Source organism: Panthera leo, chromosome A2 (assembly GCF_018350215.1).
Source record: "Panthera leo isolate Ple1 chromosome A2, P.leo_Ple1_pat1.1, whole genome shotgun sequence".
NCBI lineage: Eukaryota > Metazoa > Chordata > Mammalia > Carnivora > Felidae > Panthera > Panthera leo.
The window spans coordinates 155,768,389-155,832,463 of record NC_056680.1 but is presented as its reverse complement, the minus strand read 5'-3'; the positions used below and the strand labels follow the sequence as shown (position 1 = coordinate 155,832,463).

Genomic DNA, 64,075 nt, shown 5'->3' with positions numbered 1-64,075 from the left:
TTCAGTTTTTTCCTCTCTACTAGATGATTATCATCAGTATACAGCTAGGCCCCAACTTAAAAATTAACCCCATTTCCCCGTCCAGCTACCACTCCATTTCTCTGCTCATTTTTGCAGCAAAATGTCTTCTCTATACTTGATAGCCCTAATTCCTCTTCTCCCATTTTCTCTTGCTCCAACCATCTTTGACCCCCACCACTTAACTGACAGTACGTTTGTCAAGATCAGCAATGACCTCCCTATTGCCAAAGTCAATTACTTTTGACACATCAGCTATATTTGATTCAGCTGTTTACTCTCTTCTGCATGAAACATCTGCTTCTCTGCACACCACAATCTCTTTTCCCCCAACCCCACTGGTCCATTCTTCTCATTCTCCTCTGGCTCCACCTTATCTGCTCAGCCTCTAAGTGCTGGGAAGGAGTCCTTGCATCTCTTAGCCTCCACCTACCACTCTTCTGGCTGACCATACCCAGTCTGAAGCCTTTAAATGCCATCCCTATGCTAATGATCCTCAAATTTGTACCTGTATCTCAGATCTTTTCTATGGCCCAACAACACACACATCCAGCCTTACTCTTAATTCCCACTTGATGATCTAGTGGACATTTCAAACTAAATACGTCCAAAGCTTAGTTCCTACTCTTTCCCCCCCAAACTTGTGCTACCCATAATCTTCCTCATTCAGCTGATAAAAACTCCATTCTTTGGTTCAGGCCAAAAATTTTGGAGATATCTCTGACATCTCTCTTTCTTTGGCACTCAAAATCCATCGAATCCTGCGCACTCTGGCTTCAAAACATTTCCAGAATCTGCCCACTTCTTGCCATCTCTACCACTACCCTCTTGTTCACAGCCCCCATCATCTCCCCGATTTACTGCAATATCTTGCCTCCCTACACCCTACTCTAAATGTAACTGCCACTGTTATCCCTTCATCTGATTTCACATCATGTTACTCTAATCAAAACTCTCCTTTCTCCTTTCACTCGGAATGAAAGCCAGAGTACAAGGCTCTGCCCAAATGAGTCCCACGTACTCTCTGAGCTCATGTCCTATGACTCATTCTGCTCCAACCACACTGGCCTCCTTGCTATCCCTCCAAAATGCAAGTCACATTCCCACCTCAGAGCCTTGCACCTGCTGTCCCCCTGCTTGGAAGGCTCTTCCCCAGACATCTGCATAGATCACTCTATTTTCTCCATACTCTTCCTCAAATACCACCTTCTCAGTGAGGCCATCCCTGATCACCCGATTTAAAACCGCATCACCAGGGTACCTGGGGGGCTCAGTCAGTTAAGCGTCCCACCCTTGGTTTCGGCTCAGGTCATGATCTCACAGTTCATGAGTTCAAGCCCCATGTCAGGCTCCTCTCTGTCCTTGGGAGCTTGCTTGGGATTCTCTCTCTGCCCCTCACCTCTCTCTCTCTCTCTCTCTCTCTCTCTCTCTCTCTCTGTCGCTCAAAATAAATAAACAGACTTAAAAAAAAAAAAACTACATACACCAATGCCCTTTATTCATTATCCTCCTTTCTTCCATTTTTCTTTAAAGCACTTAATGACCTTAAATATATTATATAGGTAGGTCCTGGGCTTCAACACCAAAAAAAATGTCTATTACTCATTTCACTTCTCTATCGCTAACTCCTCCTCACTACTTCTCACTAGACAGCGAGCCCCATGAAGGTATGAGTTTTGGCCCCTAGCACCTAGAATAGTACTGACATATAGATGCTCAATAAATACTTGTAATATGGAATGAATGAATGAATGAATGAATGAATGAAATGAATTGGCAAAGAAAGAAGGCAGAGAAGGAGCAGCCAGAAAGGCAGGAGGAAAACCAGGAAAGGATGTTCAGGGACAAGGGAGTGGTCAACTGTGGAATGCTCCCGATATGTCAGGTTAGTATTAGAAATGCACACGATCTGCCGGAGGATATAGGAGCCCACCGAGTGAGCTGTTTCCGTGAAGACGCCACCCTGGAGTGGGGTGAGGAGTGGGTGGAAGCAGGGAAATGAGGGTGAGTATTAGCAGCTCTTCCGAGCCCTCTGGCTGTGAAGGAAACTGGAGACATGGGGAGTGAAAGACCAAGAGGCAAATTCCAGCTCCCACTTTAGAATGCAGAACTTGCTCCCGTCTCCTCCCTCACCTCGATTCTCCACTGTCAGTAATAAAGTCCAACCTCCGTTACCACCTGCTGCCACAGCGCATGTATATATATGTATATGTGTATGTATATTTATGTGTGTGTGTGTGTGTATATATATATATACACACACACACACACACACACACTGGTGCATATATATATATATATATATATACATACACACATATATATGTACATATATATGTATGTATGCACAAGTCAGTTTGAAAGGAAATGTTGCAAAACGTGCATAGTGTAAATAACAGGTGATGGCTTTGGATTCTTCTTTCTGCTTGTGTGTATTTAACAATTTTTTTTCTAGGTGCTCCTGGCTGGCTCAGTCTGTAGAGCGTGCAACCCTTAATCTCAGGGCTCTGAGTTCAAACCCCACGTTGGGTGTGGAGCCTACTTACAATAATAACTTTTTTCCAAAACGAGCACATATTGCTTGAGAAAAACATGTCTGCACCACCCAGAATTCAAAACCTCCCATCTCTTTTGGACTTTCCCGTCCAGGTGGGTCCACTGCCCATTGGCAGGACAATCATGATTGATTCGGTCAGTAAACAGCCCTCACCTTCCCCACCACGCAGGAGAGTGAAGCCTTGTCCCCATCAGCTTATCACCGCAAAAAACCCCTAACCAAACGATGACCTGCACATAGACACAAAGATTACACAGCCATTACACACCCAGAGGAAAGCTCTGGAACTCCTAAGCTAGAACAATGTTCTTTTTTTTAAATCATTATTATTGTGTTAAGGACACTTAGCATGAAATCTACACTTTCAGAACAATGTTCATTTTACCCAGAAGGAGCTGATCAGTCTACGTGAGCCAAAGGAGTATGGGATCTGAGCATATTTCAGCAGTGTTCGGTGTTACACACATTTTACACAATAAAATCAGAAAAATAATCCAATGTCGGTTTAGGGTAGCATCATGGGATAGGGCAAAGAATGCTAGAAGAGAGATGGAGAACGTGAGTTTTGGTTTCACTTGTTACTTTTTAGCCATAGGACTGTGAAGATCTGAGCAATGAATCCTCCTTGTCTGTGAAACTATAGCAACAGACTTGATGTCTACGGTCTTGTCCAGTTCCAACACTCACAGCCCTGTATTTAATGCCCTGTATATCCACTGCTCTCCCACTGTCAGGAAGACACCTCTGCTGTCTTCTCTGGACCTGGCTGGCTTGCTTATAGAAGAAGACAGCAGACTGGGAAGGGTGGAGTCCTGGAGCTACGCTGACCCGTTATGTATTAAACACACACCACTTAAGATCCAGGACCAGTTGCAGGAAAGAAGACAAGATTCCAGGCAGTTAGACATTGCAGCAAAACCAAGAAAGCATCTGCAAGGGGAATTCATGCTGAGCTTGCAGGACATCCCAAGAGCGAGGGAAGGCAAGGGGGTTGGGAACCCAGAATGGGGGTATATTCAGGAATCCGAAAGGGGGGCTGTCAACTGTCAGCTGGCAGGTAGTAATGGAGCGTCAGCCACAAGGCTCGTAATTCAGAGGCAAGACCAGGGGAGTAAGCACAGGAAAGCATCTCGCCTGGGGGAGCTGGGCATTAAGGGGGTGCCAGCAGGGGGCAGGTGAGAGGGCTCCGCAGACATGATGTGACAGGGCTGCTCCTCTCCCCTGAGTTAGTGCATACTGGCCAGACAGCTATCGACGATGCGATGCTCGGAGCAGAACCTTCCAGTTCCCAATTCTCACTGATTCTCCCGGAGGGAGGGGGGCACCACATTGGCACTAGGCTGGAGGAAGTGACTGTCTGGAGTTACCTACCTGATTCTTCCCTTTCTGTCAGTGGCTCTGGGATGTGTGAGTGCTGAGCACTTGCTTGATGTCTGAAGGTCCCGTCTGGTCTGGCTCTCTTACGATTGATAAACTCCATTTTTTTATTGCTTACCCGGCCCCTGACACGTGCTTGCCCAAACTCCAGGCCTGCTTCCTTGATTCTGGCATCCTTCCTGATCCGCTACTGGCTGTGACCTGGACATGATGAGAATGATACCCCCGAGGCCCTTAAACATACTTGGGGCCTGACCTGGAAGCTGTAGTAAAGCCCTGACATCGTTCTGGGCCCTCTGGACGAAACCTTCCCTTCTATGAGGGAGGTAGGATCCCACTGGCCTAGAACCTCTGGCCTGGCCTTTCTCATCGGAATGTTTGGCGGGAACCCCCAACTCTGAATGGATTCTCTTTCAGCCTTTCCCACAGAGCTGCTTCTCAAAGAGAAGACAGGGCAAATGCATGGCCTTGATATCTTAATGTGGTTTGGGTACTCTCTTCTGCCGAATGGATCCACAGGATCCTTAAAATGTGGATTCAGTGATGCTGACCTGCCCATGCAGGAGACTTTGCCCCATACTGGGAGGCTGCACCATGGGTGGGGGGTGGGGGGTGGGGAGGGCGCTAACACTCCCCAGCTACCAAGCTTCCTTGTCTCACTACATTGGAGTGAGCTCACCTTACGTAGAGTCGTAAAGTTCTTCGAAGTTTCAAACATCATCTGAAAGTCAAACCAGCAATGACCCATGCTGGTCTAAAAGGGTTTATCTTCCTCAATGTCCAGGAGATCAGAGATTGGTCAAATGGGGCCTTTTGGCCTCCACCACCAACAAGGAAGCCAGAGAAGTTCTGCTGTGGAACGCGTCAGCCTGTATAAGTTGCGGCCCTGACAGGAGCCGCCTCTCTTCTGAGGGCAAATGCGCGGAGGAGGCGGCCGCCTCCTACTCCATGGAAATACAATCTGCACACTGCCAACACCCCTGCCCATCCGTGACTTAGCTCTGGGTCTGCACCTGTGTGTCAGGAACCTAACCCCCAAGTTCCATTCTTTGTCTTTGTTCCCTGAGGATTAAGTCAATTACTCCCATAAAAAAGAATACCCACCTCCATCACTGCCCTGCCTCAGCCTCTTCTGATTCCCACCCAGATGCCCGTGCTGTTCCCAAGTACACCGTCACCAAATGACCTACCGCAGCACGTTCCCCAAGTTCTCCAGGATCTGCAGGCCTACTTCTGGCGCCTTCAGCCAACACGGCCTCCTGTGAGCCACTAAGGGCTGCCACGAAGCTGACTACACGTGGGGGTGGCCTGAATCACCTGCTGTCACCCTGAGATAGAGACTTTGATACAAAACGCCGGCATTGATACATAGGAACTGAGACTCACCAGTCATCAGTGCCTCAGGACAGCATCAAAGACCCATAGTAGTGGCTGCAAGTGTCCCCGAAGAAAGATCCTTGCCTTTTCATTTCAAAACGTAGGAATGTAGACAGATTTGGCCCTCTCTTCAGCTTACGGCCCCACCTTCAAAAAAGAAAGACAAGACTGAAGGAATGTGTATCAGATAAAACCCTGAACCAAGTAACTCTAGTCATTTTAAAAAACAGAGGAGCGAACACATAAATAAAGCTCTCTCCCACCGCATCCAGGATGAATTTTCTATTTGAGGGGCTGAGTTTATGCTCTAGCTTCTTCTCTTTCCAGCTGGGTAATTTTGGGGAAAAGAAAGCTAGTAGGCCTCTAAGCCCAGATTTCTCTCTCTCTCTCTTTAATGTTTATTTACTTCTAACAGAGAGAGAGTGAACAGGGAAGGGGAAGAGAGAGAGGTTCTGAAGCACAGAGCCTGACACGGGGCTCGAACTCACAAGCGGTGAGATCATGACCTGAGCCGAAGTCGGACGCTTAACCAACCGAGCCACGCAGGCGCCCCATCTAAGCCCAGATTTCTCAACTGCAACACAAATATAATGATTTCCCTCCTGGACTGTTGTAAGAAGACGCTGAAAACGCTTTGTCAACTGCTAAGTGATAGTTGCCTATTACTTATTGTTATTTTATTGTATCTCCCCCTCTTAGTAGATGATCTCACTTCCCACTTCTCGGAGAAAACAGACACCATCAGACTGGAATCCCTCATCTTGCCGACACCAAACGTGCAACCTACTGGCATCTGCTCCATCGTTCCATCTGCTAGAATCGCTGGGCTCCTCCATCTGAGCCCAGTCCCCCTCCCTCAGCCTTGTGGGCATCCCTCGTGGCTGCCTTAGGAAATCACGTTCAGCATGGCTGAGTCTTCCTCTCCTGTACTTTGAACCTCCCCCTCTCAGTTGGATCTTTTCATCTGCCCTTAACGGTGATCTAGTGTCTCCCATTACAACAAAATAAATTCTTTATTAAGCTGTTGTGATTTTAAATTAAAAAAAATTTTTTTAAAGTTTATTTATTTTAGAGAGAGACAGAGCGTGAACAGGGGAGGGGCAGAGAGAGAGAGGGAGACACAGGATCCGAAACGGGCTCCAGGCTCTGAGCTGTCAGCACAGTGGGGCTCAAACCCATGAACCGGGAGATCATGACCTGAGCTACAGTCGGACACTTAACCAACTGAGCCACCCAGGCGCCCGAAGCCGTTGTGTTTTTAGAGTTGCCTCTCCATTTGTTCGGGGACAGGCATGAAGCTTAGGATGTGGCTCTTCTCGTCCTGCGGATAAAAGGGACATATCTTTGTTTTGGGGGACCCAGGCTTCAAAATGGGATGTCATCTGCTTTGCTTGATCATTTAAGTTGGTACTATTAACAGGATTATTAAGCTCCTGCAGAATTAGAGAGTTCTCCACTCCACCACCACTACCAAAAATATATTTAGAGGTCAAGGGTTCTTTTTTATTTAACATTTTTAAAATTATTTTTAAGTAATCTCTAGACCCAACATGGGACTCGAATTTATAATCCGGAGATCAAGAGTCACATGCTCTACCAAATGAGCCAGCCAGGTGCCCCGGAGGCCAGGGATTCTTAAACATTTTTCTGCCCGGGATCCCTTGGCAATCTGGGAAATCCACGGCTTCCCTGTCAGAATAATACTAAATGCATCAAATAAAACACAAAGGGAACCACTAATGTAAAAAAAAAGTTATTATAAAATTGTGATATGGTAATATGTCTGGTTCTTTATAAAAGCATTAAATGCGAAAACGTGCACACAGGTAAATACCACCATAGTTTCAAAGTAGTGATGAACATGAAGGCTGGTGTAAGAAATCTGCAGCAGCTGTTGTATAATGGAAACATCTGCGATTTTTATGGGCAGTGAAGACACAGTACAACAGCTGTAACACCACTGTGCTTTGCTGCCTATATGCATAACTGAAGGACATGGGGAATTTTAGGTACAAGTCAGTGAACATAAAGATTTAGGTCTTGGGGTGCCTGGGTGGCTCAGTTGGTTAAGCATCCAACTTCACTCAGGTCACGATCCCACGGTTTATGCGTTCGAGCTCCACATCGGGCTCTGTGCTGTCAGCTCAGAACATGGAGCCTGCTTCGGATTCTGTATCTCCCTCTCTCTTCCCATCCCCCGCTCACAGTCTGTCTCTCTCAAAAATAAATAAACATTAAAAAACATTTTTTTTTTTTAATTTAAGACTTAAGTCTTCCCAACCAAGGTTATGGACTCTGGATTATGCCCACAGATTCTGGGACAAGAGCTCCTGTCTTATCTTGTTTTGTTTTAAAGGGGTGTGTGTGTGTGTGTGTGTGTGTGTGTGTGTGTGTGTGTGTGTGTTTTATCTCTGAGAGAAAGAGAGAGAGCAAGGGAGGGGCAGCAAGAGAGGGAGACAGAATCCCAAGCAGGCTCTGCCCTGTTAGTGCAGAGCCCAAAGTGGGGCTCGAACTAACAAACCCATGAGATCATGACCTGAGCAGAAGTTGGGTGCTTAATCAGCTGAGCCACCCAGGTGCCCCAGGAGTCCCTGTTTTAGGTTGTACTGTTTCTGAACGTGGTTTTGTTCCTTTTGTCCAAGAGCTATCCATAGGAGATTAGGAGCATGAAGTAGCAACCACGGAGAGGGTGGAAACATCACTTCACCATGTCGTACCAATGCCATTCTGGGACATTTGGCCAAACTGCTTTAGTTTTAGACTTTGGTAATGGACTGGTTAATATTGTGATATCATTGAGGGCCAAACTTAACTGATGAGTGGGCTTGGACTCCTGTAAGACACAGGCTTCCCACAGGGAATCCCATAAATTACTTGGGATGGAAAGTCTGACAAAAGGCAGGAGAATGTGTGTATGCGATTTGTAAACAAAACTTGAAATACTCTAATTCTTATATTACAGCCTGCTTCTCTATATAATGTCACAATATATCGTCACAGTAGGTCAACAAATACAATTATAAAATATGATCAATGGCTACATAGTGTTCTAAGCATATACCGTAATTTATTTAATTAACCCCCAGGTTTGAGCATGTGAGTTCTTTCATTATTATGTAAATAGCGCCCTGATGGGTGCTGTAGATTAAATCTTTGTCCACGGTCTATTTTTATTTCCTTGGAATATTTCTATAAATGGAATAGCTGTGTCACAATTTAGTAATGTCGCAACAACAGCAATGCATATTTTAAAGATTTTTTGATCAGTGCTGTCAAATCGTCCTCCAGAAAGGTTGTTCCTGTTCGTATCAGAACTGGAATCTTTGACCTTGGCTCAGAAGATGGCAAAGAGACCGGGAGAATGCCTCTAAATAGTGAGCAGAGGATCCTGTAGCAGAAGCCGGAAGAAAGCAGGCCAGTGTCGTGCCTATGATGTTCTGCTTTTCTCTGGTGCTAGAAATGCCCTTTAGGCAGAATGTGGACCAGGACTGAGTCTTCAAGGCCTGGGGTCCCTTGTGTTGACTTGATGCAGATCGTTTGGATAAACCCAGCCTCGTGGAACAAGGGGAGTGGTCTGTATCCATGTTTGGACCAGACTAATAGTGAGAATACTGGAATCAGAGAGCACCCCAGACAGAGGCAGAGCAGGTTCGAGGGGGAAGGCATGAGCAGAGCTGGCCACTTTGTCTGTTACTTCCTGACCTGGACATTCCCATCAGCACTGCTTCTCCACCGGAAAATAGGGGTTGACTGGCACCTGCTGTAGTAAAGAAGGCTGTTTCTCTTCCTCCTTCTCTTCCTCCTTCTTCCTCTCCTTCTTCTCCCCCTACCCCCCGCATTCTTTCCATTTTCTTTCCTTCGCAGCTAGACAGTATATTCCAGGAGGGCAGAAGCCATGTGATGCTTCTTTTGTAAAACCAACAAGAGTAGATATGGGGGAAAATACTCGGGAATTCTTCTGTCAAAATAAGGTATCAGGTCTTGCCACAGTCACACCGGATGATTGAAATCTCAGCAGACTTACTGACCGCTCTCTCTTCTCTCTCATGGTTTTGTAGATGCAGATTTGGTTTATTTCTTCATGCACAGAGACCAAAGATCAGTTCTGTCTCCATAATCCCATCTCCCAGATCTGCAATTAGATTATTAGCCTCTCCTCTCCCATCTCTCATCTGGGATTCCACAGAATGTAGTGATTATCACCCCAGAGTTCAGTCTCCATTCAGACTCTAAAGGTTAAAAAGATGCATCTATTAGAGTTGGTCTCTTGCCCTGGGGACACCCACACAGCGGACCCCCGGCCAGGTGCCCTGCTCCTGCCCAACCTCAGGAGAGACATGAAAGCTGGTGAGGAGCAAACAGCCCCTGGATTAGCATTTGCTCTGTCATTGGTGCTGACCTTGTCTGCTGTCTCACACTTCAGGTTTGTGGGTGCTGCTTAGACCCACAAACAAAAAGAGTCTCCTTGCCCTTTCTTGTGTGACTTTCCTAGACTTCACTTCTTGCCTGCTTTAACTGTGGTGCCCACTTGACCCCTGCCACGTACATCACGCTTTCTCTCAGTCTTTTTTTTTTTTTTTTTTTTTAACGTTTACTTATTTTTGAGAGAGAGAGAGAGAGAGAGAGACAGGGCGTGAGCATGGGAGGGCACAGAGAGAGGGAGACACAGAATCCTAAGCAGGCTCCAGGCTCTGAGCTGTCAGCAAAGAGCCTGACGCGGGGCTCGAACTCACGACCCGTGAGATGACCTGGGCCACAACCCAGGCGCCCCATCTCTCTCCATCTCTTACCCACGAGGCCCTGGGTACCTACCTGACCCCTTCTGGCTAGCCAGGGGGCAATCCTCTCCTCTCTTGACTGCTTCCTTCCTGACATCCATGCTCTCGTTTGTCAGCGAAGACCAAGGCTCAGAAAGTTAAACGGGATTTAAAACTATGCCTTCTGGTCGGTCTCGAGTCCCGATTTTCACTTCCCTCTAGCTGGGACCGAATCGCCCCGTTCCACTCCCCCAGCCCCAGTCGGGCCCGGAGATGATCTGCACCCACCCCCACAGCCATCCGCGAGTTTCCCGCGAGCGCCCAGCACACCCGCAAACACTTCGCGATCTGTTTGGGTGCACTAAACAGCGCACAGGAAGCGCAGAGCAACCGTGGCCGTATCCTATCGCGCTCGCGCTCGCGTGCCAGCTGCCGCCCCGGGAAGAAAACAAGTGTTTGCGGAATTTGGCGGCCGCGGCCCTCCACCCGGGCTTTATTGCACCGCCCCGCCTTTCTCCCCGGGCATCCCCAACCGCGGCCCTCGAAATCCATCCTCCAGGAGCGGGGTTCTCTCCCCGGCTCCCGGAGACCCGAGGCGGGCGTCCCCCGGGTCTCCGGCACCCCCAGGGGCGCGAGCCCGGCCGGGAGTCGGCGAGAAGCCCCCGCGCGCGCGCCGCGGGCAGGGCCGGCGGAGGGGAGCGCCGCGAGGTGCGCAGGGCGCGCGGCGGCGGGGTCGGGGGCAGGGGCGGGGAGGCGCCACGCGCAGCCAATCCCCGGGCCGCCCCCTCCCCGCCGCCGCCAGCCGAGCCGGGGCGGGGGAGCCAGGCGGCGGCGGCGGCGGCGGCGACGGAGGCTGCCGCGGGGAGGGATGGAGAGGGGAGGGGGGAGCGGAGCCGAGCGGAGACAGCCGCGGCGCTGCAGAGCGGCTGGGGCGGCGGCGCGGCTCCCGGTGCTGCCCCCGGCGCCCGCCCCGCGGCGGTGAGCGCCCGGCCACGGAGGCGCCGGAGCCATGGGCTGCATCGGCTCCCGGACCGTGGGTGGGTACCGCGGCGGGGCGGGGGCGGGCGGAGGCGGGCTCGGCCCGCGCCGGTCCCCGGCCCCCCTCCCCCACCGCTCCCGGCGCCCCCCCCGCCCCGCCCGGCCTGGCTCCCGCACTTTCCCTGCGCTCGGCTCTCCTCCGCGCCCGCTCGCCCCTCGCGCCTCCGGGGCCGGCCGCCCTCTCCGCTCCTCCGCTCCCTCGTCGCCCTCCGGCCTCCCTGCGCCGCCCTCCCCCAGGCGCGGTCCCTCTCCATCATCTCTCCACCGGCCTCCTCTCCCTCCGCGGCCGCTCTCCCTACTCCCGCGTCCCCTCGCCCGCCACCTCCAGGCCCTCCGCCTCGACTCTGCCCTCCCCGGCGCCTCTCCCCCTCCATTTCTGGGGCAGTCCCTCCCGAGGACCCCCGGCCTCCGCCCCGGCAGGAGTCCTTCTCACGCCCCCCCCCCGCCTCCCCACCGCCTCCGTCTGGCTTGGGTGTTTTGCTCCCACCTCTTTGCTTCTCTGTTGCCTTTTTCTGTCGTTCCTGCCTCCCCCGATTCGCATTGTTCACGTGCATTTTCCCTCCGGGGCGGGGGCGGGATGCGCCCGGTGCCTCGGGGAGGGGAACGGGGTCCACGCCCGGAGAAAATGGGGCCGCGCCGGGCCGGGCTGGAGGGAAGGGCTGGGGGGCGCGGGGAGGAGGCGGGGGTTTAGGGGGACGGACCGGGGTCGGGAGCCGGCTCCCGGGAGGGTGGGGCCGGCCCGAGGAGCCCGGACCTGCACCTGTCGGCGGGGGCTGGCGGGGCGGGGCCGTCTCTTTATTTACCTTGGACTGGGGGCGGGCACGGGCGCTTCCTAAGTCTTCGCTCCCCTCAGCCTCTGCCTCGCTTCTACCCCCCTGTCCCCCGGCCCACGCACCCACTCCACGCTCACGGCTCAACGAATGAGTCCAGCCCTCTCCCCAAACCCCCAATTTTCCCCCACTTCTCCCGCCTACACGACCCAGTGACCTCAGGCTGAGAGAATAATTCGTATTATTATTACAAACAAACTCACTCTCCGGAAGCCTGATTTCTCTGAGACCCGGTTTATTTCCATGGATACCCCCCTCCTCTGCTTTCACCTCTTCCCAGGGTTCTCTCTCTCCCCCTCCCTGCCCCCCCAGGGCTCTGACTCAGCTCTCCCTCCTCTACAAAGGCCACCTCCCCCTCCCCTGTCTCTTGCTCTGCCCTCTTCATCCCTGCTCTCCTCTCTGTCCGCCCTGTTCCTGCTCTCTACGCCCAGAGGCTCATTTCCTCTTCCCTGCCGGCCACAGCCCCTGATCTGACCCATCTCCTCACTCCCCTGTAGCCCTGAGGGAGAGGGCTTCACCTAGGAGGGGTCCTGCCTCCTTCCCACCCATTAACCACAATCCCTCTGCACTAGCGGTGGGGATGCATGCTGAATGCCTCCTCCTGCTCCAGACTCCCTTCCCTTCACTCCTTCCCAAGACTGGGCCCCTAACCCCAAATTCAGAATCACAAAACTCGCGTGCAGGAAAGATCTATAAGGTCAGATTCCACAGCCATCTGATCCCTGAGCCCCTTTCCAACTGCTCAGGCGGTTCCTCCCCCGCCTGCCTCCCCGGAGAGGCACCACCCTGCCCTCTTGCCAGCGTCTGCCTTGGCCACATGCTCTCACCTGAACAATTACCATCAGTTTCCCAGTCAGCCCTCAGACCCTGTCCACCCCTCCCATTGTCTTTGCCTTCTCTTTGACTTGAATGCCTATCCTTTTAGGTCCAGTTTTAAAAAGTTCCCTTGTCTCCTCCTCCGACCCCCTTTGCTCCTCTCCCATCCATCACTTGCCTCCCAACCGCGAGGGAAAACGATCATACCTCACTCTTGGCCTCCTCTCCCGTCACCGTTTCCTGGTGAACACACACAGTTCCTGCCTCTATCCCCACCACATCCCCTCCCTGTCAGACAAATTCGCCAACTCCAAGATACAAGCCGTAAAGCCCACTTGGAGGGAAGCTCACCCCTAAAGAAGTTCTGCCCTTAATTGTAGGAACATCATAGCTCTCATGCTCTCCCATCTAGAAACACTCCAGGATTCCTCAGGACAGAATAAAGAACTGTTTTCCTGCTAAAACCCAACCACGGACCCCCTCCGTTTTGACAACAACAAATAAGGCCATATAACACTTTCCTGGGAGGGAATATTTTGGCTCAACCTTACAGTTTGTCCCTACCAAAAATTTGGGGGAGAGGAGGGATGTAAAAGGGCCCGTGCGGAGCAGTGGCTGGAGGGAAGGGAGGGGTCTGGAGGGGCTGCCCCTGTGTGGCCTCAGCATTGTGAGACCCAAGAGGGGCTTGTGGGCTGGGACCTAGGGAGGCTGAAGGTCAAGCAAGTAACCCTGTGGCCGCTGCAGGGAATGAGGTGATTGCGGTGGATTGGAAGGGCCTGAAGGATGTCGACCAAATCAACATGGACAGCACCAGCTCGCTGCACGGGAGCAGCCTCCACCGGCCGTCCACCGAGGTGAGGCCCCGTGCCCTGCTGCCCCCCTAACCAAAGGACTTTTAGAAGACCCCAGAGACCATCCTGAACAAAGCCGCCCGGTTGCCCGATCCTTGAATTATCTTCCTAAATTCCAAGAGAACATCCCAGACACTCCTTCAGACTGACACTTTTACAGAACATTTCCTTTCCTCAAAACACAGGCCAAATGTTCTACTCTGAGATCCTAATTCCCTATGTTAAGCTGGGGGGGGGGGGGGGAGGGTAGAAAAAAAACCTCTCTACTTCACACACTTCTGGAAGTCCCTGGGGGTGGGGGTGGGGGGGCTGCTTGCATTTCTGGAAGTGCCTGTGATCCCCGCTCCCTTTTCTCTCTCCTCACAGCAAACCCGAACTGATTTCTCCTGGGATGGCATCAATGTGAGTTCCCCCCCCCCGGTTTTCTCTAGCTCCTCTCCCTTATATTCTCCCTTAGATTGGCTACAGAACACAGCTGTTCTAGGTTCCCTACCGACCTGCCATGCTTTTCAAGGGCAGTTAGGGGATGAGCTTCCTTGGGACTCCTGGGTGTAATGAATGGTTCCCTTATCACCTGCCCTGGCTTAGGCCCTTCCTTCCTCCTGGAAACCGTGAACTCTCCTCTGCCCCTCCTCCCACATTCTCTATCCCAGCTCTCCATGGAGGACACCACTTCCATTCTGCCGAAGCTTAAGCGAAATTCTAATGCCTACGGCATTGGGGCCCTGGCCAAATCATCATTCTCAGGTGAGACTCCCGACCTGGGGATGTGTCCAGAGAGGAGAATCCCTACAGACTCCTGGTCTCGATCTCCTTGCTCCTTCGGATCTAAAGAAGACCCCCACCCCCACCCCTGACCTATTTGCCCTTTCCTTCATGCCCTCCTGTCCAGGCTGCCCCTCATATGGAGGCCTAAGGGATCCCTTCCCTCATCGGGCGGAGTCCCATGGGACTCGGGTGGGGATACCGGGTGGGTCTTGTATGGGCATCCTGTGATATTCTGGAGGATGTGGGGAATGTCTGGCCCCTCAGGGATTTCTCGCAGCATGAAGGACCATGTGACGAAGCCCACAGCCATGGGGCAAGGCCGGGTGGCCCACATGATTGAGTGGCAGGGCTGGGGGAAGGCACCAGCCATTCAGCCGCAACACAGCCACGAGGCGGTGCGCAGGGATACCGATGCCTACTCCGACCTCAGCGATGGCGAGAAGGAGGCACGCTTCCTAGCAGGTACTTGTTCTTGGGACCCTCAAGAGACACGTGTTCAGGATGGCCAGAGACTGACCTTCCAACCTGATCCCCTCTGGCAGGACTTGCTCTATCCATATCGTGACCATAAGACTTAATTTCCCAATCAGCTCTGATTTCAGGCTCTTGGACTTAATTGATTCGGATAAGGGTCTTCAAACTTATTTTCATTATCATCTCAGAAGTTAAGAAGAATTACCTGGGATTGTGGGTCCACCTGTTCCGGATGCCTTCTCTTCTACATGGGAGGACTGTCAGTACCTGAAGGAAAGGCAGGGGCCTCTGACTCTGAAAGGCTCTCCTTCTACCCATGTTCTTTGTTTTTGTTTCTTTTTGTTTCTTTTTGAGAGAGAAGGAGGGGGGTGGGGAGCAGATGAGAGCAGGGTAGAGGGGCAGAGGGAGAGAGAGAGAATCCCAAGCAGCCTCATGCTCACTGTGGAGTCTGATGCAGGACTCCATCCCACAGCCCTGGGATCATGACCTGAGCCGAAGTCAAGAGTCCGACGCTCAACTGACTGAACCATTTAGGCCCCCCTCTACCCATGATTCTTGAGGAAAAAGAACAGAAGGCTGTGGGGATCCCTTCTAGCCTTTGCTCCTCAGCACCTTGCAGTAGTGGATTCCCTTACTTGGCTCATTCCTTGTGACAGCTGCTAGGTCAAGGGGCCTGGGTGAGGAGAGGGTCGTATACAGAAGAGGTTTCTTTCCGGGAAAGTGGTATTGCTACAAGACAGGCATATAGCATACCTACAACAGTGACCAAGCCCCTCTAACACGTCTCCATAGATATGTAGGAAGAATGAGATCCAGAAGAGAAGAGAGGGCTCTCGGTGTTGGTGGTGTGGATGGTGGAAGAACTCTCCATGAGGAGGGGAGCCAAACATGTAGTGGGTAGGGAGTAGTTTAGGGCAGCTGGCAATGTAAACTTCAACTTAGGACTTTAACTGGGATGGGGACTCCCAAGTCTACCCATCCTCCCTAGTCTATTCTCCCTCCCTTCTCCTTCCAATTTCTTGAACTTTCCACTTTTTTTTTAAATGTTTATTTTATTTTTATTTTTGAGAGAGAGTGCACACATACGTGTGAGTGGGGGAGGGGGAAAGAATCCCAAGAGGAATCCATGCTGTCAGTGCAGCCCCCGATGTGGGGCTCGATCCCACAAACGACTTGAGACTAAATCAAGAGTCGGACATGCAACCGTCTGAGCCACCCAGGTACCCCTCTTGACCTTTCCACTTAATACTACTATGGACCTACAAGCCCATGGTACTCCTTCGGGGATTCTCTGTTGAACCTGAACCCTCTCATTTAGATTCCTCTGTCTTTGACTACTAGCTAACATTCTTAAAATCTTCCAAAGATAAACTTCTGGGAATTCCTCATTTCAATCCCTTTGGATATCTTACCAGAAGACCCATTAACTCTAGGAATTCTTTTTTTTTTTTTTTTTTAAGTTTATTTATTTATTTGGCGGGGGGGGGGGGGGGGGGGCGGGGAGGAGGAGGAATGGGGGTGGAGCAGAGAGGGCGAGAAACAGAATATCCTAAGCAGGTTCCATGCTCAGTGCAGAACCTGACGTGGGGCTTGATCTCACAACTGTGAAGTCATGACCTGAGCCAAAATCAAGAGTCAGTTGCTTAACGAACTGAGCCATCCAGGTGCCCCAACTCTAGGAATTCTTAATCTGACCTTCTGGGAAATCTCATGCGGTTTTGCCCTATTTTGGGTCATATGCAAAGTCTGTGTTGTCCAGTACAGTAGCCACTGGCCACATGGTGGCTACTGAGAACTTGAAATGTGGCCAGTCTGAATGGAGATGCACCGTCAGTATAAAATACCCACTGGATTTCAGAGACTCGTATAAATAAAATAATGTAAACGATCTCATTAATCATTTTTATGTGGATTAAGTGTTGAAAGATAATCTAATATATATTGGGTTAAGTAAGATATATTATAACAATTAATTTCATCTGTTTCTTTTAAAGTGTCTTTACTATGGCTACTAGGACATTTTAAATTACCAAAGTGGCTTGCATTATATTTCTGTTGAACGGCGCTGCCTCGCTGTCCCTCTACCCCCTGCATGTGTCTAAGGGTTCCCAGAGGTATCTCGTGCCAACCACTGTTTTTCTAGGTGTCATGGAGCAGTTTGCCATCTCCGAGGCCACACTCATGGCCTGGTCTTCCATGGATGGTGAGGACATGAGCGTCAACTCCGCCCAGGAGCCATTGGGCTGCAACTACAGTGACAACTACCAGGAGCTGATGGAGAGTCAAGGTGAGGGATGGTTCCTCTCAGGCCGAGGAGGCCTCCTCTGCTATCTAGGCTGCCTCTGTTCCTCTCTGTTCTTCTGAGACTTTCTGTTCATCTCAGCTTTCCTACTCTCCTCCCCGCGGTCTCCCTCTCATCCTCTGTGCTGTTGTTACTGCCTTTGACGTTCTGTAACCCTGCCGACCTCCGTGATTCTCTTCACAGATGCCCTTGCTCAAGCCCCCATGGATGGATGGCCTCACTCCTATGTGTCCCAGGGCATGTACTGTCTGGGGTCGTCAGATGCCTGGGAAGCCAGTGACCAGTCCCTCATCGCCTCCCCGGCCACAGGATCCTATCTTGGCCCTGCATTCGATGACTCACAGCCTAGCTTGCATGAAATGGGGCCTTCCCAACCTGCTTCCGGGTACTCTGCTCAGGAGCCTCCACCTTTGCTGGGGGCGGACGCTGACTGGGCTCCGGGGGGCGGTGGGGTGGACCTGGCTAGGGGCCCTGCTGAGGAGGAGAAGAGGCCGTTGGCCCCCGAGGAGGAAGAGGATGCAGGATGCCGGGACCTGGAGTCACTTTCCCCACGAGAAGACCCTGAGATGGCCACTGCCCTCAGCCGGAAGGTGTCTGATGTCACGTCCTCAGGTGTGCAGTCCTTTGATGAGGAGGAGGGCGAGGCTAACAACTAGCTTCCACCCACTCCACGCCCAGCCTTCCACTCCCAGCTGAGGGGCCTGGCTGCAACAACACCCTCCCTTCCCCCAGCAGTACAGCTGAGACCCGGGCAGAAGACCACGAGGAACCCAGGAGTTGCCTGTCCTCGCCAGGAGAATGGAGAGCCAGGGTGGGATTTAATCCAGGCATATGCTGTAGAACCACAGGTCCGGGAACTGAGGCCCAGGCAACCAGATGGCCGTGAACTTTGCTTGGCTGCGGGCTTCCGGGTCTGTGATGATGAAGCTCCAGGGCGTCTCCCGAGGTCGGGAGCACAGAGCGGCTTGTAGCCGTCGATGGGGATCTCACTTCTTCACTTTCTGATTCGTCTTCCAGGAGCCCTGACTGTGGCTGTGGGAATGCCTCCTTTCTCCATGTCACTCTTGCTTTTCCCGACTCTGTGTTTTCTCTGGCTGTGGCCCCAGCTCATCCCCACCGTGAGGAACAGACCTCAGGGGCTGTTGGTTTGGCTTGACAGGCACAGGGGAAGCCACCGAAAGGCACAGGTCCTTAGAGGGTGGAGAATCTGCCCTCGGCGAAAAATTGGCTTCTGAGATCGGGAGTCATGGGGGAGGTGCGTGTGGCAGCTGGGATGCACAGGGACTCGAACACGATTCTTTACATCAAGGCCTGCCCACAGCCCAGAAAGTCACTGATGAGACCAAGAACAAACATGGCCGCCTGTTCTGGGACCTTGACTATCCCGTGGCTGGAAGGAGGAGCCAAGGATCTGGGGCCGGGGCTGGCTGCTCCAGCTCTTGCTTCCTTTTCTGCCTTCTTCTGGCTCCTGCTCTGGGAACCCTGGCCCTGAGGGGGTGACACAGAATGCAGGTGTCCTGGCCAAACGGGGAAGCATGAGGGCTGTGTCTCCCTCCACCCACCCTCTAATTCTCTGGAGCTGTTTACACTTTTCTCTTTGCCTTTTCTACATTTTTATAACTTCTTGGGGACTCAGGGTTGAGTGGGGTGGAGGGAGGAGGCCGGTGCTGTCAGGCCCCAGCCAGGGTGGGCTGTCTGTGAAGGAGCAGTGTGGGCACATGGTTCCTTTGCCCCTTCTTCAGCTGCTCCCAGGACTCCAAAGAGGGCCTCACAGGTGTTCTCCCTCCCTCCCCAGGCCTCCTGTGGAGGAAGAGAGGAGAATCGGAGTATTCCTCCTTCCAGGACAGGTGACCGTGAGGCATACGCCCCTGGAACAGCGTGCCCTCCCCCACCCAGTTCCCACTGTGGTGGGGACCTCTCTGTGGCACTTCTGTGAGAGATCCTGACAGCAGGGCCCGGGGGTAGAGCGAAGGCCGCTGCAGCTGTGGAGCTGGACGGCACACTGCCCTCCCTGCTGCAGTGACACAGGGACACTGTGGGTAGGAGAGAGAAGCTGAGAGCTTCCTTGTTGCCTCTCCTCGTGCCCGACGAAGGCTGCGGGTCCAAGGCCTTGTGTCCCACCCAAAGTTTGTCAGGGGTCCTACCACTTTCTCCTCTGCCAGGAAGGGAGCACCGTCCCAGACCCTGGGCAGAACTGCACCCCCCCCCCCCCCATGCCCCAGACTTCTATTTCTTTCGAATGAGGAGGCTGCGAGTCGGGGTGTTTCTGTCCATCCATGACCCCACCCCCACGGAGTTCACCCTTTCATCTGTGCTCCTAAAATGCAGCCGAGAACAAGGGCCTGTGTCCTCCAGGGGAGGGGAGAATGGTTTTCCTGGGGTCGGTCTTTGGAGGACCCAGGAGTGGGCACGGTGAGCACACGTAAGCGAAGTCACCTTTTCTACAACTGTCTCAACAGAAGACCCCTCGCGTGTTTGAAAATGTGACCTGCCTCAGGTGGCGGCAGGACCAGTAGCTGGGAGCTCTGGAAGTGGCCTCGCGTGGCCCTCACGCCAGACTCCTGCCGCGGGTCCTCGGGGTTTTGCATGCTGGCGAGTCCCTGTGTCCTCGCCTGTGCCACCTGCCGTCTCAGCGCACCACCTTTCCCTCTTAGCCTCACCCCCTTCGTGCCTATGTTCTGCCCCCGTGCCCGGACCGCGGCGGCCATCCAGTCCAGCGGGTTCGTTCATTACAGTTCCTTTTTGCTCAGGGCCTGTGGAGTCGGGAAAGGTGGACTGAAGCGGCGTTCTCCCCGTCCTCCCTTCCTCCCTCCCTTCCCCCAGGAAGCCAGATGGTCCCTGAAACAGTGGCTGGAACTGGGAGGGAGTCTAGCAGACTTTGCACGAGGAGGGGGCTTGCAGACCAGAGGTCAGGTGGGGGCCTGCATTTCCCACTCTGAAGAGGGAGAAGAACCAAGGACCTGCCCTGGGACCCTCTTAGGACTCTGGTGGAGGGAGGAACTGCTCTCCGGTGCTGGGGGCAGGTGCATGGGGTTTGCTTATAGCCTATTCTAGGGGGAGGGGAGGGGCATGTGCAGGAAGAGGCTGTGGGGGGGCGGGGGGGGGTTGCTTTTCCTTTGGGGTTAAAGGCTGTGCAGCACGTTTTACGACAGTCCTGGAACAGGGCTGTTTTTATATTCTTGTGAATGAAACTGCTCTTGCTCAATGATTTTCCTTTGGGGGGGAGGGGGGTGCACTTTCATTTTCAAATCACTTTATTAAAGAAAAATCCAAATCTCCCATTCCTCCCCTTCCACTGCCCCACTGCCCCCCACGCCTTCCTTCTTGCCCCTCAGCTGAGGAGGGGCTCTTGGTGAATGAGTGTATGCCCTTCTCTTTGCCCCCACTTCTACATCCCATTCTGTGTCTTCCAGGTCTGGGAAATAATTCATTTTTATGGCCAGTCTTAGCATGTTTTCTTAATGTGACATTCCCACCCCAGGCCCAAGAGAGATTCTATGACATATATTACAGAGAGAATTATATATAAATATATATATATAAATATTATAGATTATTTACACATGGGCACGGGCTCACATGCCCACTGCCAACCCCCTCCCCAGGCTGTGCCCTCTCTCTCTCTCTCTCTCTCTCTCTCTCTCTCGGCCTGGGGAGGTGGAAGGGACGTGATGTTGGAGAGGGCTACAGGCTGTGTTCAATGGCACTAAACAGAATGTGGTGGCACATCTGACTATGAGTGTCTTATTTGGGGGGTGACGGAGACTGGGCACAGGGGAGGAGAAGGAGGAGAATGTCGGAAAGGGGTAAAACTGCAGAACCAGACAAGGCATAAAAGGAGGGAGGGAGGAAAGCCTTGGGTGTGGAGGCTCAGAGCACCTGAGACCACTTATAAGAAAGACAGGCTAACAGCAGACACCCTGTTGCCGATTGGGGGAGGGTACGGATCTGACTTCCCCAGTGTGGGAAGCATCAAAGACATCTGCCATCTTGACTTTGAACCCTCCTCTCTCCACCTCTAGGAGAGGAACACAAAGAACCAGTCTAAAGGCTGGTGTCTGAGTGACCCAGTGACCTTGCCCTGAGCCTTGGTGCCGGGTGAAGAACCACAGCCACAGCAGCGGGAGGGCACACCTGACCCTTGGGCAGGACAGATCAGTGACGACACTGGGGAGGGGGATGTATGTTTCCAGGGAGTGACCTGGAAACTGGAGGGTGAGGAAACTGGTATGGGATTGATTTCTGCCTGAAGGAGGTAGGAGTGACCCTGCTTCCTCCACAGAGAACTTTTCTCTGTCAGGCTGCCCCTCCTTTATCCACATTGCACTGCTTAAGTCTGAGGCAAAGGAGGAGGTGATGGGACCGGCCTTTCAGTGCCCTAGTGATGACCCTTGCCTCGTGACAGGTAGTAGGGGGCAACTTTCAGGGAGCCGGTGTGAGCCAGTGGGAGAACGGGGTGGGGGGCTCTGAGAGAGGGGTGCGGACTGTTCTGGGGTATATTCCGGGGCCATCTGTCCACGAGGTCATGAGGGCCTCCCATCTCCTCCACAGGCCACAGTCATGTGCGTCCCCGCCATGGAGACTGGCAGACACACAGGCAGAGCCAGGAAGGTGTTGGGACAAGAACATCAGGGGGCTCCTGGAGAATAAGGGGAGGCCTGAAAGTCGCAGGGTATGTCCCACCCCACACACCAGAGAGGCTCGGGAAACCCCACGGACTATCAGGCCCTCCGCTGGGGTTAGAAGCCCCTGCCTGTCTGGATGGGGGGACGTGGCCTAAATAACTGATCAAGGCTACTCTCTGCTGCAAGGAACCCTCCTCTAAGTCTGTCACTATCCCATTTCACAATTCCCAGGAGGGGGCAGGACATCGGTTTGATCCCTCCAATCTCAGGACGTACCCTCTCCCACACAAAGCCAGCCTGGGGCCGGGGCCTCTGGACAGTCTTGAGGAGGAGGTCCTGGAGGCGTCACAGGATCAGTTCGTCCTCGTCCTCCTCATCGGTGGACCGCAGACTGGGGCCCTGCAGGATATCAGCCAGCTCCTCTTCCGGCCCGGGACTCTCCACCAGCTCCAGCTCCTCCAGCTCGCCCTCCACCTTGGCTGGAGCCACCGAGAGAGGGGGCTCCGGGGAGGGGGAGGGCACGGGGGTCTCTGGGGAGGCGGGAGCCCCGTCCCCCGCCCCGGCCGCCCTGGTTCCGTCCTCAGGCAGGCTCCACGTGTCCGTGGGAGGGGGCGGGCCCCCAGGGTTCTTCCGAGCTGTCGTCGTGTTCCGGAAGCTGGCAAGGGGCGGGCGGAGCTGCACCCCGGACTTGGTGTGCCCTTCGATGGCCTTCTGCAGCTGCGGGGAGAGGGAAAGAGGGTACACGGTTGGGAAGAGGACGAAGATGGGGCAGGTGAGAGACGCGGGCGTGAGAGAACAGACCCGCACGAGGAGGAGGAACAGGACGCATGGAGAGGCAGGAGACGGGGCCTGGGGAAGAGGCGCACCCGCGGGGCCTCGAGTCTCCAGCTCCTCTGGCTGGGCCCCTTCCTGGTGACCCTCAGGCCTCCTTCAGCCACATCCCACCCCATCCCATTTTCCCACAGATCACACACATGGAACTGTGACTCACGCCCTGAACCCTCACCCCAAACCCAAGCAGTCCACGAAGACCCTGGGGGCGGTCCTCTCCACCTGCCCCTTGCGCCACCCACCCCCTCCAGTCTCCGCATGAGAAACAGAGTGGGAAGTCTGGGGGACCCCGCCAGATGTCAAGCCACCCCCTCCCCACCCTCTTATCCTGTGCCCCTTCTTCCTCCTGCTGCTCCAGTGGGACATGTCATTACCTCCTCCAACGCGAGCACGCCCCTGAGCTTCCCCATGCTGGTCACGTAAGCAAGGTGGAGGCCGAGGAGCGAGAAGAGCGTGTGCGTCTGCAGGAAGAGAGCTGCAGGTCAGTGCGCGGCCGCCCCACACCTCCCCTGCCCGCAGCAGCCCCGAGCGGTGGTGGGCGAGGACTCGCCTTGTGCAGAGACGTCTGCTCCACCAGCTGGAAGGGAGACTGGTCAATGCAGCAGTAGTCAAAACACACCGGCTGGCTCAGCTGCTCCTTCTCCCAGGCCTCAATCTGTTGGGCAGAGTAGGGCCGTCGCTCAGTATCACGGGGCCCCCTTCAGCCTCAGATCTACAGCCGGGCCCCAAACAGCCCTCCTAGCCAGCCCAGACCCTGAAATACGCAATGGAGTGTCACTGACCACACCCCCCCCAATACTAGCCCTTCTCCCTTCCCACCAGGGGCCAGCACCCTCTCCTTTCCTCCCTCATCAGGCCCCACATCACCTTGTCTCTCAGGCACGAAGAGCACCTCTCTGTCTTCTTGTCCTCTACCCCCTCCCCTCCCCACTCCCTGTGCCCCATACATTTGTAATTTCCAACCCAACTGCCCAGTCTTATTTTCCACCACTCCTGTGATACCCATTGCTCAGGGAAACCAGACGTGCCTTCCCAAACCTGCGTTTGCTGTTCTCGCCCCTTGGATTCCCCTTACTGCCCCCACCCTGCCTGCACAGGCTCTCCTGACCTCCCAGGAGCAGGTTTTTCGTTTCCTATAGCACATTACTGAGCCCTCCTTTACAGAGATGACATGGATCGTGCTCAGTCTTTTACTGGCGTTTGTCTTACCTCTGCCTACAGGACAGGGATGAAGAACTCTTTTTTTTTTTTTTTTTTTTTTTTTTTAATTATTTATTTTTGAGAGACAGAGTGCAAGCAGGGGAGAGGCAGAAAGAGAGGCGGAACAGAGAGTCTGAAGTGAAGCACGCTCTGCGCTGACAGCAGCGAGCCCCGTGTGGGGCTAGAACCCAGGAACCACGGTATCATGACCTGAGCTGAAGTTGGCTGCTCAGCTAACTGAGCCCCCCAGGCGCCCTGGACGTAAACTCCTAGGCGTGTTACGTGCGTTTGCCCACCGCGTGTTGGGCAGAAACCAGCACATTCGTGTCTTCCAGATTGCGGGGACTGTTTGTTGGGCGTGAAGAAGAGCTATACCAACTCACATGGCACCCGATGTGAGTGGCTGGAGTCAAACCATTTTTGTTTTGTTTTGTCTATCACAGAAGCATTAAGGCACGAAGGTCCTAATCTCCTCTTGATTTAGATACGCGCACCCAAATCCCCAAGATTCCAAATGATCCAGGAGAGCTCTGACTTTTATAATGGAATCTAATTTTCCTGAAATCTCTTCTCAGTCAGCACCTTCCGATCGCTGTGCTCCTTTATTTTTCTGTTTGTCCAAGTCCCCATGTCTCAAGCTCCGGAGAAGGTCTCTGAAGGCCACGTCCCGGTTCTCGTGGCGGGTGTATGGTCCAGGCTGGTGTGCTCTCCATCTGTCCCTTCCTGGTTGTTCTGGACCGCAACCACACCTCCTCCAGGCCCCCCCTTTCCTGACGGGAGGTTCACACAGGGTTTGGCTGGTCCTCACAGCACAGGATGGATGACCACTTAGCAGGTGTGCTGGAGACATGATTTATTTGTAGGGCCCTTGCCAACCCTGGTTTGGTTGATCCTGTCCTCCTGGATCTTTCTACGACCATTTCCTGCCTTCCCTGGTTCCATTCTTGTCTTCCCTTAAGGAACAACAACACTAACAGAACCATTTCCAGCATACATGCACCAAGCACTCCCTCTGTGCCAAGCATCATTCGGGTGGCTTTATGTGTCTTCACTCACTGAATCCTCTCCAACGACCTATCATTACCTCCATTTTACAGATGAGGAGATAGAGGAAAAGGGTGCATAAGTTGCCTGCCCAAGACGACACAGAGGTAGAGCAGTGCTTCCGACCTTGACTGCTGATCAAGTTCCAGGAACCCCCAGCTTGTGTCCAAGGGGCAGGGGATCTCTGCTTTAGGGTCCCACTACTTATAAAGGTAACAAACTGGGGCTCTAACTGTGTGTACTCCTAACAGAGGAGCAGATAAACATGACCTCTGGTGACCTGTTAGTGAATTCTTCCGCTCTTTCCGAAGGTGTCACCTTGATATTGCCAAGAGTGCCTTCTTGATCTTATCCGAAAACCATGTTCAGAATATCCTGAATTTTTACTCCTATGGATCTTACCCTCCTAGAATGGCCCAGTGGGTCATGTGGGAGTTTACATCCCTAAAGTCTTTTTTGGGAAAGACATAAGCTAAAAATACATGCTTCCTGGTGGCACTTTATTTCCAGTGGTCATTAAATAGCCCCACTGATCAACTAGCTAGCTTTCCCTCTGGGGTACTTTTTAGAAGAGTATTATTATTGGTTTTGAACTCCAGCGAAACCCTCCTCAACCACTGTCATGACCCATCTGACTCCTGCCTGGGGGCAAAAGCTGTAGCTGTTCTCTCCTCTGTGCTCATCTATTCCATTTGTCCATAAGGCATTGATCAGAAGGGTGTGTGTTTTGAGGGGTGACAAGGAGAGAAGGGACAGACTTCCCTCCTCTCTTGTGATGTCCCATGCCCTCCCCCATATAGTCTGGACAACCAAGAAGATGTTTCTTTTAGGGGTGCCCGAGTGGCTCGTCGATTAAAGCGTTCCAGCTCTTGATTTCGGCTCAGGTCATGATCTTATGGTTCGTGAGATTGAACTCTGTGTCAGGCTCTGCACTAACAGCTCAGAGCCCGCTTGGGATTCTCTCTTTGCCCCTCCCCCACCTCAAAATAAATAAACTTTATAAAAAAAAGACGCTTATTTTAAAATAATATCCATTATGGTTGTCATCTACCTACTTTTAAAAAACTCTACCTTTTCAGTTCCATGGTGGGCCTGCATTCTTTTGCTAAATGGAATGGCTGCTAATGGACCCTGTTGTGTCTCTGCAACCCCAGGGTCTGTTTGGACTGGTACTGCTCAGCTTTCTCCTCCAGATCATTGCTCCCCGTCTGTCCACTCCACACAGCCAGGCTTATTCAGGGCCGGATTTTCTCTCCCATGGACTCAATAACTACCTTTTTTAGGAAATAGGTGTTTGTCCCAGTGGGGCACTGCTGTCAATATCTGCCCTAGGTTTTTGGTTCTTTCCAATCTAGTTTACTGGCATTTTCTTGTAGTCCATTGTCTCGGGACCCTGACCAATCCAGCATCGTAACCTCCAGCAGGCACGGACCATTTTAGCTTCCATGCTGTTCTGCATTGGAATGTGTAACTGCTGGCTGCCTGCCATTTTACTTCAGGTGAAGCTCATGCTTCCTACACAGTCTCTGCCTGGTCTACAATATCCCGAATGTCTAAATGTTGTAAGATCTAAGACTCATCTGAGCACTACGGTCCCATCCATGCCTGGAGGCTCAAAATTTCCCTCTTCTGATCCCTCTGAGAACAGCTACCTCTGAGCGATGTGCCCAGCCCTCCCTCCATAGTTGTATCTCATTCCCAACCTCGCACAATGCTTTCTGGCCTAGACTCGCATCTTACTCTTACAACAACATAATGAAGAAAGGGAACAGTGTCTCCATTTGGCAGAACAGTCCACCCCAGGTTGTTCCTGTTTCTCTTACCTCTTCAGGTGACATGGTGTCCACCAAATCCGTTGACTCCTAGAGAAGAAAGACATAGGTCCAAGTTCTTTCCCTTTTCATGGCAGTTATGGTTCCTTTGGCCATTAGCCATCTCTCACAGGCCAGGGCCACAGATGCTTGCCTTCCTAGTCATGGTTCCTTCCATATGAACCTTCTCCATGGTGGGGCCTTCTCACTTCTGCCTTGCGGACCATGGATGTCTCAGTTCGCAGAGGCACGCCCCTTTCCCTGTCCACCCTCCGCGACACATCTGCTCTCACCTGGGTTGTTTTCTTCTTCGTGGGGCGAGGTCTGCCCAGTAAGCAGCGCAGCAGGGACCGGAAGACAGAGGGTCTTTGACCTGAGGGGAGTGGCAGGTGGATGGAAACGGAAACAGAGCGGTATCTGTCCTAGGAGGAAACGGCCGGCTGGGGAGGCTCTGAGGGACCCCTGACACTTTGCCAAACAAGGTGTGTACTTCCCGGATGCGTCACCTCCATGGACACCCTCTCTCCTACCCTCCTAAATCAGCTCTTGCCCTTCCCTGGGATGGTAATATGGAGACTCAATGAATAGGAATCCCTTCCCCCCACCCCCCTCCTTATAGTAGCAGCTGTTAGGTTGAAGAGCCCAGAGAGAAGCCACAGGCATGAATGCGGGTGCATGCTGGGAGAATCTTCACCTGCGGGCTCCGGGGCTTCTGGCTGCTGTTTGTGGCTGGGCAGGGGCCCATTGGGCTCTTCTGGGGACAATGGAGCAGCAGGAAAGGAGCGAGGAGCGGGGAGAGGAGGCAGCTGTAAGGAACAGTAAAAGTTCTCAGTCCTGGGGAAGAGGCTGCCTAGCACTTTCCTCCCCTTATCAGCTGGTGTCCTGGGAAATCTCTCGACCTCTATTCTTTCTCCCCTTTCAGAATTCCTGTGTCTCTTTGGGTTCTCATTGGTACCATCACCTGCAACCTTATCTCCTTCAGCCCCTGGCCCCCAGGGACACTGGTCTCTTTGACCTTCTCAGTGATCAGCATGTCCTCTCTGTCCTCTGCCCCCATCTATCCAGCTCCCCCAGCCCCACCCCTCCCTGGTCACCTCGGGCTTCCCAGAGAGGTCCTCCTCTTCATCCTCATCCACAAAGGCAAAGGACTCCCTCCGGCCCTCGGATGGGATGCCTTGGTGCCCCCTGCCAGCAGGCCGCGCCTTTCCATCATAAGGCAGCTCAGACAGCTTCCTGGCCATGTCCTGGGCTGCCCGCAGCCTCCGCTCAGGGCACAGGTGGCGCTGCAGGAGGGATTGCAGCTCTGACCGCTCCACGGAGCCCAGCAGGATCATTGAATCTGGGGGAGAGCGGAGCACAGCCTGAGGGCCCGCTCTTTCCACTCCCCGCTCCGCAGGATCCAGTCCGGGACAGAAGCCCAGCACCCCTGCTTCATTTCCCAGCTTTTACCCTCTCTTTCTGAAAACTCATTTCAAACATCTGCCAGGACTGACCTCACCCAATCCCTTTTATTTCACTCATTCAGCACTTAGAGACCCAATTGATACTATCCTACTTAGTGCTAATTTGTACTTATTTGAATGCAGCCCTTCCTTATACAGGCTGTTTGTAAATAGGTGAACTTGGCATCAAAATAGCTAATCAACCCTGTCTCAAAAAAAAAAAAAAAAAAAACACCAAAACTCTTTAAAATCCACTTATATAGGCTGAGATGTGAATATACTTTGAAAGAAGTGTACAAGGATATCTGATGCTTAATCACTTAAAGACTCTGGGTCCTTCTAGGATATAAACAAAACGCCTACTTTTCCTGGGAAGGTGTTTCATATACGGAAATTTCTGCTACCATAATGAACCTTTTCATTAAGTTGTAAGCCCATAAAATTGCAGCAGTGTTATTAAGATAAATCTTACCATTAAGTCTTTGTCATTATTATGAAAACCTTGTATCTCATTGGCTGTACCCAGACTCCAATGAAAAGCCACTGCTTTAGAGGCGACTTAAAAAGTATTTGGGATTTGGGGAAAATATTAAAATGAGTCTAACCTGAACAATTTGGATACTCTGATTATCTGAAATCAGGAACTAACAAATTTAACGGCTCCAAATGGCCGTACATGATTCTTCTTTTTTTTTTTTTTTTTTTTTTTAATTTTTTTTTTCAACATTTTTTTATTTATTTTTTTGGGACAGAGAGAGACAGAGCATGAACGGGGGAGGGGCAGAGAGAGAGGGAGACACAGAATCGGAAACAGGCTCCAGGCTCCGAGCTGTCAGCACAGAGCCTGACGCGGGGCTCGAACTCACGGACCGCAAGATCGTGACCTGGCTGAAGTCGGACGCTTAACCGACTGCGCCACCCAGGCGCCCCGATACATGATTCTTCTTAATTACACTAATTCAAGCACTAGGCAAGTATTGATTTAATATCTAGTAAATACCTACAGGGAGACAGCCTGAAGGGGATAGAAGTTACAGTGCCTGCCCTCAAAGAATTCCCAATCTAGTGAGACATAGATATATAAACTACACAAGAAATAATACACAGCAGGATTAAATGCCAAAGGATGATGAAATAAAGTAGTGTGTGAAATCACTGCTTTAAACCATTCACTCCTCAGAGCGCCTGGGTGGCTCAGTCGGTTAAGTGTCGACTTTTTTTTTTAATGTTCATTTATTTGAGAGAGGGAGAGAGAGAGGGAGAGAGAGGGAGAGCACAAGCAGAGGAGGGGCAGAGGGAGAGAGAGAGGGAGACACAGAATCCGAAGCAGCCTCCAGGGTCTGAGCTGTCAGCAAAGAGCCCGACATGGGGCTTGAACTCATTAACTGTGAGATCATGACCTGAGACAAAGTTGGACGTTTAACCGACTGAGCCACCCAGATGCCCCAAGTGTGGACTCTTGATTTTGGGTCAGGTCATGATCTCACGGTTCGTGAAATCAAACCCTGAGCGGGGCTCTGCACTGACTGTGCAGAGAGTACTTGGGATTCTCTCTCCCTGTCTCTCTTTGCCCCCACCCCCAAAATAAATAAACAAACATTAAAAAGGATAAACCATTCACTCCTTCATACAGAACGGTTTCCTCTGCCCCTCACGTCGGGCACTAAAGAACAGCTACCGTTTAGTGAAGTAGCAAAGAGAACCACGTAAGGGGCTAAGCCTCAGTGTTCATGGATTCCTTGTTTGCAAATTTGTCTCCTGTCTCAAATATGGGGGCGTATTTGTAACCCCCAGATCAGTGCTCAAGGTGCCCTCGCCGTCATTCACAGACCTGTACAGAGCGGCGAATGACCGGGGGCCTCCCTGTGCACGTGTTCCCAGCTAAGCTGCAAAAGCGATGCTCTGCTTCTTGTTTCAGCTCCCATATTGTAAACGAGCATTCTTTCCATGGTCTGTTTAATGCCACATTTTCACATTTTTGTTGGTTCTGTGTTGGTGGTTTTGCTGCTTAAACCCCACCCCACCCCTCCCCCTCCCCAAGCAAGAAGGCTGTGATGGGCCTTATGGAGAACATCCGTGTGCTAGGCAAGCTTCGTTCAGGCCTGAGTTATAGCCCTGTCGGCCATGAATTCTAGTTAGTGAATCAACACTATATACATGAAATAAGCTGTCTTTAAAGAGAAACACACATAAAACAAGTTTATGCATTGATTAGTCGAAGAAAATGTGACCAGAGGAACCTAACCCTGTATTTCCTCCAGGGCAATGGTTCAGTATCATATCCCTAATTCAGTGTTCATGGCAACTTTAGAGAACATAACTACAATGACTAATGAGAATCAGCTATAGTTCTCTGATTGGATTTTTAACTATCTTCTTGCGCTTGTGTTAGGACTGTATTTTTCCTTCTCAAAGATGATCGTGTTCCTTAAGGAACACAGGCTGGGTATGCTGTGGCACAAATGCATGGTCCCTAATGACAAGCCCACACTACAGTGTCTCTTCCACCTCTGTGGAGCCCTTGTTCAGGTCGCTAGCTCAGAAGTCTGTTTCCTTCCTTCCCACTGACCTTTCGAATCAACCAGTGGTAAAGTCTTGACTGTGGTGGTCTGGAGCAGGGTTTGCAATTCCCCATACGTGCAGGCAGCTGAAACAAACTTCACATCACGCACCATGATGTCCTCAACAAAGATTGTAAATTTGCTACGGAGGAAGAAAGCATGGGGGTTAGCCCCACCATACACTTGTTCCTTTGCCATCCCAGGCATTCCATCACTCATAATATTCATCAAGTACATGGGAACATAAAAGTAAGTAAAAAGCAGTGTTTCCAAATGTTGACCCTAACCTTGGTCTCAACCTCAGAACCTCCCACCCCCACCCCATCAAGTCTGAACTAATTCCAGCTGGTGCCCCTGACCTGAGCTGGTTCCAACCAAGGTCAGGCAAGTAGGGTAGCTTCTTGACCTGGATGATGCTGTCATAGAGGGAGGGCTGCAGGCTCTGAGCCACCATGTTGGCCAAGATGACAGCCACCATCATGGGGAGGATGTGGGCAATCTGACCCGTTAACTCGAAGCAAATCACAGCTGTGGAGACCGTATGGGACACTGCGCCAGTCAGCGCTGCTGCCCCTAGAATGACACACAGGAAGCGGTGGGTTAGGGTTGCCATTCCTGGCATGGAGGGCACGTGAGGATGCCATGGGAGTGATGTAGAATGGGGAGACATGACCCCAGTCTGTACCAACACTCCTGACATAATCATCTGTCAAGAGTAGTGGTGAGAATGCTCAAGTATTAGAAAACCATTTTAATCTTACTCGATGTCCTTTGGCAATTTGCAAAATCATTGTGTGTGCCCGGATTTTCACTTATAAAATGAAGACAGTGATGTCCTATCTATTCCTTGCTTTAGAAAGTTTGGATCATTCTGTTTTGTTTTGTTTTGTTTTGTTTTGTTTTGAAGTAGTCTCTACACCCAGTGTGGCGCTTGAACTCACAACCCTGAGATCAAGAGTCACATGCTCTACCGACTGAGCCACCCAGGCGCCCCAGAAGTTTGGACTGTTCTTAACTGAGCATTTTAAAACCCAGTGATAGCATTTTACTTTGGGCCTCAGGTTTTGATGTCAACAATTTATGAATGAAGAGGGTCAAACCCAGGACTCAGGCTGTGGACTTGGAACATGACACCTGTGTCAGATCCTGGTTCTACAGTTTCTCAACTGTGAGAACAGAACTTGATGCTGCTGGAATCCCATATTCTTATCTCTGAGGTAAATGAGGTATTGCATAAGTTGTAAGGCCCTTGCAGACCTACAATGTTATGATTCTGTGAACTCTTTGAAAACAGAATCTGTCTTATTTGTTTTTAGTTATGTTTTCCCATCAACAGAAATAGTTGCTAGAAGGTATACATGGAAAGAGAACAAGAAAAATTTACAAAAGAGAGGGGCACAGTCAGTAGAGCGTGCAATTCTTGATCTCGGGGTGGTGAGTTCAAGCCCCATGTTGGGTGTACAGCTTACTTGATGGGGAATAAGAGCAGATGACTCTTACTGATGAAAGAGGCTTTTGTAAAGGACTGTGATTGGGGAGTAAGGTCGCCATATGCAATGTAAAGCCGGTTAAGGCTTCTATATTTAAGGGAGGCATGGCCTTAGATGTTATGGGATTTTGGTGAAGAACATAGGAGGGAGGAGGCATACTAATTTTGAGGATTACACTGGCTTCTGTGTTAGACATGGTTTCAGTTGGATGGTTTCAGTTGGATTATCACAGATTATCAGAATGTTAGGACCGTGAGATATCTCAGAAGTCACGTGAGGGCAAAGAAAGTGGGGTGCAGAAAGGTAGCTAACTTGCTCTGTAGTCATGCAGGTGACAAGTGGCAGGGATGAGCACAGAGCCCATGTTTCTTAGGTCTTAGTCATGTACTCTTAAGTCCCGTCAATATTGGTACATCTGCAGGTTGGGAGTATCCAAGCAAGTCACCTGCACTGCTGTTTCTCTGATTCTTTGGAAGCAAAGAAAAACCCTCACCAAACATTCAGACACAATCCTAGGTGCTTTCCTTCTTATCTTGTTTAATCCCCATAATAATCCCTTTTCTACATAAAGAAACTAAGGCTCAAAGACGTTCAATAAGAGCTAATGAGAGTCAGAGCCAAGGGCTGATTATTTGAACAAAAGTTGAATCAAATAGCATAAAATTAAAACCTCATTGTGGAGCCTGGAATAAAGATGTCATGGGAGAGTTTGAGTGTGGCTATTAGGGGTTCCGGAGGGTAGAATGTGTCTCACCAATTACTGCATAGCCGCCGGGTAGGATCTTGTAGATGATGTCATCGAATAGGATACCGTCAGGGAATAGCATGGCCATGATCTCTCCCACCAGTCTTCCAAATGCAGCTCCTAGAGGAAAGACAAAAGGAACGAAGGTATTGAAAGATCCAAGTTCCAGATCCTCTATATTTTCAGAGCCAATCCCTGCTTGGGCACTAAGACCAAACATAAGCCCCAAGCATCCAGACCTTTCCTTGATTTCCCAGTACCCTAGATTGCAGCTCTCAGTAAGATCCCAGGCTTCCCACCAGAACTTACCTAGCACAAACACAGGCATGAAGCCTCCACAGGGTATGGGCATAGTGGTGGCCACGATGGACATCCAAAACTGGGGTAAAAAGAGGCATCAGGACACCCTCTCAACCCTGCCCAATACACATGCATACACTCCACCCTCTCCCCACTTCCAACCCTCCTTCTTGCTTCGAGAGTCACAGAAACCCTGGGATAGCAAATCTTTTTGGAAGCCATTTTGTCTGCACCCTTCCTCCAGAACCAAAAAAAATGTGGAGTGCTCAGTCTAAGAGACAACCAAAGACAACATTATAAGAAAGTTCCTCCTGATCGTTAACTCAAATCGTTCTGACTTGGAGTGACTGTGTTTGCCTTTAGGCAATCTAGAAGGAAGAGTGGAGCCCCTGAAGACTCCTGTCCCTGCTCCAGAAGGCTCCTGGCCTATACTGTACCCTCTTAGCCTGAAAAGGTCACCTCAGCTGAACAGCCTAAAAGTCTTGAAGCTGGAAGATATCTTTTCCCAGTCAGATTATGTTTCTGAAAAAGAGCCCATTTCTGAGTGGCAGACACCTTGAAGTCTTAGTGACTTACTACATGACTAATGTAGCTTTGAGGTGGTCATTTACAAAGCTGTTTATATGGTAAACCTCACAAGGGAGTCTGGAGTGAAGCCTGTCTTGCCGGAGCCATTTCCTAACATCAAATCACCTTAAGCAGAGATTCAAAACACATCAGATCTGTCCTGGCCATCCTGGAAGGGCACACTGAGAAACCTAGCCAATCTCCAAGGCCAACTCTGTCGGGAAGTATTCCAACAGAAATTGGAACAATTTTAGCAAAAGCAATAGGTACATTCTGTGGCAAGGAATGCAGAAGAATTGAGAAATAAGAGTGGAGAAAAGAGTATTGGTTGAGCTTTTGGAATATCTGTGAAAGAAATAAAAATGTGAGACATAGCATGTGAATTAGGTTTACGTATCACTTCCAAAATACGTCAGCTAATCTTACAAAAGGATCTCAAACTAATTTGGTGAAAGATGGTAGCAGCTAAGTCCAAACAAATTGACAGGATGAAACATTTACAATTAAAAACCTATGCAAATTTACTGTAAGCTGGTAAGAAATAAATTTCTTAATATTCTGAACCTTAGAAAGATTCCCTTGAGGAGTGCCTGGGTGACTCGGTCGGTTAAGTTTAGGTCGTGATCTCACGGCCTGTGAGTTCGAGCCCTGTGTCTGACAGCACAGAGCCTGCTTGGGATTCTCTATCTCCCTCTCTCTCTGCCCATCCCTCGTTCATTCTCTGTCTCTCTCTCTCTGAAAATAAATAAAAATTAAAAAAAAAAAAAGATTCCATTGAGACAGGGCTGGTGTCAAGAGCCATGACAAAAACTCTGGGAAGGTTTCTTTCCAGAAGCTCTGAGTTGATGCAAAATGCATACATACTTCTTCAGGTCAGAATATGAGTGGGTAAAACAGTTGAGAACTGCAAAGTCAAGTGAAGAGATATAAACTAAGAACTCCTTGAGTAGAAAGCAACCGCATGCCTCTTCTCTGCCTGCTCTCAGCACTGGCATGGTGCTCATAAATGCAAGTCAGATGTAGGTAGGTCACTAGGGAGGGAGGGAAGGAGGGAGGAAGGAAAGAAAGAAGAGAGTTTGCTTGGTCCATGCAAGTGTCTGTGCAAATAGTGTCCATACAAAACAGAAAAGGCTTCTCAGAGCTAATATTTGCTGCAACACCCAACAGAAATGTTCGCTGGTAAACTGGTTGAAACTGCAGATGACCAGACACCATGTCAGTCTGTCTGGACATGGAGTTCTAGACCCTTCTAGTTTAACCTTCATAAGTGATTCTGACATATGACAATTGGAGACCCTTTGAACTATTCTGTGCCATCTTTTTGGAATAAGCACATGAAAGCCATATAGAATTTTGTTGGCTTGGGTTTACCTGAACGCTCCAGTAATACAGATAATACGTGGATAATAGGGCTGAATTCAGAGGACAAAGTTTGGATTATCCCCCAAGATATGTGTAAGAACAGATGAGGATCAGAGGACATGGAAGTGATCAAGCCCTGTAGCACAAAGAATGACATATGAGGTTAGCAAACTTTCTGAGCTATTAGCACATGAAAGGAAGGATCCAGAAGCAATGTAAGTAATGTGGAACACAAATAACTCCCAAGAATTTAAACACCCAGTTCTAGAGAACTGGGAAACTAGACACCCGTTATGACAGATGTCACTTTATTTAGACCCTCCACAAGAAGGAGTGCTATGAAGAATTCTACTGAACCCTGGGCTATGCTGAACAGTGATACTAGGTAATGATGTTGGACTCTTAAAAAGGGAAACTGAGAAGTTGTAATATTCATACCCATTGTGGGAGCTGGTGACTTACAGCATGGTGATACTTTCTATGTCTTAAGACTGAGGAATACAGAAGTTCCTTTCATCATTAGCTGAGAACCTTATCTACCTGTATGGATACTGCCTGTGTATGTATGTATGTATGTATGTATGTATGTATGTGTATATATATATGTGTGTGTGTATAGGTAACCTACTACCTACACTTTAAATTTTTTTTTTTTAATTTTTAATGTTTATTTATTTTTGAGACAGAGAGAGACAGAGCATGAACGGGGGAGGGGCAGAGAGAGAGGGAGACACAGAATCCGAAGCAGGCTCCAGGCTCTGAGCCATCAGCCCAGAGCCCGACGCGGGGCTCGAACTTACGGACCGCAAGATCATGACCTGAGCCGAAGTCGGACGCCCAACCGACTGAGCCACCCAGGCGCCCCAAATTTTTTTTTTAAGACAGAGAGAGACAGAGCATGAGTGGGGATGGGGCAGAGAGAGAGAGTGAGACACAGAATCTGAAGCAGGCTCCAGGCTCTGAGCTGTCAGCACACCCTACGTGAGGCTCGACCTCACGAACTGTGAGATCATGACCTGAGCTGAAGTTGGACACTCAACCAACTGAGCCACTCAGGCACCCTTTTTAAAAACATTTTTTTAAATTTATTTTTAAGACAGAGAGACCATTACCTACACTTCAGAATAAAGGGATGTGTATGTGTCCAATAGCAGAACAGTGAAAATGCTGGAAGCAATGATAATCAATCAGACAATATCAGATTTATAGCAGTGAGTGGTTTTATGTGTATAAATATTATAGAATAGCACAGGCCTGCTACATACTGTGGGGCTTGAAACATAGCCCAGGAAGTATATGAGTTTCTCCCCCTGACATGCTTATGATATACACATTATCAAGGATGTAATTCAGTGAGAAATTAATAATAGTGACATACAGTTGAGTCCTGCTATATAATCCAATTAGGCTTCTTAGAATAAACTTTAATCTGTGAAGTTGAATCCAGATATATACTTGGGAATCTGAGATGAGGTGAAGTGAGGTGTAGGGGAAATGTTGAAAAATATACAGTATTTTGTTTCTTCAAAACTTTTCAAAAGCTTGACATTTTCTTTTAATTATTTTTTTATTTTTTTATTATTATTATTATTATTTTGCTCCTTCTACTATCTTGGAACCTGTGGAGGCCTGCTGGGAACAGGACTCCTGAAAATGACAAGTATGTCTGGAAGGCTGTAGTCCAAAGCCATTTTTGCTGGCTATAAGCGGGGTCTCCAGAACCAGGGAACACACAGCTCTTCTTAAAATTGAAGGTGTTTATGCTCGAGATGAAACTGAATTCTATCTAGGCAAGAGATGTGCTTCTGTGTACAAGGCAAAGAACAACACAGTGACTCCTGGTGGCAAACCGAACAAAACCAGAATACTCAGGAAAAGTAACTCATGCTCCAGGAAACAGTGGCATGGTTCGTGCCAAATTCCAAAGCAACCTTCCTACTAAAGCCATTGGCCACAGAATCTGTGTGACGTTGTACCCCTCAAGGATTTAAACTAACTGAAAAGTAAATAAATAAAGATGTAGATTTGTTCTCCTGTTAAAAAAAAAAGTTGGTTTTTTTTGTTTTTGTTTTTTTTTTAATTTTAGAGAGAGAGAGGGTGCATGCAAGCAAGGGAGAGGGGCAGAGGGAGAGAGAGAATCCTAGACAGGCTCCACAGCTAGCACAGAGCCTGACGTGGGGCTCAATCCCATGACCATGAGCTCATGACCTGAGCTGAAATCAAGAGTCAAATGCTCAACTGACTGAGTCACCCAGGCGCCCCAAAACCTTGACATTTTAAAAGTATATATGATCCTATCAACAACAGCCAAATTATAGAAACAGCCTAAATGTCCATCGACTGAAGAATGGATAAAAAAGATGTGGTATATATACACAATGGAATAGTACTTGGCTATCAAAAAGAATGAAATCTTGCAATTTGCAGCAACACTGATAGAATTAGAATGAATTATGCTAAGCGAAATAAGTCAGAGAAAGATAAATATCATATGATTTCACTCATATGTGCAATTTAAGAAACAGAACAGATGAACATAGAGGAAAGGGAAAGAAAAATAAGATGAAAACAGAGAGGGGTGCCTGGGTGGCTCAGTCGGTTAAGCGTCTAAATTCGGCTCAGGTCATGATCTCACAGTTCATGGGTTTGAGCCCCGCGTCGGGTTCTATGCTGATAGCTTGGGGCCTGGAGCCTGCTTCGGATTCTGGATCTCCCTCTCTCTCTCTCTGCCCCTCCCCCACTCACGTTCTGTCTCCCTCTCTCTGTCAAAAATGAATAAACATTAAAAAAAATTAAAAAAAAAAAAACAACAGAGAGGGAGGCAAACCATAAGAAACTTCTAAGTACAAAAAACGAATTGAGGGTTGATGGGAGGCGGGGCTTGGGTGGGGGGATGCACTAAATGGGTGATGGGTATTAAGGAGGGCCCTTGTTGGGATGAGTACTGGGTGTTATACTAAATTCTACTCCTGGAACCATTATTACACTACTTTAACTAACTTGCATTTGAATAAAATTTTAAAAAAAGTATATATGATCCCAAAGTTACCATACAGCTCAGTCTATATTATTTTCCTTGAACAATAAATTCTGAGATGCTATCAAAACTTGGCCTCGGTTACTTACAGGAAGCTGGGATTTATAAGTGAGAGAAGATGAATGCTGTACTGGAAGTCCAAAAGTCAAATCCCTAACAAGACAGCGAGACTACTTTTACAATAAAAATATCAAATCTTTTGAAGGAACAACAACAGACCTAATTAATAAAGTAGGTGTGCAAAATATGGAAGCTGTTGACCCACTGAACCCACATGGAGTGGAATGGGAAAGAACATGCACAGATACAGCTTCCAGAAACCCAGAGCAAATCCTGAGAATGTAAGTCACAGAATTGGAACCTGGTGCGTCAAGCACCTGGTATCTTTAATCATGGGATCCTTGGCAAGTACATTAAAGGAGCAGCAAAAAACAAAGACATTTTTTTCAACCATAAGCATATATAACTTAGTGACTCATATCCTGCGAAAATATAGATTCACAAAAATTATCACGAATAAGTTAATAGCAAGGTATTCAAAAGCATGAAGGTTCAGTGTGGACAGTCTTTTACTTGAGAACCCTAATATACAGAGGAAATCTTGGAACATACAGGCAACACGCACCGTCAGTAATAAGGCAATCATCAAAAGAGAAAAAAGAAAGGCAAGCAGCAGCCAGAAGAGATGTCACAACTAGGGGTGGAAATAAAAATATCTTTGTATAAGGCGGTGACTGAGAAGCTTAGGAATACATGGTCCTTGATGGGCAGACATGGAAGAGAACGGATGTAAGAGACCAGTTGTGGTTTCCTAACTGAAAGTAGGAGAAAAAGGCTTGAGAGTGGTAAAATCCTCATGGCCTTGCTACCTAACTAGGGAACAATACCATGTATAAAAATTACATACAGTCACTAATAAAATTGATTTAAATATTTTATCTCTTTTGCAATTCTAGAAAAGAGATTACCCACTAGACAGGGGGAAAATGGATATGCAAATCATCCAAAAATGGATAATCAGACACATGGAGAATGAAGTATACAATTATCTAATATGTGGTGGGATTTGGTTAGCTTATCTTAGGTGTTCCCACAGTCATCTATACTGCTCAACCCCGTCTTGTCCTTGTTTACCAGGCTGCTGTGACATCTTAAGCACTTAGCAAGTGGAACTTTTAGCAGGCTTATGGTAATGATGGCAACATCACTAAGTTGACATGAATAGACACTGGCTCACTCCTATAGATGGGCAGCTTACCTGTGCTATGGTTTCCAGCTACTTGTTTTTAGGTCCACATGAAGTTTACTCTTTTCTACCCTATGCAAACCATGGGTTCCAGGTTGAAAACAGACAGAAGCTTAGGGGGTCAGGAGTGCAGGAAGGGGTACCTTCATGATAAAGAAGAGGAGGATGATGATGACGACGTTGACTTGTGGATGGATCCACACAGCCGACTGGCCCAGGCTTGCAGGGTCACCCACATGCTTTACCCACGTGTTGTTGTCAAAGAGGGTACTGATGGCTTCACGAGGCATCAGCTGTGAGAGGAAGAAGCAAAAGGGGGCAGGTCTCCAAGGATGTTTGGTGCTAGCACTTTGTACAGAACTGATTCTCCTGGGGTTTCCCGGGTAGCTCAGTCGGTTAAGCATCCGACTTCAGCTCAGGTTATGATCTCATGGTTCATGAGTTCGAGCCCTGCATCGGGCTTTCTGCTGTCAGCGTGGAGCCTGCTTGGGATTCTATCTCTCCTTCTCTCTGCCCCTCCCTCTCTCTCTCCCAAAAAACAAACAAATATACAAGTGGATTCTCTCGTCTCATTTTTCAAGGGTCTCTCTTGTCTGTTCTTGGGGAGAGATTCTACACTTGGGTAAAAGTACTTGTGCTCAGAAGCTGGAGGGATGTCTGTGCTGTGGCCCTGCCCTGGCTTAGTCCCAGCTCAGTGACCTGATGCCCACCTCCCTCCCCAGACTCTTTGGAGCTGACCTCTCCAGCCATGAATTGACCCATTCCTGGTGGAAAAGTGAATGAAGCGATGACAAAGGTGACGATTCCGGGATACAGCAGGCGACTGAAAAAGACACAGATTTAAGCCCCTCCAAGTTAGCCACAGTGGATGTCACATTGAGCTGGCTAGCTGGGTCCTAGTAGCCCACTGCAGACTTAGCTCTTTGTTTTTATTTTATTTTTTTAGGAGAGAGAGAAAGTGAGTGAGGGAGAGGGGTGGGGTGGGGGGAGGGAGAGAGAGAGAGAGGAGAGAGAGCCCACGAACTGTGAGATCATGACCTGAGCTGAAACCAAGAGTCAGATGCTCAGTCCACTGAGCCACCCAGGCATCCCATCCTCAGCTCTTGAAACACAGAATGTTCTTGCCACCAAAAAGCAATCTTTAACGGGCAAACCACACCGTGTTCTCTCTCTATGTGGAATATCAGGGCTCCTATATTTTATCGCAAGTCATGTATTGGCATTTACAGCCTTTGAGAAAGATTAAAAGGGAGGGGCTCGTGGAGAAAGCAGAAAGTAAATGGGTAGGACACAGAAGGGCAGTGACTCACTGCTTCGCCAGAAACCGGCTGAGGGCCTTGTGCCTTCGGACACCAAGCATGACTTGGCGGTGCAGATACACAAATACAGCTCCCAGGAACCCACAGCAAATCCTGAGGGCGCAAGTCGTACAGCAATGGAACCCTCATCCCAGACCTGGCTGTGGCAGGGAAACAAATACCAGGCGCCCACCCTCCCCCAGCAACTCACACTCACCCACGCCTGCCCCCAGGCTTTCAGCTTGAGGCCCTCCCAGCCCAAAGCCGCACCCTGCCCTGCCCCCACCCCCAGCTAACCACTCCCAGGGCACTCCACTGACCCGATGATGGCAAAGGCTGGGAGTTCCTGCAGGTCAAAGGGGAAATCCATTCGGAAATTGGTTCTGAAGAGGGCGGTGATGGTGACTACGGGATGGAAAGGCATGGTGGGAGCGCCACAGAGACCCGAGGGGAAGCCAGGGTCATCAGCCGAGGGTCAATTCCTTCCTTCCTCCGAGGCCAATGTCACCTCTTCCACTGAATTTCCAGTTTTTATGGCCGAACACTGCCCTTCTACTCCGTGATCCAGGACCTATATCTTTGCTCTATATCCTCGGGCCCACTTCCGAAATAATGCCATCCATTCCTTTTCTAAACCGCCCTAAGGAGCTTCCCTACACGCCCCATTACCAGCCTCCCTCTTTCCCTGTTACCGGCATCCTTGTTCCACACGGCCAGCACGCGGAAAACAAAGGCACTGAACGTGGCCGCAAAGAATCCTCGCCAGTAGTTCCGCACGGCAAAGTAGGTAGAGGTGACCTCGATGCTGAACAGCACTCCTGCAGGGGCGTGGGGGTGGTCAGGGCCAGACAGAGTAAGAGGCTCTCCCCCAGCCCCCACCCTGTGGCCCCGAGGTGCTTTTGCTGAAACCTGAATCACGAGGGGAAGCAGCAGTGGGAAGTAATGGTCTCCTGGAACCTCACGCTCTAAAACATACACCTGCCCACGCTGGCGGTTGTTTGCAGGCCGGGGATGTGGTCCAGTAAGATACAGAGAGGAGCTCGGGGTGGGGGATGGGGAGTGTGGTCCTCAACCCACAGACCGAGGGGGTCAGGTGGTCCCACCCTCTCTCTCCCTTAGAAAGTAGGGTTGGGTGGGATTCACGATTGTCAGCCACAGGGACTTAAGGGTTGTTGCAAAGTTTCTGCAGGGAAGTTACGGGAGAAAACATTTCCAGAGCGGGTGCTCAGCAGAGCTGTGAGGCAGAGCTCAGGACCCATGGGAACTCTCCTTCACATTCCCTCCAATCTCTACCCCCTCCTCCCAGGTACCACATACCTTGAGGCAACTTTATAAGGAACAAATAAGAAAAATGAACATGAGAAGCCTTCATGAGAGCTGACAATAATCAATATTCCAAGAAAAGAAGAGGATTCATCAAAGTGTTTAAAAATTAATATTAGGGGCGCCTGGGCAGCTCAGTCGGCTGAGTGTCTGACTCTTGATTCTGGCTCAGGCCATGATCCCGGGTCATGAGATTGAGCCCTGTGCATGCACGTTGAGTGCAGAGCCAGCTTAATATTCTCTCTCTCTCTCTCTCTCTCTCTCCCTCTCCCCCTCTCCCCTGTGCGTGCTCTCTCTCAAATTAAAAAAAAAAAGTTAACATTAAAAACTTGACATAAAATAACAAAAACAAGGGGAAAAACCAAGAGGCTAGGAGTCAAAAACAATTTGTTTCAGAAAGGTGAGTGGGGCAGAAGGAAAGCTAATTAAAAGGCCTATATAGCACTGTTTCTAAGCAGATGCTGGAGTGGAAAATGAGGAGGTCGATACACAGACCGATAGCAAGCAGAGGGAGGGACAAAGTGAGGAACGCTAATGAGGGCCTAAAAGCGAGATTCAAGAGACAGCAAGGAAAATAACCTTTGAACGTATTAAGAATACGGGAGTGGACTTTGATTAGATGCAGGATAAAAATTGATGGCAAGAAGAAGTAGCTAGCTAAGCCTCATCTTTATGGAAAATGAGGAAGAGAAACCAGAAAAATGCAGCATGTAACTAGATGAGTGGAGGAGGGGCCTGGGCCCAAGAGCAACCAGGAACCAGATAAGGTGCGTCTCCTCCTTTCCCCCCACGGTGAACGGTTGCTGGCCTGAGACCCCTCAGGTAGCAGCTTCCGTCCGAGTCAATGTTTTTCTCCCTGTTCTACATGCAAAGTCACAACTCTGGACTCCTCCGGGACTGCCCCGCTCTGTTTCACAGGTGACAGTCAATAGTTGAGTAAGTTACTTGCGCCAAGAGGATAGTGGCCTGCCGGTTACTCCCTCACAGAGTAGCTGCAGCATTTTGGGTGAGGGTCCCTAGGGGTCAGCTCAAAAGTCACCTTCTCTGGGAAGGCATTCCAGGTGCCCCTCGTCAGGTGGAAACAGCTGACTGTCTCAGAATTTTGGACTGTTTGAGCACTTGTTATGTGTTTCCATCTCTGAGTTCCCCCTAGGATCAAAAGTTCCTTGGAAACCACCACCTAATACAATGCCTGACACATCGTCGGGGCTTTCTGTCTGTTCTATGGGTGAACGGGAGAGGAAGGGGAGGAGAGAGAACAAGAGAGAACAGAACGGGTGAAATTTCAGAGAGCGGAGCGAGGGAAGGGGGAATTTGGGGCAGCTGGAGCTGCCAGCCACCCTTTCTGCCCCTGCTCCTCAAATCACGGCCGGTAAGGCTGCTGTCTCCTCGGGCTGAAAGGAGGATTTGACACAGTGTGGGGAGCAGGTGGAGGAAGTCTCTCTCCTTTTCTTTACCAGTAATAAAACAAAGTCAGCTTTGATTTGTTGGGGTGTAAGCTATCCAACTTATGAATATTTTACGACCATATTTTGAAACCCTGGGCTAGATTTTCTTTCCTATGATGTGGTTCTGGGAATGCTTTCCCCAGCAGTCTGTCACTCTATACTCAGGAATGAGAACTGATTTTACTATTAGTCTGAGCCAAGCAGAAAATGGGCCGCTAAGAGCAAACAAAGCATTAAAAACACAAACAGCTTCTGGAAACTCTCTGGTTTTTGTTCCGTGGTACAGCTCTCTTCTGCCCCCCTGGATGTTCCCTGTTCTCCCCCTCTGGCTCCTTTGCCCCTGCCCAAGCCAGGGCCTTGACCTTGGTCTCCTGCTCTTGCTACTCACAGACACACTTTCTCGATTTCATGGCTTCAACTGCCACCGACAGGCTACTTGTTAGCAAAGCCATGTGTTCAGCTCAGTTCCTGGACTTCAGACTCAACAGTCCAGCTGTCTGGTCGGTATCACTCGGCTATGCCACTGGATCTTCAAACTCAATAGATGTAAAGTAAAATGGATCAACTCCTCCAGACCCGTTTCACGTCCCATATTCCTTGTCTTGCTGACCAGCACCGCTGTCCACCCAATTTTCCTTGGAATAAACTTTGGGAGTTGGCCCAGATTCCTCTTTCTGTCTCATCCTTTATAGCCTCACATAAAATCAACCTCCAGGACACATCAATTTTACTTTCTATCATCCATATGTATCATCCTCTTCTCTCTTCTTCCTCTGTCCAGTCTCTCATCATCTGGCATCAGGGCTTTGACAATAGCCTTCTTCTTAATCTTAGACTTAATCCTGTTAATCCACAGGCTGGTCCAACTCTGCACGCATCTGCTGGAGGGACTGGATGGATGTGCCGGGCTTGTCGTGCGTCACTCCCTTCCTTGTACAGAATTCTTCCATGGCTCCCCTTCCCCCGTGACAGCATTTCCAAAAGCCCGATCTGTGAGGTCCTTTGAGTCTTATGAGAAGTTCCTTGCAGAAGGGATTCTGTGGGAAATGCTATACTGGAGCCACATTTTGCATATTCACAAAGCATGCCAGCATATCCAACATTCCGATAACTCTTCCAGTTTAAAGAACTAGCTGTTTAACACAGTGTTTTTCCAACTTATTTGACCTTGGAACACTTTTCACATGTTACCTCTATTAATGCCATGGAGAACCATGTTCTGTAAAACACATTTGGACCTTCACGATTCATGATTTCCTTCCTTCATGGTTTCCCTGTGCAGACTCACTTCCTGTTCCTGTTTCTCTTAACAATGCTCTCATCTACTGTGATTACAGCCCCCAGATCTTGACTTTGCAATGCTGTCTCTTCTGTCCAAAGTACCCTGTCCTCATTGTCTTCCTTGCACTTTGCCCAAACTGTCATCAAGACACTTCTTTGGGTGGGCTATGATGATGGGTTTATCTGCCCATCCACCCCGTCAGCTGTGAGCCCCTGGGAGTATGGGATCCAGCACACCCAGAGGGCACACAGCACAGAGGGCACACGGTAGAAGCAAAAAGATGTTTGTCGTTTTAGCAGGTTGTTGAAGCAGATTTCTTTCATCAGTGTAAGGAATTAAGAGTTGGCTATATAATGAATAAATTATCGTTTTACTAATGTTTTCTTTCAGAATTACTCTATGTTCTTAAAAAAAGAAAAATAATCAAATAAGCCTACCTTCCAGGGTATTTATTTTTTTAATTTTTAAAAAATTTGAGAAAGAGTGTGTGCATTCGTGCGCAAGTGGGGGAGGGGCAGAGAAAGGGAGAGAGGATCTCAATCAGGTTCCATGCTCAGCACAGAACCCAATGCTGGGCTTGATTCCAAGACCCTGGGATCATGACCTGAGCTGAAATCAAGAGCCGGATGCTCAACTGACTGAGCCACCCAGGCGCCCCCTGAAAATTGCATCTTAATTTTTCAGTACTGAACCTTTTCTCGGGTCAAGAGCCATGTTTTACCTGTCGCTCCCTTACCACCTTCCCTATATTCTACACTGGACCAAGAGAAACCTTCCTCGTTCATCCTCGACATTCCAGTTTTATGCAAAAAATACACATTCTCTTCATTTTAAAATAATCTGGCTGATTAAAAAAAAAAAAAATTAAAAAGCCCACCTGTCTGAAAATGCTTTTCAGACCTTCTGGATTTGTAAGGCAAAAAGAGAAAGTAAAGGTGAAAGTGGGTACAAATGTTAAGTGTGAATGTCTAACGTGTACAGAAATTCAAACGCACTGAAGTGTGTACAGAAACTCAAATACACCCCTCACTCGTGGAGACTGGTGACTTTAATGACAAGAGCTGACACCAGAAGTACAGACAGGATGCTAGCTGATCTTACGCTGGGCACAGCATCAGGACAAACGGGTATGACACACTTTCTGCTCCCTCTGAACGCTTACTCGTAAGTCATTCCTGAGCTGAGACGTGGGAGTTACCTGCGCACTCCTCTATGAAGGGACTGATTACATTTTCATAATTGAAAAGCTACCTCTAACGTTTAAGGAGCATATGCTTTTCCGGCAATTTTGTTTCCCCAGTGTCAACTCGGTGCCCTTTTTATCACCAATGAATCCAATGAATGAATGATTCATGTAGTCCCTCCTGTGTTAATCTTGTTACAACGGACTCACCACTAAGTAAACATGGCTGCTTTCTCTGTCCGTGCCCACTTGTTAGTGACCCAGGACAAAGAAAACAGTCTGAAAAGCTGCCCTTTGCCTTTCATGTGCGGGGAGAACTAATCTCAGGTTTATGTTGCTGTCAGGGAGCAAAGGTGCTTTTAATTCCTGTCCGCAGCCCTCGTTAAAGCTGACCATTAGTCTGAATAACCACACCTAGACCCCCGTGTCCTTGATAACACGCACAATGGAAGCTCTCCCGTGGAGAACACACTACATAAGGTCCCCTGTTAGAGGACGTAATAAGTGGAGGGCAAAGGTGTCCAACAATTTTGACAGGCTTTATTGGTTACAAGTAGGGGGACTGGGGGGACTGCCTTGGTTTTCATTCCCCGCTCTACCTCTTGCTAATGGGCTGGCCTTGCTCAAGTCACTTACCCTCTCTGTGATCAGTTTTCTCCTCCCTCTCCTCTGTGCTGTCGGTCTCATACAGTTTTTAGCAGGAGTAAGGTGCTTAGAACATCACCTGCACATGGTAAATGCTCACTAAAGTTTGCTGTTCTTGTCATACTTTGGTTTTAACTGGCAGTATCGCACTTGGGGAGCAGGGCCAGGCAGTGGACTGATGTAGGAGGGGGTAAATCACTTGCCTCCAAGTGGTGTCCCAAAACAACAGCCAACTCCCACAGCACAGCCCACAGTCAGCATGTCAGTGTAATAGTATGGCTGCTACTAGGGGAGAGAGACAGACAGACAGAGAGATGGGGGGTGGGGCAGGGAAGGGGAGCAGAGAGGAACGGAGAACAGGCAAGGGTGGGGAATAAGGCAGAAAGAGAGGCTTAAGTCACAGAGACTCACAGTGGTCCCATCTCCCCAGTGATTCCCAGGTCAAGAGATACTCAGTTAGTTTGGCAAACAGGAAGTGACCTCATAGGGCAAGCCAAACTTAGAAATAAAAGGTAAATATATGCAAGGCAGGTAAGCCAATAAATGATCATCAGAGAGGGGCTGGAGATGGGGACAACCCGGGCAAGAAGTGTCAATAGGAAGAGAAACAGAGGACTTCAGACAGACCGTACCAATAAAAGCCTGCATAAAACAGCCGCCAGCCGCGAAAGAACACATAGCCCTTTGGTGGAAAAGCGTAGGTGCCTGGAACCCAGGGGCTGCGATCCGGGGTCACTCCTTGAATGCCCACCCACCAGTCCCTTCAGCGAGCACCCTCTCCACCCCAAAGCTTAGGCAGCCACTCAAACCCCCTTCCAGGTCGTGCTCCGGGGTAGGGAGGAAGTGGGACTTGCCTCCGATAGGGGCTGCAAAGCAGCATCCCACGCCCACCGCACAGGCCGGCACCAGGAGATCAAGCCGCCCAGACACGGTCTGCAACAGAGAAGCACGCAGGACGAGGAGGGTGGAGGGCTAGGGCCAGCAGCAGTGCTTGTGAGAGATGGGGTGGGGAGGACCAGGAAAACAGAGGGACAGGGTGGGTACAGGAGGCAAGGGCGGAGCTTGGATGGGGCAAGGGGGTGGGGGCGTGGGGGCGTGGGGGGGGGGGGCACTGACGAGGGGCAGCATGGGAGCTGGTGGGCCTGCAGGCCTGGAGGAGCCCGGGAGCAGATCGAGAAGGGCGGCCGGGAAAAGGCTGGGGTACGTGGCGGGGGGGGGCGGGGCCGGGGCGCGGTGTGTGTGTAGAATAAAGGAGCGTGGGTTAGCGCGACGCCCCATTTCAGCATCATGGCCAGCCCAGAGCAAAGGCAGCCCTCCCGACGCCCTAAGCACACACAGCCCATCCCTCATTTTCTTTCTCAACCTTACCTCATATACCCCGCAGAACATTGACATGAACTTGCTGAGGACAGCAGCACAGATGCTGGCTATGTGCACAAATGGGCCCTGGGAGAGAGAGGGAGGTGAGGGGTCAGCAGCAGGGGTCCAGACAGGAGGCTGTGCGTCCTTCACTGGACAAGCTTTATGGCTCCAGGCACTGAGCTGGGTGCCACAAATGCGGCAGTGACCACGACAGAGGATCTGCCCTCCTGAACTTCATTCCAGAGGGGAAGGGGGTGGGGGGTGAGGGGGGGGGGGGAGATGGACCAGCATTTCAATCAGGCTACAGGTGGGGAAAATGAGAAAGGGTGAGGGGATAGAGAGAGGCAGACACACTAGGGTGTGATGTGGGTTTAGAGAAGGCACTCGGGGACGGCCACAATTGAGTAGTGTCTCCACTGAAATGAGGCAGTGAGCCACGTGGGTGTCAGGAGGAAGAACGCTCCACGCTGGGTCCTGGGACGGGAACAGCTTGTGCGATTGAGGGACAGGAAGACCCTGTCACCCAAACGCAGTGAACAAGGGAAGCTTGGGAGAGCAGAAGACCAGACAGAAAGAAGCCAGATCAGCACAGGTCTCCTAGGCCCCAGAGAGACGTTTGTACTTGATTTTTAGAAGACTGGAAAGCCATTAGAAGTTCTTAAGCAGAGGTTCTGCCAGTACTGATTCCATTTTGAAAAGACTCTGGCTGCCGTGTGGATTCCCGATTGTGGCCGGGCAAGAATGCACGTGAGTATAACCTTGAAAAAACACAGCCTCTCTCTGGGGTTCAGCTTCCGTAATATTAAAACAAGGAAACTGGTCCGAAGTGCCTCCAAGGCAGTGGTCCTCCACCCGGCGAGATCCCTCTCCCCACCCCCCAGGGAAATTTGCCAGTATCTGGAGGCATTCTGATTCTTGAAACTAGGGGGCGCTACCAACATCTAGGAGGTAGAGGCCAGGGATCTGCTAAACCTTCCACAATGCACAGGGCAGCCCCCCAGAACCAAGAATTACCCGACCCAAAATGTCAACAGGGCCCAGTCTGGGAGACTGCTCTAAGGCCCTACCGGCTCAGACTTCTGTTATTCTACTCCAGGACTAGGACCTTCCCTAGTATTTCCCCTCCCTAACGTACCCTGGCGCGGGCTCTCCCAGCGCCCCTGGTCTCAGGCTCCCAGAGCTCCCTCCGGGCTCAGTGCTGCCCTCTGCCGGAGCACCAGTGGACTTACCTCCTTCCCCACAGGAATGCCACTGCCCAGCCCTGCAGTCAGGGCCACAACCTTGGCCACAAAGGCCTTGACGGTGAGATATTCCTTCAGGATGACCCCACGGAGTATTGTCTTCATCTCAGGGATCCCGGAGCCTAAAAGGTTCAAAGAGTGATTATGTGCCGCTTCCAGCTAGAGGTTAAAAGGGAGACAAACATCCAGACAGGTGGACGTGGTGATGGGCGTGGGTGGGGAGACGATGGCAAGACAGGGGAAAGGGCCGTCAGTCGGGTTGAGGGGCTGAGCGAGGGAGGAAGGGCACTGGAAGGGTCTACAGGCTAAAGAGATAACACTGATGACACGACAGGGGTAGGGTGGTGAGCGGATGGAGGGGGGAGGTTCTCACCAACGGCCTGGGGAGAGATGAGGTGGCAAAAGAGGGCGCTGAAGAGGATGAGAGTTAGCGGGAAGGTGACCCAGACCAGGTACTGCAGAGGCAGGCTGGGCTGCATCTGGTAATAGGTCCACTTGTAGGCTGCAGAGACACGTGCCTGAGCTCAGTCCCAGAGTGGCGGGATGTCACCGCACCCCCACGGTGCAGCACATCACAGTGTGCAAGGAGCGTCCTCACGGCCTGGCCATCCCGTCTGACCTCACCACACGGTATTGTTCTCACTGGACACAAGGGAGCCCGAGTTGTGGGAGGTGCCGTGACCTGTCCAAGTTCCCACCACTTGTAGGAGGTAGAATCTGCGAACCCCACTTCTGAGTGCTGGGACTGCAGGCTGCCCCAGTTTGCCCAGAACCTGGGGTGGGGGGAGGGTGCCTGGGACTCAGGGTGGTCAGTGCCCAAACCAGAAAAGCCCTGGGGAAATGGGGATGAGCTGGTCACCCTATTAGAGGGGCACCCACAGGTTGTATGGCAGCAGCTGAAGGGGCAGAAGTGGATCTGGGTCCGGGTCTGGTCTTCTCCTGGGCCAGACCTCCTCTGTGCAGCGCCCCCCTCTCCCCCAAACACGCCCAGCTTATCCTAGGCAGGAACTCTAGAAACTCTAGGAACCGCTGTGCGAAGAGAGGCTGAGGGTAAAGGACCAGGTTAAACCTACCCTGAAGGCTTTTGGCACTGACATAATCCATGCTCCAGCTAACCAGAGCCATAAGCAGTCCCAGGAGCACCAGAAAGATCCAGTCTTCTCCTAATTTCCTTCTTACCATGTGTCCCAGGCGGCGCATACAGTCTGGGAAGAGGGAAAGACAAAAAGAGCGGCTAACCGGTCACTGCTCCGGGCTGTGATTGAGGACAGGAGCGGAGGAGCTGGGCCCCTGGGGTCTTGTCTATCTCTGCACCTCATTCACTGGGTTTGCCCATGGGATACCTGAGTTCTTTCTAACTCTCCTTTCCTGGGGGTGGCTGGGAGGGAGAAGAGGGAGCCAGGCAGGGTGAGAGGAGGCAGAGAGAGATGCCTTTCCCTACTGCTTGGAGGGGGACTTGGGTGTGGGTGAGGGGAGGGCAGAGAGTGAGCTACAGGCGGTGGGGATGTCCCAGTTCTCCTAATCCCTGCGCCTCCTTCCATTCCAGATCCCTTTATTCCTTAGTCCCCGTCACCTTGACATTTAGAAGAGTGATCCTCATCCTTGCTGTCCAGGCTGTCACTGGAGCCCGTCTTCGGGGGCATCCCCATGCCCTGCTCCTTGTGCGGGGGCTGCTGTTTGTGATGGCCATAAATCTGGACACGGGGGGAATGGGAAACGTCTGTTTTGTTGGAGTCTGAAGGAATAGACGGAGGGAAGCACCCAGACCCACAGGGGAAACAAACAGCTTTTTAAATTCCTGGGCGTTGAGAGCCTCACGTAGGGTCACTTTGTGGTGGTCCCTGCCCTCGGTGCTCCATCTACACGCTCCCACTCTGGACGCCTTTACCCCTGTACCCATCCTCACCCCATCTCTGTCCTCATCTTGATGGATGGCAAGGAGGCCAGCTTCTACTCTAAAGTGGAGACACAGGAACTCTGCTAAGACGGGGCATCCGTGTCAATCAGGTGTTTTATGTGTGACCCAGCTTACTGTGTGTCAGCCTCTCCCTACTATCCCAGACCCCCCTTCTCTGCCTGGCGTCCCTCCTAGGAATCCTGACGTGGACCAGCAAGGACAGACTAGCAGGGGACTCTTGGTTTCTCTTTGCCTTGGTGTGTCTGGCCTCTCTTGAGGCCCCTCAGATGCTCTCTCAAGTTCGGAGGAAGCCCACCCGCCTCACCTCCCTGTGCTCATGTGCACAAACAGGAAGCAGACCTGGTAAGGGACTTCCCATGGCAGGATTACTAGACGCTCACACTACGGGGAGAGGACAGAGCGGCGCCCCTCAGATCTGGGAGCCCTCTGCTCTCATCCCCATGGAGAACACGTGTGTTTGGGGCAAGGGGAGCAAGGGCTCTCACTGCTTTTGGTCTGTCCTCCCCCCCTTCACTAGCTCCGTCCTCTGGGGCCAGGGTCAGGCCAGGTCGTGTTGCCAGTTCTGGGAGAGCCTGGGGGGGAGAGATCTGATTTCACAATATGAGCAGCAGAGTTTACGCCCCAGTTCTGGACGGGAGCACACTCTTTGCCCAGCTCATGGCTGTTCTGTCTTCTGGGATGAGATGGGTGACTGAGCGAGACAGTGTGTCCCTCCCTGCGCTACCTGGCCCCAGAGAGCAGACACTCCCCCTGTGGCTCAGTGCATGTCCCTCCACCTGCTGTTTCAGCTGTCTGGGGCCTCAGGCTGGTGGAGGCAAGGAAGGGGGTGTGGAGGTGAGGAAGGGGGTGCTCCAGACCAAACCCTGGCTGGGAAACACCTGAGAGAGCCAAATCTGTGCCGGGTGGTTCAGGGCGAGGCACCGCATCAGAGCAGAGCTCGGGGAAGGGAGGGACAGCTCAAGTGTGAGGGGGATGCTGGGATTCACGGGTGTGTAGGGGTGAGGCTGGGAATGGGAAGGAGAGGTGAAGCAGTGTAGACACAATATCGGTGATTGTTGAAAGCTGGGTAAGGGGCATTTGGGGGTTCATTACACGGGTCTATTTTTTAAGTTTGGAATTTTCCATAATAAAAATGAAACAAAGAAAAACTTAAGTCCAAACCTCTCTTCTTTACTTTCAGGCCAGCTCTACTTCTGAAATTAATTTACCATTCTTCTCCATCAGGAAGCTTCCTGCTACTTTGTCGCCGCACCTTGACGGCATTTCACTCGCCCACGGAGGCATGTGGTGGCATGTGGTGACCGGTGAGAGGAGCAGGGCCCTGAGGAGGGGCCTTTCTGTCCAATCCCGTCTGGTGTTGCAAGGCCAGGCCAGGCCCCACCTTCTCTGGGAAGCCCCTCTCCCCACACTCACCATTCCCATCTCTCCTGACTTTGTGTCCCCGCCCCCACTGATTCCCCAGGGGTGCCCTTAGTAACCATCTCCATCTCCGGGATGATGCCAACTGCTGCGTGGATCCTCTCGTCCCCCAGTGCTGACATCACCTGCACAGCCACCCCTTGGTTCCCTGCCCTGTCTGCATCCCCTCATCACCCACCCCTCCCCGCCATCTTTAGCTAAAACACGTGCACACACACTTCCTCACGGATCACCTGCCTGTTTATCTGCGGCAACCTCGCAAGCTTTCCTTCATAGTTGTGCCGTCAGTCCCCTTTTCCGTGCTAGATGTCCACAGCCCACCCATCCAGACGCCCGCAGTGAGCTCACTAGGCACGCACACCTCTACCTCCCCGGGGCGGGGCACCTGCAACCTGATGGGCTCCTACCTGATCCACCTTCCCACCCAAAAGTTAGGCTGCGGTTCTTCTGCTCATTTTGACCCTGGTGTACCTTTGATCACTGATCTGCAATCCAGTTCGTTTTCTCCACTTACCCCAGCACCTTTCTTCTGCCTTGTGCAGAAGCGTTTATTTGTGCGCGCACTGCAGAGGGTCAGCAGGGAGAGAGCTGGTGGTGTCTGCGTGGGGGTGAGGGAGTAAGAGGCAGCTTCACACAGAGGTGTGGGCTCCCACGCCAACCACTCTGGGCAGGTTATGTAAGCACGGGCTAGTCAAGCCTGTGTGGCTATGCCTTTCCCCCCTAGGATTCGGGTGTCCTGTTAGTCAGGGTTATATAAAAAAAGGGGATGGGATCTCTATAAATGCATGCTTAGCTGAGCTCAGCCCTTTGAAGGATTTTCGTATTTTGAACACATCACCATGTACTTTTTAAAGTTAACACAACACTTCTCCCGCTTTCACCTGATTCCTCATTCCCCCACCCCCAGCCGTCACACAACTGTCCCCCGGATTCCACCACCCCCTCCCCCTTGGACTTTACCTGTGTGGGGCGGGTGTTGGGACGGGGGCCCGCGTCCCTCCGGAGCCTGTGCTGAAGGGCCCCATTTTCGGAGGGTAGTCCGTAGCTGGTGCAGTGCTCAAAAGGCATATACTGGTACTGGGGGGCACTACCCCACCAGCTTTGCTCCCCCCCACGCCGCTGGGACTCCGACCGCTCCATGTTCCTTCCCCGGGCCAGGCCTTGGCCTGCTCGCCCCGGGGCCTCCCCCAGTACAGCTCCTTAAGCCCGTCCTCTTGCCTGTCCCCAAGGCGTCTGGGGCAGCATGCCCACCCCCAGCTATTTATAGCCATCTCTCCGTCACATGACCCCCCCCATTGCCACATCTGATCTGCTTGGGGTCGAAGCAGGTGTGAGAGGGGTGCGGGGGAGGGGTTGGGACAAGAACCTGAGGGACAGCCCGCAGGGAATTCCCTCGGCGGGGGCCAGCAGCCCTATCCCCTCCATAGTCACAAGGAGGCTTCCAGCCCCAAGCCACTGGGCCCCCTTATAAACATCGCCCAGACCAGCATGGAGAGGGGCTCTGCACACTCAGACCTGTGTGTTCCCGGGGGCACCGGACCTGCACCCTTAGGGTGTCCTGCCCTCGCTTCCCCGAGGAAAGGTGAGGGGTGGGTGCTGGATGGAGGGATCCGGAGGATAACTCACGTGAGAGAGTAACTGGTGCCTCTCTGCCATCTTTCCCTGTCCAGTTGCTCCCAGCTCAGTATCTTCCCAAGATTGAGTCTTCATCTGTGGGGCCAACTCTCCCATCCCGGCCAGTTTTCAGGTTGCCCCTCCAGCTTTGCTATTTCTATCTGCCAGAGGCCACTAATAATGCTTTGGTGTCATCCCCGTGACGCCACTCTTATTACCCACTGGGTGTGGGAAGCAGGGGTAACAGCCTTGGGTTCTGGCCTTTCTCCCACTTCCCAGACAGATATGTCAGTCACACCAGAAGCCTGGACTCTCGGGGAGGGACGGAGCCTCCATGTAGACTATGGAGCACCTGCCTAGGTCTGTCAGGGCAGGTTAGATAACACGGGAGAAGGAGAAGTGGGTCAGGGGCATGGGGTGGGTGGGGGGGGGAAGGGAGTGTCTCTCATCATGAGCCCAACAAACAAAAAGGATGACGGGGAAGTTCTCTGCTACTCCTCCTTTTTCGGGTCAATAAGTTTTGGCCAAGGCCCAACTACCCTATCTGGTGTCTTTTTTTTTTTTTTTTTTAAGCCAAGTTTCCTAGGACATTCCTTCCCCTGTGAACTCCTCACTATAGAAGAAAAGTTACAAACATGAGCCAACGCAAAGTTTAGAATTTGTCACCAAGTGGGGTCCGCCCCAGGGTATTCCAAGTTCAGGGACTGCAGGGTACTGACACCAATCACTTGCTCTGCAATTAAACCTTGACCTCGGCTAAATGGCACTGTCCAAAGCAGGGGAGGTGGATGCCATTAAAAGCACGTTTTCTAACACCAACCCTATGAGCTCGAAGGCTTATAATCCACCGCCAATGATTACAAATGTGTGCTGGTGTGAGGGCCTGAAGGCTGACAGATGCCTTCTCTGCAGGCAGAACGTAAGGAAAGAGATCTAATGATTTGGTGTAAGATGAAAGAATAGAGTGCCAAAGTCAAAGTAGGTTCTTTGGGGGAGGCGGGAACTTTAGAAACAGAAAACGTTGTCACGTTTGAGAAGGGCTCTCCTGAATGTAGCCAGTTTCTATAGACACTCAATAATCCTGAGAAACAAGTATCTAACACAATTACTGTTTCTTCATGCTTCCTTAGAAAATCAGGACCTGGTTATAGATTCCAGGATTTGAAGGCAGAGAGATCAGTGGGACTGGGAAAATCCACACTCCACCAAGCCAAGTAGAAACACCATCTTGTGAAGTAGAAAAACCAGATTCTGAAACTGGGAGAGTCAAGGCAACCTACTGCTGCTAACGCTGAGGGCAGGGATTTGTGAGTAACTTGAGTCTGACATCGGAAATTGTTAATATCTCATGGGTTACCATCTTTAAGAGAACAAGAAAATAAAATGTCAGGGTGCCTGGATGGCTTGGTTGGGGGAGTGTGCACCTCTTGATTTGGGGCTGTAAGTTCAAGCCCCATGCTGACTGTAGAGAATACTTAACTAAAGTCTTTAAAACGGAGAAAAGAACATGTAAACTATGACCACCCCCTACCCATAGGTACAATGCTTGGGTTCTTATTTAGAAGATGGGTTTCTGGGGAGTTCTGTGAAAAGCTCCACAATCTGGAAACAAATTTATAAGCATGCACACATTCTAGAAGGTATGTATACTGTGTAAAGAATGAATTATTCTGGGGTTTTGAATATATTTTTTTAAGCTTATTTTTTTGTTTTTTGAGAAAGAGACAGTGAGTGGAGGAGGGGCAGAGAGACGGACAGAGAGAATCCCACACAGGCTCTGCACCATCAGTGTAGAGCCTGATGCAGGGCTCAAACCCACGAACCGGGATATCATGACCCGAGCTGAAGTCGGACGCTTAACCAACTGAGCCACCCAGGTGCCCCTTGAAGAGATTTTCTTGGGGTCTACGATACTAAAAAGTAAAACCTATAGGCTTATGGAATTGCTATTTGAAGGGAGGTTGCCAAAAATGACCATATGGGACACATGTGCAGGGGAAAGTGTGTGTTGGAGTACAGGTGGGTGTGAATGAGCCACTGCCCGCCCCCTCGCCCAACAGCTTCCCATCAACTGAAGCATGAACTTTCTCTCTGGGTTACACCCTTGTTTTCAGACCTCTTCAAATCCAGCCCCCCAGCCCACTGGACAATGCACCATTACATTGTCTTTAACGGCCTCCAGACATCACTTTCCCTCTGCACATCTAGTCTAGCATCAAACCCATGACCACATGCTTTTGTTTCACCTAGGCAACTGTTAACTCTGCGTCCACCACCCCCCAAGCCGCACACACCTTCTAATTGTACTCGCTGGTAGTAGTAGCTTCTTTACTCCCCACTGGATCCCGCCCCCCCAGATCTTTACAAATACTTGGTCCCTTCCAAGGCCTGCATGAGGCCTTCCTGATAGCACTGGAGAGGTCTCTTTCTCTTCTGGTTTCTCAAACATGATACACTTGTTCTCTATTCTCTACCTAAAATAGTGCAAAGATGGGATAGTCTCTGGTCTCAGGCTTATTTTCCCAGCCCAGTGGGAAAAATCTATAACCCAAAAAAGTGAAGAGGAAAAAAAAAATCTCATGCTAGGAAGTCACAGAAGTCATACTGTTAGTTAAGAGCATACATTAAAGCTAACATTTTGTTTCACATCCTGACCTCAGTTTCTTTAGAAAGGCAGTAACTTAGAGGGTTATGGTAGTAAGAGAATGCATGCAAAAAACTTCCAGTGTTTGCCCTCATAGCAAGCACTGAATATGAATGCATATTATTGAACTGAAGCTCATTCTGCCAGAGTTCACAATTCTCAAGCATTTGTAATGCATTAATACTGTGTCACCACACATCATACTTAATCCTCATGGGGACCTTTTAAGGGAGAACACTTTTCATTTTCAGCTAAGGGAAACCGAGGTTCCAGGAGGCTAGGTACCTTAGCCAAGGTCTCCAATACCTCAAAAGGCTGAGCCAGCATTCAAAATCTATTTAATTGTAGACTTCATGGCCTTCAAGCTACGTTTCTTCCCTTTTTTGTGTTATTTGAAGTCTGAGCCTCATTTTCCCCATCTGAGAAAACAAGTGGAAAATGACCAGCTCATGCGCCCGCGGGGAGGGTGGCCTGTGAAGGTGCACGTGCTCCTGTCTCCCTCTTCGGTCCAGGCGCCTGCCCTGCCCTCCCCTAATATCACGACTCTGCTCTCATGGCCCAATTTCCTCTTCCCCCTTAAGAGGAAGCTGGATGGAGGAGAGCTGCAGAGAAGGGCAGCCCCCAGCTCAGGGAGGGGATAATTTTAGCAGAGAATCCCTGGCAGAGGTAAGCAGGGGGGAAGGGAGGGGAGCTGTGAAATTCAACCTGATACTCATTCAAGGGCGGGGCGGGAAGGACATGCAATCCAGGTCAGAAACCTCGCTACTGCGCTGTAATTCCCAAATGTAGCACCCCCACAAAGAAGCTCTCCCCTGCTGAAAATGGGTACTTTGCTTACTCCCACTGTTCCAGTAATTTCCTAGCCTCTCTGAAACTTTGTATCCCTTCCTCTCTTGAGAACGGCCCCTTTTCCCTTGGGGTGCAGCCAACCAGGGTCAGCAGGCTTTTCATGCCCTTCCCTGTTGTTCAGCCAACTCCCGCCCTCCCCCTGGTGAGGTGCTTCAGCTCAACTCTTTTTGCTCTTTCCCCTCCATATCCCTCACCACTTCCCCCCAGGTCCCACTGATGCCTCCCACCACGAGGCTCCTGCAGAATCTCTCATCTCTCACTGGGCCCATATGCACTCGCACACTTGCCTCTCCAGGCACACACTTTAGATACACTGCGCCCCAAGAATTTTCTAACCTACAGAGCCCAGTGCTTAGATCTCCTTCATGCTGCCCTGAATTCTCTTAAAATCCGTGTCCGTGCTACAAAGCCTTAAATCCAACTTGGGACCATGTAAATTCTATAATCGTGACCATCCTCCTATTCCAGTCCAATCTCTTTCTCCAGCTTTCATCCCATAATCTACATAATCCAGAAGCAACAATGCTTGCTTAATGACTCTTTGGTCTCATCTGACAATAAGAAATCCCAGTGCCACTACATTTTGGGCAGTTGCCTGTGGCCAAGACAACTCAGATGGGCCCACATCTGCGTATGTAATAAAGATCATGCAGCAGAGTAACAAAAGGTGCTCGGCTCTGTGTCCAGCTCGTAAGGTGGTGAGGAATGCTGTAAGGGGCTAAGGAAATGAGAATACGTGGGCTTTAGAAGATTATCTGTGGAAACAGAGATGTCGGGCATACATCAGTAATAAATATGAGCGTTTATTTGGCACCTGAAGGCATATAAAATCCCGGCAGTGGGAAGTGGAAAGGTTCTATCACCCGAATACTTCCGTATTTCGACCCAAGGGTAGAACTCCGCAACAAGTCTCCAAACCACCTGGCTCACCGAACAGGTATTTATTGAGCACCTGAACTACTACAGGCTGGGCACTATGCCAGGTACCACAGGAGATAGAGGGCATCTGTCTTCAAGAGCCAACAGTATCAGTGAACAAAACACATGGAAAAATCTAGAGTATAAATACTAAACTTGTGTATATTTTAAAGGGAAATTTTGTCCCAAAACATTTATTGAAGACCTATCCTGTGCCAGGCACTGGGTACATACTGGAGAACAAAAGAGACAAGGTTTCCACCCTCAGGGAGCTTATGACCTAGTTGGGGAGACAGAAATGAAGTGAAGCAAGCAAACACGTAATTATAAATTGTGCTAAGTGCAATGAGGGGATTAACAGGATACAGTAATAAGGAAACATGGAAGATTATTTAGAGATAGAAAGGTCTTGGGAAGGTGGCATTTAGGCCACGACTTGAGAGGAGTGGAGCTCAGGAGACCCCAGAAGAGTGTCTGCGATGGTCCAGGGCAGGGAAAGAGCTCAGAATGTTTGAGAAACTGAGGAAGGGGCTGGGCTGTCACTTAGAGGGAAATCAGCATTTTGTGAGGTCCAAGCGGGGGGGTGGGGGGGGGGTGGGGGAGTAGGAGCCCTGCAGGCCAAGGTTAGGAGTTTGGACATTACTTGAGGTGTAACAGAAATTCGAGCAGGAGAGTGACCTGATCAGATTTATAAAGACCCCAAACCAAAATCTGCCATATAGAGATTAGATTGGAGGGGGCAAGAATGGAAGTACAAGAAGAGGCCTTGAAGAACAGGGAAGCTTCATATGGCACACATGATAAACAACGCATGTAACAACAGTCTCTCTAAAATGGAGACATATGGCAAGGGGAAACAGGCCATATAAAATCAAAAGGGGATTTGATACTGAAACAGAAAGCAGGAACAAACTACTACATGACATCTTTGAGGAGCCAAATGATCCAATTAAGTAGTATTTTAGACAGATTTGGTGGCAGCCATGAAAGGAAGAGAGGAGAAAAGGGGAGAAACAGGAAGTAGGGAGATAACAACTAGGACGCTTTTTAAAAGGGACATTTCAGAGGAAGAAAAAGTTGATAAGGGGACAGGTTATGGAGTATGAGGAAGCATACCACTCTTATCTGCCTCTGCTAACACTCTCCCCGAGGCTCATTTCAGTAAAAAAGCTGAGAGAGAGAGAATAACCGATTAAAAGATCTTTGGAATCTCCCTGGGCAAAGATCAACGAGTTCTAGGTACACGGCATCCAAGCTGTAGCCTCTGCCAAGAGGCTGGGTTCCTTGAGCCTCAAGGAGCCAACAGTGGAGAACACGGGCCTTCCACTGGGTGGCCCCGTGGTGCCGCAAGGGGCGCACAGGTCACAATCACACACGCAGTGGCACAGTGTGCGTTTAGTCCCGCCTGCCCTCTTGAGGCTAAATGAAAAATGCCTCTGTTGAATCAGGACACCTTCCAAACTCTCAGGCGGAGAGAAACGGGGTTGGGATATGAAAGAAAGACAAGACAGGAGATGGCCTCTGAAACATCTTAACTAATAAAAACAACTTATAAAAGCAATTACCAAAGTGCTGTCTGTAAAAGCCCTGAGGGCGGGAACCAAACACCAGCAGCGAGGCAACCCACGTGCCCTCTCCCCATCAAGACCCTGTGTTCACAACATCATCCGCCAGGCGCCTCTACAGTAGCCAGACACTCCGGGCAGCCAGGCCAGCCAGAGCCCGCTCTACAGGAAGGGAGCTTCAGCAAGACCGCTGGCCTATGGTCCCTGGTGCTAGAAGACAGGGAGGAGCCGATGAGGGGCGTGGTGTGCCACAAGCCTGGGAGATTCCCAATCCCTGAGGGGGAACAGAAACCAAGTGTCCGAAGAGAAAAGGCCCGGTGGCCTCCGTGCCTCCGGGCCGACAAGGACGGCCTCACGTGGGAGGGTGTCCCGGGAACAGGTAGAGGTGCCGGCACAGGGTGCTACAGTACTCAGACATCTCCTTGCACCGGTGGAACTCTGTGCCGGGGGCATAGCCTTCACGCTCCTTGATAAGTGCGTTCACCTGGAAAGACAGGAACCAGTAGTCCAGAGTCTGAGAATCTGGGGTTTGCACGGTCCCGGCACAAGAAGAAGGGTAGGGAGGCTATGAAGGATGGTGCAAGGGAGGACGAGGAGGAAGGAGGAAGGCGGAACACCGCACAGAGGCTACTCACCGTAACAAGCATGTCGGCCACGTGCGTGTCACAAGCCCTCTCAGAGAACACTTGAGTGAGGGCCTCAATGTACCAGGAGCCCCGCTTGGTGTTCCGCATGGCAGCGGTGCCTGCAACCGGGATGGTATTAACCACACTGTGGAGGTCGCGGGATACCTCACGCAGCTGGGTGTCCCAAAGTAGACTTCCGTGGTACCCTGTACCCTCCCCAGTCAGAGAGCCCAGCATGCGAAAGAGCACGTCTAAGAGGGTGCAGCCTTGGACTGCGGCTGGGGGCTCAGGATACCTCTGAGGCAGGCATAGCCGCAGATCATGTCCGAGCGCGTGGGCAGTCGGGTCTTCAGCAACTCCTTGCTGTCATCGCTCTCCTCGCACTCAGAGGACCCCGCGCTGTTCTTTCCGTCTTGCTGGTCAACCCCACGATCTGTTTCATCTGTAGCAACGGCAGACAGGATGGACAAACGTTATTTCCTCCCATTGCTCTGGGGCCTGCCACAGGCAAGCCAGAGCTCCCTATGGGCTTGACTGGGAAGAGCCATTTCCAGCTGTTGCCTCCGACTTCTGGCTGCTGAAATTAAAAAACAAAACAACAAAACCATTACTCCCATCCCTGCCCCAGCACGCGTCCATTCCTCGGGGGAGCACCCAGAGGCCCGGCACCACGCTCAAGCACCTGCACATGTGCAAGGTCCAGGGTCTGAGCTCCATCCGTGCTGTGTAAGTCACAGAGCGCTGATCAAATACTCCTTGTAAACAGAACTAAAAATCATATGCCCATGATTTACTTGTTCAATTAGCAATGTACCTGCCAGTCACAGTGCTTTTTATTGCAAAACACAAATATTGATAATGCAGCTTTGTATCAAAAAAACAAGTTAATAAATCAATATGATTACATGTAGGCTATGTAAAAACCACCTCAAATCTATGTTATGAAACTGAACATGCTCAGTTTCCAAGGTATTTTGGTATTTTTAATTTCATAAGCCAAATTGTAGCAGGCATCGAAGATCTGAGAGAAATTTATAAGAGGAAAAACTTAAAATTGCGGTAATTTGACTATTTTCTTCTAGATAATTGAAAAAGAACACCATTATTCAATTTTAGCAGTTCCTCAACATACCCTGAGTATATCCAACCTCCTGATGCAGGCCTCATCTGTGCCCAGACATAGTCTTATTTGGATGTTGCACTTTTATTTTGGAGGAGGGTGGGGTGAGGTCAGTAGTAGAGACAGAGAGCGAGGACACCCAGCTCAACACACTTAAGCTAAGAGAGTATGCTCCTTTCCAGTACTTTCTGTTCCATGCAACACTCAAGAGGCTAAAAGGCAAGTGAAGCTTGAAGAACTATGGTGAAATGACCAAAATTCACTGATCCAACAAACAGTTATCGAACAACTGCCATGTGCCAGGTACTGCTTTGCATTAAGCCCTAGGGATGTAGTGAAGGAGAGTCTCCTGCCCTTACGGAGCTCACATTCCACTTTGGGAGCCGGTCAACCGGGGAAGGGAGAGTAATTTCACAGACATCAATTACACGAACTAAGTACAGGAGAAGACAGGTGAGCTCAAATCTTCAAAGGTCATCTCTTGAAGGATTTACTCTGAGAGAGAAGGTTTGGATTACCCTAGGAAAGAGCAATTTCTCCCTATCCAGCTCTGATCCTGTACACAGATCTCTGAATATAGGAGGAGAAAATGATCACGAGTGTCTTCATTTCAGTTTGCCAGTAATACCTCCTAAAGGAAATAGGCCAAGCTAACTGTGTTCCCTCAAGAAAAAAGAAGCTTCTTTCCTCCCTTGGTGTCTCAGATCTATTAATCAATAAGTGTTATTGCTTCTTCCAATAACACAATATCCCATCTGTTTTCTGTATTATTGCTATTTTTTTAAGGAGATTAATTTTCATCCCTTCATTCAATATTTATTAAGTACTACCATATATCAGGCAGTGCTCTGGGGCTGGGCATCCAGCTGAACAGACACTAAGTTCCTGTCCTCACGTACTCTTTCCTCAGTGCAGTTCCCTAGCACGGTAATCGTCCTGGAAAAGAATTCATCACATTATTTAAGCTACCAACAGCTCCACACAATGATCTGTTGAAGTCCAAAATCTGTTTGACTAAAGATTTATCATCAGCGGCCTACCTTATCTTACTACACACCCACATAGATACCCAGTCTCTAAATCAGATCCGGGCAGACTTCCAGCCCAGCACAACATCTGGGGAAGAGTGGGGGCTGTCCTTTTAGTCCTGGTGTGCTTGTGGTCTTGTATTCCTGTTTCGTCTGGAAGCCCCTATTTACTACTCCACACCTATGCAGATTTTATCATTTTGGGTCCAAATTAAGCCTTACTAAATTAAGTCTCTACCAAATGTGTTCAAACTAAGCCAACTTAAAACGATCTATTCCCTACTGCTTACTCCTTCACACATATGGTTTGCATCTCACTAATTTCACCCTTGCTTGAGGCCTCTGAATTATTCTCAAGCTACTTCACGTACATTTGCTTTCTCTTTCTAGTCATCGGTAGGCTATTTAGAGAGACACCACATTTTTTCTTCTTTTTTTTTTAAAGAGGAGCAGTTAGAGAGCCCACACATTTTCTTTTGCCTTTGTGACAGTGCCTAGTGTAGTCACGTTGTAGAACCTTAATAAAATTATCTCCTTTGGTGATATTATGACATTATTAACAGTATTAACCATTTACATCTGTTGAATACACAACAGATAAAAAAAATTATTTGTATGTTAGGACAAAGTGACCTTTAAGCCAAACTATAAGCCCCTTGAGGGCACTAACCATGTAATAATGGTCATGGCTGGCATTTTCTGTGGATTTACTATGAGCCAGGTCCTGTGCTAAGTAAGCCCTTCAAGTGTATGATTCTGTTCAATGATCACAACAACCTTACGAAGTAGGTCTGATCATTATCTACATTTTGTATGCAGGAAACTAAGGTGGAGAGACATCAAGTAACCTCTCTAACTTGACAGAACTGGTCAGTGGTAAAGTCAAAATGTGACTCCAAAGTTAGAGTTGCCCTCCAGGATGAAGAGTATGCCCGCATGTCTTCGGAGCCTAGTCCTGGAGTCCTGGCTGCAGGCGAGAAAGAAGAGGGACAGAAGTGTCTCAGGGACAAGTAAGAGACAAAGCCCGACCTGGGGCTTCTGCACTGCAACCCTGCCTGGTCCAAGGATGACGAAGAGGCAACGATGGAGCGCAGGTGAAAAGACGAGAGGGGAAGAGGGATGCAGGAAGGAAAAGAGGAAGTGGAAGAGAGACAGAAGAGACAGAC

General features: G+C 50.3%; 3 protein-coding genes and 1 pseudogene across 11 annotated transcripts in view; 2 read left to right on the top strand and 2 right to left on the bottom strand.

Annotated features, from left to right (window-relative positions):
• The first annotated feature begins 10,724 nt into the window (after nt 1-10,724).
• On the top strand, nt 10,725-19,372 carry FAM131B (family with sequence similarity 131 member B). Of its 3 annotated transcripts, none has more exons than XM_042926932.1 (7): nt 10,725-10,794; nt 13,515-13,624; nt 13,988-14,023; nt 14,275-14,368; nt 14,654-14,851; nt 17,007-17,150; nt 17,349-19,372. In XM_042926932.1, the coding sequence occupies exons 2-7, from the start codon at nt 13,571-13,573 to the stop codon at nt 17,819-17,821; spliced, it is 999 nt and encodes a 332-aa protein (XP_042782866.1). In that variant the 5' UTR covers nt 10,725-10,794; nt 13,515-13,570; the 3' UTR covers nt 17,822-19,372. The 3 variants fall into 3 exon arrangements, with proteins under 3 accessions (XP_042782866.1, XP_042782864.1, XP_042782865.1); XM_042926930.1 differs by lacking the exon at nt 10,725-10,794 and adding an exon at nt 11,053-11,123; XM_042926931.1 differs by lacking the exon at nt 10,725-10,794 and adding an exon at nt 12,281-12,651.
• Nucleotides 19,373-20,271: 899 nt separating this feature from the next.
• Nucleotides 20,272-54,506, bottom strand: CLCN1 (chloride voltage-gated channel 1). 3 transcript variants are annotated; one of them, XM_042926907.1, is made up of 23 exons: nt 54,172-54,506; nt 50,782-50,902; nt 50,282-50,413; nt 49,582-49,710; nt 49,197-49,330; nt 47,974-48,051; nt 47,460-47,538; nt 41,417-41,542; nt 41,045-41,129; nt 40,737-40,838; nt 40,165-40,249; nt 39,570-39,719; nt 33,224-33,293; nt 32,924-33,034; nt 31,039-31,252; nt 30,688-30,821; nt 27,771-28,015; nt 27,371-27,482; nt 26,970-27,049; nt 26,689-26,727; nt 23,172-23,276; nt 22,996-23,082; nt 20,272-22,507 (listed from the first exon to the last, which is right to left on the bottom strand). In XM_042926907.1, the coding sequence occupies exons 1-23, from the start codon at nt 54,274-54,276 to the stop codon at nt 22,136-22,138; spliced, it is 2,895 nt and encodes a 964-aa protein (XP_042782841.1). In that variant the 5' UTR covers nt 54,277-54,506; the 3' UTR covers nt 20,272-22,135. The 3 variants fall into 3 exon arrangements, with proteins under 3 accessions (XP_042782841.1, XP_042782840.1, XP_042782842.1); XM_042926906.1 differs by lacking the exon at nt 54,172-54,506 and adding an exon at nt 53,506-53,771; XM_042926908.1 differs by lacking the exons at nt 47,460-47,538; nt 54,172-54,506 and adding exons at nt 46,809-46,887; nt 53,506-53,771.
• On the top strand, nt 36,806-37,134 carry LOC122212944 (annotated as a pseudogene).
• Nucleotides 54,507-58,435: 3,929 nt separating the features above from the next.
• Nucleotides 58,436-64,075, bottom strand: part of CASP2 (caspase 2) — a 19,616-nt gene continuing 13,976 nt past the window's right edge. For 3 of the 5 annotated variants that reach the window (XM_042926927.1, XM_042926924.1, XM_042926925.1), the window contains 3 exons: nt 61,057-61,203; nt 60,771-60,880; nt 58,436-60,619 (listed from right to left, as the gene is read on the bottom strand). In XM_042926927.1, coding sequence (XP_042782861.1) covers nt 60,488-60,619; nt 60,771-60,880; nt 61,057-61,203 — 389 coding nt within the window. In that variant the 3' untranslated portion in view covers nt 58,436-60,487. Of the gene's footprint in view, nt 60,620-60,770; nt 60,881-61,056; nt 61,204-64,075 lie in introns of those variants that run through there. The other 2 variants (XM_042926926.1, XR_006199367.1) reach the window with 2 other exon arrangements.

What these genes read in the sequence shown, in the direction of transcription:
- FAM131B (XM_042926930.1), top strand. Translation starts at nt 11,096, where the DNA reads ATGGGCTGCATCGGCTCCCGGACCGTGG. An exon ending in TCTCCTGGGATGGCATCAAT is followed by an intron (nt 14,024 to 14,274) that starts GTGAGTTCCCCC and finishes TCTCTATCCCAG; the next exon opens with CTCTCCATGGAGGACACCAC. An exon ending in GGAGCTGATGGAGAGTCAAG is followed by an intron (nt 17,151 to 17,348) that starts GTGAGGGATGGT and finishes TTCTCTTCACAG; the next exon opens with ATGCCCTTGCTCAAGCCCCC.
- CLCN1 (XM_042926906.1), bottom strand. Translation starts at nt 53,685, where the DNA reads ATGGAGCGGTCGGAGTCCCAGCGGCGTGGGGGGGAGCAAAGCTGGTGG. An exon ending in CGGCGGCTATGCAGTAATTG is followed by an intron (nt 31,253 to 32,923) that starts GTGAGACACATT and finishes GTGTCATTCTAG; the next exon opens with GGGCAGCAGCGCTGACTGGC. An exon ending in CGAAGAAGAAAACAACCCAG is followed by an intron (nt 26,728 to 26,969) that starts GTGAGAGCAGAT and finishes TTTCTTCTCTAG; the next exon opens with GAGTCAACGGATTTGGTGGA.